Below are 65,136 nucleotides of genomic sequence, written 5' to 3'. Positions count from 1 at the left end.
CACATCTGCCTGGCTAACGGGCGCAGGGGGCACCCCGCTTGCCTAACTTCCTTCTTTCTCTCTGGACACGTGTGCCCAGGACGGGCAGCAGACGCATCCCTGTGCTGTCGGGGCCCAGCGGGCGTATCCCTGAGGGGCCTCGCCCACAGGACTGGCCCGCGGGGAGAAGACAGTGACGTCTTAGCAGCTGAACTCTCCTCAGTGCAAACACCAGAACCGCCGCCAATGCTCCGAGCCCCAAGTTCCGTCCTTTTCTAAAAGCGACACACGGAGTCTCTGGATTTCCCCCGAGAATGACTCCGTGGTCCCATCTGTGTGCCACCTTCCGTCACGTGGCCCTTCTGGTCTCGAACACGGATTGGGGGGCCGGGTGGAGAGAGTGAGGGGCCGGGGCTCATGGAGGGCGGAGGGCGGAGGGCGGAGGGCGGAGGGTGTGCCGTGGGAGCAGCAGGCGCCCGGGCGAGTCGTGCCTGGCGTCTCCGCCTCGTTTCGTCTGGTCCTCGATCCCGGGAAGATGCCAGGGAGGCAGCAGCCCCAGCTCCCGTCGCCGAGGGCTTGCTCTGTGCCCGGACGACACAAGGGCTTGCTGTGCGTGAGCCTCAAGAAGCCGCAAGACAAGCCAGTGTGGCCGGTACAGCATGACCCGCCCCCCCCCCCCCCGCCCCTGCCCCCCGCCAAGGGGCTGGAGGCACAGAGGGTGCCTGTCCTTGACGCCCACAGCTTCTAGCGCAGGCTGAGTCCTGAGCCGCTCCCTCACCGCTGCCCCCTGCTGGCCGCTGGAGGGCTGGGCAGCACTCGGCCCAGGGCCCGCACCGCCTGTACCTGAGGGTGAGCAGCAGCCTCCGTTGGCGATCTCCCGGCAACATGGGCACATTCCGTGCATCACACGTGAACCGGGAAGGAAGTGCTGGTGAAGGGCCTTCCAGGGCCTGTTCTGATTGTTACGCCCTCTATTGCTCTAGCATGGGTGTAATGATTCCCATTTTACAGACGAGGAAACTGAGGCATGAAGAAGCAAAAAGCTTCCCTAAGTCACACAACTGACAGGAGGCAGAGCAGACATTTAAAGTTACATTCTTTCCACAGTGGGGCCTCCCCTGGTGTCCTTATCGAGTCCCCAGTCTCTCAGGACTCAGTGGACTTACCCAGCAGTGGACGGTCAGATAAGACGACTGCTCCCGCCCTCCCAGCCCTGAGGCCGGGGTTGCGGGCGGGAGCTCCGGGCACAGCCCCACTCTCGGCCCCACCTCTGTCTCCTCCAGATCTGGCTGTTTGAGCATTGCGGTCGGATGGGCATCGCCATCGTGCTCCAGAAGGTGTGCCTGGTGAATGCCGAGCTGCACCCACGTTCGTCAGGTGAGCGCACGAGGGGGCAGCGGGGCTGGCTCGGTGGGCGCCAGCCTTCCAGGTCCTTCCTCAGGGAGCCTCCCGTGGCCGATCGGTGTGACATGAGGTGGGGTGGGCGTCGAGGAGAGGTCAGCGTCGCATCACAGGGACCCCGTGGATGGGGAGGCTGTGGCTGAGGGTCACGCTGCTCTGCGCGGAGGGCAGCACAGCGAACAGGGGCCTGTCCCTGAGGAGAGAGCCCTGGGGGGCAGGAGGCTGAGGTTCCCCCCCCCCCGCCCCCCGGTCCTCAGCACAGACAAGGCCTGTCAAGTCCGCAGCTCCACGGACCCCTCTGGACCCCCTTGTACAGCAGTTCATCTCCGATGTGATGCTCAGGGCAGACCGGGCATGTGGGTGGCCGGGGAATGGCTGTCACCCATTCCAGGTCCAGGGAGGGAAAAGCCAGGGCTCAGGGAGGGAGAGAGCTCCCCCCTCCCGCCCCCCCGTCTCCCAGCTGGAAAGTGGGGGCATCTCCCACCGTGGAGCCAGGCCTGTCCCCGACGACACAGTATTTCCCGGGAAACAGAGCAGCAGCCCCGAGGACGTCCCGTGCGACGTCAGGGTAACTGAGGGAGGATCTTCTGAGAGCAAATTCTCTCGGAAATTCGCCCTTGGATGAGCTTGGATTGTTTCTATCCATCACCTCCAACACAGCCCCCGTCCCTGCGAAGTCGGGCTCCACCCTACCCCCCGGCTCCTGTGGTTTCACCCCCCTTCCCCCCCCCCCCCGCAGGGGCCATCGGTCCCTCCCCTTGTGTGGTGGGTGGTGGGCATGGGGAGGGTCGCCCAGGATCTGCGACCCATTTGCCAGCTCACGGACATTCGGGCTGTTTCGAGCTCGGGGCGGCTACAGCTCAGCTGCTAGGAAACAGCTGTGTCTGTGCCTCACGGACACGTGCTCCCACTTCTCTCGGGTAAAGGCTGAGGCGTGTGTTTCCATTTATGAGAAACCGTTACGTCTCTCCAAGGAGCCGCCCCACTGTGCGCCGCACCGGCCGCAGCCACATGCCTGTAGGCCGTCAGCGCTTCCGACATGCAGCGCCGTTCCCGCGGGCGGGGCGTGACTGCGACTTTCATTTACATGTGAGCATTTACATGTGAGCAGCTGCCTGTTCTAATGGCCATGTGCACCTGAGAGGGCGGCTGAGATCAGGGCTGTTCAACCATTTTATTTAAACGTCATCCCGACCTTTGCTGGAATGTGGCCTTCCTCCCGACGCCCCCACCCTCAGGCCCCCGGCACGGGATGAGGCACGGATTCCCTCCCTCCTCTCTCCTGCCCGGCCCTATATTAAGGGGTCCTGTCTCGGACCCTCATCGGTAAGAGGTTGCTGGGGCCGAGGACAGAGAGGAAGACGAATGGAGGAGGGAGGCCAGGCTGAGAGCGCGCAGGAGCCTTCGGAGGCAGCGGGCTGTGAGGCAGGGGAGGGTCCGCACGGCCCACCCCACAGGCGGGAGCGCTCAGGCACAGCCCTGGTCAAGAAGAGAGTTCCCACTAGCCTAGCAATGCTTGGCCCCGACCCACCAATTATCAGGAAAAAAAATACACATACCAGCACGTGGACGAAGAAAAGACTGGAAGCCGTGGAAAGCCTGACATCAACACTGATGACAGAACGGAGACCAACGTTTGTCACATTTAGACAAAGGCAAAGAGGGCAGCTCCGTCACTGAAAAGCAAAAGGGAATTAAAAAGGCCTCTTGACGTGATTACGAAGCCAAACCCAGCCGCTGGCTGCGCAGAAGGCCCGCCTCCCGGAGCGGGCGCCGGGACGGAGCGCACGGGAGCTGCGGTCAGTGCAGGCGGCACGGCAAGCGCTGCTCTCGCCCCGGTGCACTTACGGCAGAAACGTATGTGCCGAGAGCAGGGAGGCCCCGAATTATGCCAAAGGCGGCACCCGCCACGCCCGGGGGGGTGGGGGCCGCTGTCTCCACTCGCCAGTCCTCTGCGTCAGGCCGGGGAGGGCTTGTTGACGTCTGTCTTCTTTATGACCCAGAGCCCAGGCAGCGCACACAGCACAGGGGCCCCTGACTGTATAAGGAAAGGACGGAGTGCACAGAGCGTTTCCTGTTCAGTCCTCACCGGAGGATGTTCTCCCATTGACTTTTAGAGAGAGTGGACGGGGACGGGAGAGAGAGAGAGAGAGAGAGAGAGAGAGAGAAACATCGATGTGAGAGGCACATGGACTGGCTGCCTCCCGCATGGCCCGGGGGTCGAGCCTGCAGCCAGGTACATGCCCTTCACTGGGAACTGAACCTGCAACCTTCGGGTGCCTGGACCGGCGCTCTAACCACCGGTCCACACCGGCCAGGGCAAATGGGCAGTTTTGGTTGCCTGTCACCTGTTCTGACCTGTGGGACAGGCAGCGATCTGTCCGTGATGCCGACTGTGGGACACCAGAACCCGGCTCAGCCACGTTCACAGCTCTCCGCGGAGAACGGCTTTACAGTCCGTCTCTGTCCTCTCACTAATCGTGGGTTCTGGTTCCCTCGTGACTTTCTTCACAGAGAATGACTGAAAGTTTCATTCCCGCGACAGGGACGCGTGCTGTCATGGATCCCAGGTCCTGCTCTGGAAGCAGTAAGAAAGGAAGGAAGGAAGGAATGAAGGAAGGAAGGAGGAAGGAAGGAAGGAGGAAGGAAGGAAGGAGGAAGGAAGGGAGGGAGGAAGGGAGGAAGGGAGGAAGGGAGGAAGGAGGAAGGAAGGAAGGAAGGAAGGAAGGAAGGAAGGAAGGAAGGAAGGAAGGAGGAAGGAAGGAAGGAAGGAGGAAGGAAGAAAGGAGGAAGGAAGGAAGGAAGGAGGAAGGAAGGAAGGAAGGGAGGGAGGAAGGGAGGAAGGGAGGAAGGAGGAAGGAAGGAAGGAAGGAAGGAGGAAGGAAGGAAGGAAGGAGGAAGGAAGGAAGGAGGAAGGAAGGAAGGAAGGGAGGAAGGAGGAAGGAAGGAAGGTAGGTGCTGGCTGAGCTGGTTTCTCAGGCCCCGTCCTGGGCGCAGTCCCGTGGACTCCGCAGTCGGACACACACGTCCTGTGAGGTAGAGAGCGTGGTCTGTGCAGTCAGACAGGCCTGGCTTCAGGTCTGGGCGTGGTCATTGACTCGGCCACCTGACTTTGGGAATGCCACTGCCCCTGCAGGACCTTGCCTGCCGCGCCTAAAAATAAGCCCCGAAGAGTGAATTTAGAAGGTCGCAGTGAAGATTTAATGGGACTGAGTAGGTGATGGTCACTAATCCTTTGCTTGGCACATGGTAGGTGTTCCATAGGTCCTAGATCGTCTCCGTCCTCCCTGCAGAGTGTTAATTTCCTCTGTGCTTCTCAAAACGTGGTGCAGAATCACAGAGGGAGCCCACTAGCTGCCGGGTCCTGGCCGTGGGGTTTTGACTTAGTGAATGGGTGGAACCCAGAACCCAGGTCGTTGGGAAGCTCGCTGATGAGGCCGGTGCAGGCACCATCGCCCCCTGTGTGAGAAGGTCCGCCCTCCCAGTGCTGATCAGGGCCAAACAATTAACCCAACAATTAACCCCTTCTTCTGCGTCGCTCCCCTTGTTCTCTTTTGTTTGGAGGCTTACGCCCGTGTGCAACTTCACAGCTGTTTCTTCGTCAAGACATGGATTGTTTATTTACTTTAATTTTTTTTTTCTGGTTCTGACAGGAAAGCAAAGCCCAAAGAAAACAAGATTTGCCTTCAGACCCAGAATCAGAACCACGGGCACCTGCGCGAGACACTTCGCTGGGGACCGAGGGGCGAGAGGACGATGGCGCGTCTCTTCCTCACACGGGCCGGCCCCGGTCAACAGGAACCCAGGGGACACTCAGGGGCCGTGTTTGACTTCGTTCTCTTTCCTTTCAGTGCCCCAAGCCCGGGCTCTCTTTTACCCACTCATGCTTTCCAGTGGGAGCTGCTGCTGGTGGACAGGCACTGAGTGTTTCAAAGCTCCAACAGGATTTAAATACGGCGATGAAAGGGCCCTGGAGTAGCACTGCCTCAGTCCGTCTCTGAAGGAGTGTCTTGTGTTTGTGGGTATCTGTGTTGGCAACAGTATTTCGACGTGGACTCACTGGAGGGTGCCTGGTTTTAAATATGGCGACTCCTCCAGCAAACTCCGCCCCCGGCACACGTGCACGTGCGGATGGAAAAAGACACGACCGTTGTGTGTAGCCCAGGAGTACCCCGACCTTTTAGGAAAGCAGTTTCTGCCCCACCCCGTGTTCCAGGGGTATTTTATTCCATTTCACTCTTCGTTTTGCTTCTTGTTGAGGGACTCTAGAAGGTGAACTCATATACCAACTATGAAACATCCCAGTGGGGCAAAAGTAGGTTTACAGCTGTTTGTATGGAAAATAACACAATAATCTCTCTATATAAAAGCCTAATATGCTAAGTGTCTGACGGATCAGTCGTTATGATGCACACTGACCACCAGGGGGCAGACGCTCTGACCAGTAGGTTAGCTTGCTGGTGGGGTCTGGCCAATCGGGACTGGGAAAGATGGGCTGGACACACCCTGGAGACAACCTCCTGCGGTCCCTCCCCGGCCTCTAAAAGATTTCTTCTAATAAATTTCAATGTGCATGAATTCATGCACCAGGCCTCTAGTTAACAATAAGAATAAACTGTGTTTCCCTTACTCACAACTGTAGACCTACTTTTGCCTCACCCTGTATATCAGGGTTCAGTTTACCACGAGTTATATAGTAACCGGTTCAAGTTCTGGTTCAATACTTGATTTCCTGCCCTAGCAGGTTTGGCACAGTGAATAGAGCATCATACTGTGTACTGAAAAGTCCTGGGTTTAGTTCCGATCAAGGGCACGATTCAGGTTAAGGTTGCAGGCTCCTCCCCAGCTGGGGCTCTTTCCCTCTCTCTTCCACTCTCTCTAAAAATCGATGGAAAAATATCCTTTGGTCAGGGGGAAAAAAAAAAGAAAGAAAGAAAGAAAGAAAGAAAGAGAATTGATTTCCTTCCTGGAGTACACAAAAATGTTTAGTTAAAGATTTCTTTATCTGTGAGACAAACCACAAAGACCACATGGCAGCCAGCCTTCAGAACACACTGGGGAGGAAGTTTCTAACGCAAATGGGAGGCGCCACGAGGGGCCCGTGGTTGTACCATCAACACGTGGGCCCCATTGGCTCAGCTCAGAGAGGAGCTCAGAACCTGATCTCGCGTCTTCGGCCCCGAGCAGCATCTGGTGTTCCTTCGAGAATGGACACGGGCTACTTGGAAACCTGAAACTCTGACTTTGGCAACAAATAAGTAAATAAATAAAATAATAACTTAAAAAAGCCTTGCCTTCCTAATGCTTTTATTAAAACCCATCTGAATACATGGGGGAGAGGGGGCGGGACCTTGCACGTCATTTCGGCTTCTCCAGGGCAAAGTGCTTCCTCTGTATCTTGTTTTCCCGACCACGTGATTAAAGTCCGCTGGCAGCAAAGCCACGGAGGCCTGTCCGGCTGCGCTTCGCCGATGTTTTCACAGACGGGAGCTTGGAGGCAGCCGAGCAAGCCCACTGGCGCCATTTCCCAACAGGCCAGGGGGATGGTGAGCAGTTTGGGGCAGAGAGCGTTTTGACGATGGAGCTGAGCACATTTCTTTTGGACGCGATGCTATTGCTCACCCAGACTCGCTGGAGATGACACCACTTTCAGGCGCCCTGGGAAACCAGAAAACCGGTGCCTGGGACCGAACCCGCAGCGTCCCCGGGGGAGGCCTGTCTGTGAGTTTCAGGCTTTAAATCATTTTCTTAGACGGGTGTTAGCAACGTCCTCTCTCATCTTCCTTAGCATCCCCTGACAAAGCTTCTGAGGAAGGCTTTAGAGCAGTGGTTCTCCACCTTCTGGCCCTTTAAATACAGTTCCTCATGTTGTGACCCAACCATAAAATTATTTTCGTTGCTGCTTCATAACGGTCATGTTGCCACTGTTATGAATCGTCATGTAAATACCTGATATGCAGGATGGTCTTAGGCGACCCCTGTGAAAGGGTCGTTGGACCGCCAAAGGGGGCGCGACCCACAGGTTGAGAACCGCTGCTCTAGATAATGAGGGTTCATCATTAAAACAACGGAACGGACCAGGTGTCGCTGCTGGGAGGCGGCGCTCAGGTGCGTGTGGGAAGCGCAGCGGGCGGTCTCGGTGCCGTTGTCCGGACGGGACGGCGCAGTGCGTGCCTCCAGAGCAGCAGGGGCTCACGCGGACAGACGTGTCTTCCTCACAGTCACGAAGTTCGAGGATGCCCGCCCGGACCGGGGGGGGGGGGGGGGGGGGGGCCCAGAGCCGGGCCCAGGTGCGCTGTCTCGTTGCCGGGCCAGGCAGGGCGTCCCTCCCCAGGTCCCAGGGGCTGCTGGCGCCTGCCCGTCACGTGACCCACATGCAGGCGGCCGGGCGGGTGGGGACAGGGGCGCCTCCTTTAGGACACGCCCTGGTTGCAGGGTCTGCACCTCGCGGGCCAGCGCACCTGGGGGAAGCAGGACTGGGGCTCCATGACTGAGGAAGCAGGTGCGTGGATGAGGGGCCACCAGTGTCTGTGCTCTGGGCGGTGGGATGCCGGCCCTCCAAAACCAGCGTCTGGGAGCAGAGGGAGCTGTCCTGTGGCCCGGGTGGCCTGAAGCCTGGATGGCCGACGGGCCCCTGAGCAGAGGGACAGAGGCAGCCTCAGGGGTCCTTGTGCCGTGAGTGTGTGGGGCAGTGGGGCTCTCCACCGGGAGGGAGAGGTGTGCTGGGCACAGGGCCGCCACCCCGGGGTGAAGGGCCACCATCGAGCGCTGGTATCTGGGCCCCAACGTGGTGCCCACGGACCACCCTCTGCAGCCCCCTGTCAGCTGGAGGCCCAGCCCTCTGTCCACCTGTGGGAAGAATGTCTTTCTTGCTCCAGGGTCTCGGTCCCCGTCATTAGCATGAGCAATGCCGTCTTTGCTTCGCCACAAAGGGTCTGCCGGCGTTTGCTGGTTGAGCTGTGGGAGGCCAGGCTTCCGTGGCCTGATCTTGGTCCCCGTCCAAGCCTGGCTTTTGGGCCAAGTGTCTTGAAAGCGTTTCTGCTCTCAGTGCCTCGGGTCTCCCTGCCGCCAGAGCCCTGGGACCCTCTCGGGTGCACCCCAGGCGCCCAGGTTTTAGTCTCTCGTGTACAATTGGCTGAAAAAAAAAATTAAGATTCTCAGAGGGTTACTGTGGGTGGGGACCTGGGAACAAGCCACCTTGAAAATGCAAGAAGCACCGCAAATGCTTCCGCCAGAGAACAAGGCCTGTCAGGGACGCCCACGGCGCCGCTCACAGGACAAAGGCGCCTAAATGTGGAGGGTGCTGGTGGCCGGGAATGACCCTGACATTGTAAAACAGTAGTTACAGCCCGTTGGAATCAGGCGAGACTATAAAAGAGTCCGTGATGGGACTCGGAAGGAACAGGCGTCGGGGTTGTGCCAGGGAAAGGCTCACGAGCTTCCAATAAAGTTTACAAGGTGTGCTGTTAAGTGTTCAACACGGCTGACGGGCGTTCTCCAGTCCAGGCTGGCTCAGCACCACGCTAACAGGCTCTGATCAGGAGCAGATGTGCAGCGGAGGAAAGCGGGCCTCCGTGTGATGCTCAGGGCTTGCTCACTTTATTGTATTTATTTTATTTAGTGTGTGTGTGTAGGGGTGTTGATCATTTTAAATGAAAGTATGTTGGCCCTCCAGAATGGGAGTGTCCTAGAAACCGAGGTCAAATCTCTCAGGGGTTCAATCCCAGTTGAAGGCGACAGTTGGGAATAGAAGATACTGATTTGCCTGGTCCCCCTGGGAAAGGATGAGCCGTGGGGGTGGGCGGCCAGGTGGTGGGAGGCCCATGGGTGCCGCCCCAACCATGACTCAGAATGCCAACCCAGAGCTGCTGCCATGGGCCCAACTGCCCAGCAAGTCATGAAGGGGCCTTGGGCAGGAATGGCCACAGAATTGTTTATCCCCTTGAAAGATTAAAAAAATAAAAATGACATTTCAAAATGATGCAACTTCTTAATTCCTGCTGAAAAACGCGAAATTATGAGACAGTTTCTTCCTACTTTACACATTCTTTTTTAAAAAAATGTTTTTATTGATTTCAGAGAGAGGAAGGGAGAGGGAGAGAGACATAGAAACATCAATGATGAGAAGGAATCATTGACCGGCTGCCTCCTGCACACCCCCCACTGGGGATCGAGCCTGCAACCTGGGCGTGTGCCCTGACCTGGAATTGAATCATGACCTCCTGGTTCACGGGTTGACACTCACCCACTGAGCCACGCCAGCTGGGCCTGTTTTATCACATTCTTTTTTTTTTTTTTTTTTTTAAATATATTTTATTGACTTTTTTACAGAGAGGAAGGGAGAGAGACAGAGAGCCAGAAACATCGATGAGAGAGAAACATTGATCAGCAGCCTCCTGCACATCCCCTACTGGGGATGTGCCCGCAACCCAGGTACATGCCCTTGACCGGAACCGAACCAGGGACCCTTCAGTCTGCAGGCCGACGCTCTATCCACTGAGCCAAACCGGTTTCGGCTTTATCACATTCTTAACAAAATTATTGTCAAAATTTCAAATGGCAACTTAAATCCAAATACAGAAGCACGAGAAACCCTGAGATTCTTATAGGCACTGCTTTTCCCACTTCACGCTGCTCTGTGGACGGCTCTGGGCCTGGGGTCCGAGGGGGCAAAATAAGGTGGAGAACTTAGGACCAAAACCAAGGGCATGGAGACATATTGTCTTGGGAGCTGGGAAATTAAACGGAAGACTCCCCGTCGCTTGGAATTGGGAGCTTCTGGGAGGTTTTCCTCTGCCAGTGTGGTTCCCGCAGACCAGCGGCTCCTGACGTGGCTGCTGTTGCTCAAAGTGGAAGACACCGCTCCATGTGTCCGGGCCGGAGCGCTGGAGCTGCTGGGCCCACACCAAGGGCTGCTCTCTGGGGACGGGTGAGGAAGACCGATGTCCAGGATTAATGAGACTGGACTGACCCCCCCCCCCCCCCCCCCCCCGCTTCCCACCCCGCCAATATCCCCAAAGGCTGATGTGAAATCTTGTTCTAGGCTGGCTTTGTTCTAAAGGATAATTGTGCAATAATGGGCCACCCCCGTCCGTGGGTAAAGGCTGGGCACTTCTAACTTTTGGTGCAGAAACCTGGTTACTTGAGTGGATGTAGCCCATGTTCTGCCAGGGCTTCTGGCTGATGGGAGTTAAAGGAAACCGGTGCCCTGGGTGATGACGGGAAGCGGCGCACAGTGAATGAGCCGACGACCCCTCTGCACTGCTGAGCGGGGGTTTCCGGATGGGACAGCGAATCGTTGTTGGATATTGTTGAATCATTTCTAGATTAGTTACCATTGCGAAGCTGCACTCCCAGATCCCTCCCCCCGTTTAATCTTTTCTTGGGTCAATAAATGCCAAAATCAAAGCCCTCAAGAAATCCCTCACTGGCTTCCATCCATCGATGTCAATCCATCAATCCACCCACCCACCCACCCACCGTTCATTCACTTAGCAGTCATTAACCGACCATTTATTATGTGCCAGACAGTTTTGGGCACTAGGAATCCAGTAAGAGAACAAGGTAGGCAAGACATCTTGCTCGTTTAGAACTGAAATTTTAGTTGGAGGAGACAGACTAAAAACCAGTAGACATGATGGAAGTAATTTCAGAAGGAAATAAAGTCACCCAACATGATGGGACAGGGAGAGAGTTGAATGGATTCCCCCACCCCCACCCCCACCCCCACCCCCACCAGGGGCCAATTTAGTTTCAGTAATTGTGAAATAAGTTTGCCTTTTTTCTCACCTAGAGACTATAAATACAATTACACCATGGTTCCTGATGGGTGTATAATCCCTTTTTTTTTCCTACTAAGAAAGGACTAATAATATATGTAAATTCTTTGATCTGATGTTCTTTTCTTAGGAACCTTTCTGGTTCCTGGTTGCAAACACCCCTTCCCAGTGTATGGAGAGATTTGTGTCCTTGTTTAAGGTTCTGTTCTCGTTCAGTGTGAGGTATTGACGTTAGGCCCCAGGGAGACTGTGAGTGAATTTCTTTATCAAGCTTCTACTTCGCCTCCTTCCCTTTCGATTGCTGGAGTGGAATGGCCCCCCAGGCCCTAAGGGTCAGCCCGAGGCCATGGGCTCAGCCTCTCATGGGAACCACAGCTCCGGGACCGTGGTGGCTCAGAGTCTTGTGGCTTTCCAGTCCCCACGCAGAAGGCGAAAGCAATGCCATGGTGTTGAGATGGGGTTTGGGGGTTGGGGGTGGGGAGGTCTCACTGGATCAGGAGAAACGAGTGGGTGGAATCCTTTAACCCACATCAGACTCTGACTGGCAGGGCATTTGCCTCTCATTGTGAGCAAAAGAGCAAAGGCTGGTCAGAGATGGGTGGCCAACCACGAATCTTTGAAGAGTGACCCACGCATTCTCTGCGTGGCTATAGTGGTGCCTTCCGTGTCATAGCAAGAGACACCCTCCAGGAACCAGTCTCATCTACTAATTCCAGGGGGCGGGGGGGGGGGAGTGGGGGGGGGTGTAGATTTCATCTGCAAAAAAAGACATGAGCAGAGACAACAACCAAACATGAAAAAGATCGAGGAGTTCAAGACAAAGCGATAAACTTGAAATAACCCAGCACGGGTTTCCCTTTAAGAGAGTCCCCCGACCCAAAGGGGAAAACTCAGGGGAGCCTCTGCCAAGTGGCCTCTCCGTTTGGGAAGATGAAAGCTCTGGAGGCGGGTGGCGGGGCTGGTTGCACTACGCTGTGAATGGACGTAATGTGGCTGAACTGCCCATGGCTGAGCTGGTCAGCGCCGAGTGTGTTTTATCACAATTAAAGAGGCGCGGGCAGCACCCCCCGCGCTCGGCGTTTCCTCCCCCATGTCAGAGGGGCCGCCCGGGCCCAGGCCCTCACCACACTCTGTGCCCAGGCCACGCATACACGCATACACGCATACCTTTCATTGGCTGATCTCTCCCCACCCTCCGCCTTCCCTCTGAGATTCGGCAGCCTGTGCCTGCTTCTCTGTCTCTGGCTCTGTTTTGTTCTTGAGTTTATTTTGTTCTTTGGGTTCCACGTGGGAGTGAGGCTGAAGCAGGGGCCCGGCTGTGTCTTGCAGGCTTCCCAGGACCGAAGCAAATGGGAAATGACCATCACTGTCCTCCCGGATGTTTTGTTTACAACGTTTCTCCAAGAAGAGCAAAGCCTCAGGCCTTGGACTCCATGATGGCCAAAGGCAGGCTGTATTGACTTTTATCCCCAAAGGGTGCCAGGGAGTTGGGCTTCCCCACAGGCCTGTAGGTCGATCAGAGTTTGTGTCCCCGCACCCTGTGCATTTCTCTTACTTTGCTCTCGTAGCTGCCCGCCCGACCCCGTTCCGACCAGAGCTCACTCTCACAGCCGCAGACCACCCTGCGGTCCATCCCTGTGGCTCTGACCCCGGGGTCAGCCGTCAGCATGCCGACTAGCTTAGTGCATCAAAGCTGGCCCTTGCGCACGGTTGGCCAGGGTCCCTTGTTATCCTTGCTGATGTCAGGGAGGAAGCTTCTTGTCCTGCTTAATCTCCCTGACCTGGTTAGGTTGCAACATACCCGGGCGAGAGTGCCTTCCCCTCCTAAATACTAGACCCTTGGTTTCTTAAAAGTGCCAGAAAAGAAGATATGTTATTCCAAGTCCCATTTTCACGTAATTAGTACCAGATTTTTATTATCATCATCATCTGGTTTGAGTGAATAAAAACAAATAATTCATTTAATCTGATTACTTTCCAGTTTTTAAGGATTAATTGGGAATTAGCGTTGTTTCCTAACATGTCAGGAGAGCCTGATTTTTCCATGACCGAAGGAACCCCAAGTACACCCATGTGTTCGTTTTCGGATAAACACTGACTAAGTTACTATAGTTCACTTGCTTTCATAGAAAAGGAACTTGTAAGGTCTTTCCTTGGCTGCTCACTGCCTTGATGGGCAATGACGCCGTATTTTGTCTTGGTTAGGAAAGTACGTTTAGTCACTTGCTGCAATGACTGGATCAAATATATGGTCAGGAAAGACTCAGAATTATGTGTAAATATAATGACATGTGAGCTACAAAGTGTGTAGCCTGAAAACAGTCTTCAGAGAGTCAAAACCCCAAGTGGTGAGTTACAATGCAAAGATAGATTTTGCAAGTAATAGAAATACTAAATTAAACACCAGATCTGTCCCTGTAAGTGCGATACGTGTTTCTGAGCATAAGTAAATGATACACCCAAAACCTTCCACTTTGGGTACTCGAGACAGAGAACTAGAAAAAGAACCACAGAATAAGCCCCAAGTAAGAAAAAGGGGAATCAAGGTAAGAGCAGAAAATCATGAGATAGACAACAGTGATGAAAAGGTAGAGCTGCATACGTGTGTGTGTGTGCGTGCATGCGTGTGTGTGCGTGTGCGCCCACGTGATAAACATTAAAAGGAAATGAGACAAAACCTGGAATAGTTGTTACGTTTGGTGTGATGGGGATGGACCAGGGGTGGGTTAAGGAGAGAAGCCTTTATTGGTGACCCTCATATCTTATATGTGCTTTTTTGTGTATCAAATATGCATAACAAATATGTATATTTAAATAGATGCATCATAGAAAATGGGGCAAATGCCAAAATTATGGAGAAGAAAATTAGGACTTAACGTCTCAATCTTAACCCTGTCTCTCTTTTAGTCATTTTGGGTGAACTGTTCTACAATGTCTTAGTTCTTTCCTTGCTTCTGAAAGAGTGCTTGTACCTGAACCTGTTTTTGTGATTCCTGGTTATTTGTGCACAGAAATTATTGCGTGTGCTGCAGGGTGCCTCAGAACCGATAGACCCGCCGGGATGTGTGCCTCTGTACGAAGTCTCCGGGCTGCTGAGCGTGTGGGTTAGTTTCAGGTGTGTCTGATTTCTGTTAGATTACTGTGGGGTAATTTGCATGGCTCTACTTCTCACATTCCTTGTGCAACCGCTGGCCCCATGTCTAATTAGCCGCCCCTCCCCCCCCAATCTCTCTCTCATCTCCCCCGCTCAGAGCCTCCAGCCCTTGGCTGCCCGCTGTCCCCCCTCTGCAGCTCCTGCGCCCACACCTCAACCCCAAGGGCCTGGCCTGCACGCAGCACACTCTCCTTTATCCGCCGCAAATCCTGCCGATTCTTGCAATTGTAGCCAAGTGTCAGCTCCCGGACACTGTCCCCGCTCAGTGGCTGGGCCCGGCTCTGGCCTTGGGAGCCTGGGCGCGCTTCCCACTCTGCACCGTCCATACCTGGTACGTCCTCTCCCCCGTGACCACAAAGCCCCGTCCATCCGAGGCCTCGTGTGACACTGGCATTGTCATCCCCGAGCAGGAAGGACCGCGTAGAGAAGGTCGCCCACGGTCGGCACTGCAGGTGGCACTCTGATGTGAGAGGCACTGGGACCCATGGTGCGGTTCCCGGCCCAGCAGCCAGTCTGCTGCTCTCACCCCGAGGCCCCGCTGGGCTTGGCTCCTGCCCCCCTGCCCGACACGAAAATAGGCCCGAACATCTGTGTTGCGGGAAATACCGTGTGACGTGCCACGTTTTCCCGGGAATGAGAGATGATTCTGCAAACGTGCAAGCGAGATACGAACATGGGCTTTTCAGAATTCTTCCCCTGACACCTGCAGAGGATAAGCCTTAGTCCCCGGCAGTGGGAGCCCCCAGATGCCTATGTGGTGGCGTCTGTGCTGGGAAGGTTCTGGAAGAGCCGTGGACCTGAGGCTCAGCCCGGCCTGGTGTTCAGAGGTTTTGCTTTCAGGGGCCTCTGGGCACCCACCCCCTCAGTGATGAGGCCCAGGGCGCCGGGATGGAGACCTGTTCCCATACGCAGCCGGACTGGCTTCCAGGATCACGTCCCCTGCCCATCCCGACGCCCTGGCCGAGTGCTCAGACTCCGGGCCCTAAAGCACTCAGCTTTGGACGAGGGGCCAGAGGGAGCTGGCTGGGCATGAGCGGGCCCTGGGTTCGCCAGGAGGCCTGGGGGTGGGTGGGGGAGGAGAGCGGCCCCAGGACAGACCCGAAGGCACAGCCTCACTATGTCAGGATGAGCCCTGCTGAGGCGGTGTCCTGGTGCCCTCCGTGCCTGAGGGGAGGCATTGATAGTTAGAGATTTGTTATGTTCTACACCTGCCAGGGGAGACGTAGAGTCAGGTATTAAAAAATAAAATTCATGCCCGGCCGGCGGGGCTCAGTGATTGAGCATCGACCCATGAACCAGGAGGTCACGGTTCGATTCCCGGTCAGGGCACTGGCCCAGGTTACAGGCTCGATCCCCAGTGTGGGGCGTGTAGGAGGCAGCAGATCAATGATTCTCTCTCATCACTGATGTTTCTCCCTCTCACGTCCATTCCCTTCCTCTTTGAAATCAATAAAAACATTAAAAAAAATTCAACAAAGTAATTTGGAGATCTCAGTGGCATCGATGTGTTGACCCCAATCGTGCTGTTTATAGACCCGAGATCAGTGATGGCGAACCTATGACATGCGTTTTAGAGGTGACACGCGAACTCATTTTTTTGGTTGATTTTTCTTTGTTAAATGGCATTTAAATATATAAAATAAATATCAAAAATATAAATCTTTGTTTTACTATGGTTGCAAATATAAAAAAATTTCTATATGTGACACGGCACCAGAGTTAAGTTAGGGTTTTTCAAAATGTGGACACGCCGAGCTCGAAAGGTTCACCATCACTGCCCTAGATTCCTAAGTTTGGGCATTGATTTCCTGGGTGTGGTCTACTCATGGTTTCAAGTAGAATATAAATGTGTGTTTACTCAGCAAAATAGAGACCACCGCAGGTGTTCAAACAGAAGCAATTTCATCCAGACGCTGGGACAAACGCGCTGTGCCGCGAGGAGAGGATGCTGACAGGCCGGAGGCCAGGGGCTGCCGGGCGCCTCTGCCGTCCCCGCCGCGGTTAGAACTGAGCGGGGACGGAGCCCATCCCGCCGGTCGGTCGGCCACGGGACCTCTTCCGGACAGAGGGGACACGGGCTTCCTGCTCCCCCTTCCTACCCCCGGGGGAGGCTCAGCATCCTCTCCTCGCGGCACAGCGCGTTTGTCCCAGCGTCTGGATGAAATTGCAGGGCCAGGGACGGGAGTTGCAGGTTTGACCCCCGATGTCGGGGGAGGCCCACAGGGACGGGGTGTGCTCTTCCTCAGGAGGACATGGAAGAGGCGCTGCTTCCAAATGGGGGGTAACCCAAGGACGAGGATGGCGTGGGACCTAGGAAACGGGATTCGCCCCAAGAAAGAGGCTAGAGGTGGTCAGTGAGGGGAAAGGAGAGCACGGGCAGCAGGTGGGCAGCAGCCTGGAGACCGCTGGCTGCGGAGCAGGAGGCCGCAGGCTCCGGGGCAGGTTTCTGGGTGGAGGGTCTGGGGAGGAGGGTCTGGGGAGGAGGGTCTCCGGGGTAGGTCTCTGGTAGGAGGGTCTCTGGGAGGAGGGTCTCCGGGAGGAGGGTCTGGGGAGGAGGGTCTCTGGGAGGAGGGTCTCTGGGAGGAGGGTCTCCGGGAGGAGGGTCTCCGGGAGGAGGGTCTGGGGAGGAGGGTCTCCGGGAGGAGGGTCTTCTGGGAGGAGGGTCTCTGGGAGGAGGGTCTGGGGGGAGGAGGGTCTCTGGGAGGAGGGTCTCTGGGAGGAGGGCCTCCGGGAGGAGGGTCCTCCGGGAGGAGGGTCTCCGGGAGGAGGGTCCTTGGGAGAGGAGGGTCTGGGGAGGAGGGTCTCCGGGAGGAGGGTCTCCGGGAGGATGGTCGCCGGGAGGAGGGTCTCCGGGAGAAGGGTCTCCGGGAGGAGGGTCTGGGGAGGAGGGGTCTCCGGGAGGAGGGTCTGGGGAGGAGGTCTGGGGAGGAGGTTCTGGGAGGAGGGTCTCCGGGAGGAGGGTCTCTGGGAGGAGGGTCTGGGGAGGAGGGTCTCTTGGAGGAGGGTCTGGGGAGGAGGGTCTCTGGGAGGAGGGTCTCTGGAGGAGGGCCTCTGGGAGGAGGGCCTCCGGGAGGAGGGTTCTGGGGAGGAGGGTCTCCGGGAGGAGGGTCTCTGGGAGGAAGGTCTCCGGGAGGAAGGTCTCCGGGAGGATGGTCACCGGGAGGAAGGTCTCCGGGAGGAGGGCCTCCGGGAGGAGGGTCTGGGGAGGAAGGTCTCCGGGAGGAGGGTCTGGGGAGGAGGGTCTCGGGAGGAGGGTCTGGGGAGGAGGGTCTCCGGGAGGAGGGTCTGGGGAGGAGGGTCTCCGGGAGGCGGTCTGGGGAGGAGTGTCTCCGGGAGGAGGGTCTCCGGGAGGAGGGTCTCCGGGAGGAGGGCACAGGAACCCACCGGGGATATGACGTGTTCGGGTGCATCGGGGGAGGGGAGGTGTATGTCTGCCAGAGGTGGGGGGTGGACGATGAGCACTTTGAGAGCCAGCAGGGGTAACGGAGGCCCCGGGAGGGCAGAAGGAGGAAGGAAGGAGCGTAGCCACAGTTTACCAGGTGACCCAGCTTTTAATAGTCATTCCATGGCATGAGGCTGTGAATGAAGGTCGACTGGGGAGGAGTGAGCTGGGGGGTTGCAGGATCTGGTCCCACAGGCGGACTGTGATACCATAGTGCAACAGCTCCCCTGGGCCGTAGGTCTGGGTTAATGGGGTTCAAAGAGAAGGAAGGCTGAGGTGTCTGGGCTTTGGGATGAGAGCAGGACTCTCTGATTCCAGCCTGGTGTTGTCAAAGCAAGTCCATCGCGGGTCTCTCTCAGTTTAGTGGGATGTCTTGTTTCTTGACTGGGAGGTAAATCTTCTTTTCTTTGTTTCTTCTTGGTCTGAAAAACAGAGTTGGAGAGGGGAGAGGAAAATCATGAGGAGACTGGGTACCAAAGGGAAGGGGATGCTAAGTAAACACAACAGGAACCGGGCAGGCTCGCCCAGCATGAGTCCCGCAGTGAGTTCCAGGTGGCGGTCCTCACTAAGGAAACGTGAGGAGCTCGGTGAACAGCTGGTGTGGCTGGAGGGCTTCCTGAACTCCGTGTAAGCCTGAGACGGGCCTGACCCATTATTGAAGGTGCTCTACCCTCCTCCGTAACCAGGAACGTGGGAAATGTCTAAATCGAATCCTTTTTAGTTAAAAATGAAGATTGCAAAAGCTAGACACTGTTGTCATCAGTTCTCCAAATAGGATGTGAGAATTATTTTTTACCGAAGTTCATTTACTTTTCAACAGTTGGATAAGTGAAAAATCTGTTAAAAAATTTGTTCGAATTGCACGTGTCTGAACAAATAGGATGTGAGAATTATTTTTTACCGAAGTTCATTTACTTTTCAACAGTTGGATAAGTGAAAAATACCAGGGTGTTGCTGATTCTCGTGCGAAAGCTGTTTTCTTCATTTTGCTGTTCTCAGACATGGTCTCTCGACATGTTCCTGTTGGTAGCAGCCTTGATTTGGTGTGGGTATATGTGTACATCCTGAGCTGCACTTTCCTGTCTCACACTATGCAGAACATACTTTAAAAGTCGGTTTCCCATAAAACACCTCGGCCCCCGTTTTCTGTTCTATGGGACAGCAGTGAGGACGTTTGTGAATACTAACAGCGGTTACTGGACACGTACGAAGTGCCAGGCACGTTGCATGGCTTTCTCGTCTGGTCATTACAGAAACCCAGGACAGGAACTGATGTCCCCACTTCCAGATGGGGAACCCGAGGCTTGGCGTCAAGGCCACGTGGAAGGAAGCGCGAGGGCCTGTCCTGACGGGCGGCTGGGGCAGGCCTGGGACCTGAGGGAGGAGCACCGTGGAAGGCGCTCAGCATGCACTGCAGGCGGCCTGGTGCGCACCTGCTCGGTGCTGGCTTTTGGATAGGACATTGCGCGGGATACAGTCTGTCCTCAGGGTGGGGGGCGGGTGCTCGTGTGCAGGGGACACTGCACTGAGATTGGGGGACGGAGGACGGACATCTGGATCCAGGACCTCAAGCTGCAATGTCTCCATGCACCAGGCAGAAAGCACAAATGCACCAGGCACTAGAGAACAGGGCATGCGGGAGTATGGGGTACGGGGGGAGGGGGGCGGGAGTGGGGGGGAGGACATGTCCTCCAAAAAGCGGAGCCGTCACTCAGCTCCTGCAAGTTGTCAACGAGAGGAAATGCCTTCTCAGCGTTACCCAATCCTCTGCTTGCTTATTTATGTTACCAGATGCTGGAAATTCAGTGGATGTACAATTTCCCCCTTAAAAGCTAGCGCGCGGGCCAAGCTAAGCGCCGAGACGCTGGCGTCCTGCGGCTGCCAGTGCGACCTCTGGCTGAATTCAAAGGCCTTGTCCAACTCTGAGCTCCAAGCTCCAGGAGCCCAGGCGCTGCGAGGCCTCAGGGTGGCTCCGTCCTGAAGGTGCTCAAGCGCACGCTTCGTAGGATGGGCAGACTGGGCCCCAGGGGGCCCCACATGGAGTCTGGATAAGATAATAAAACTGGCGAAGCACACGGCACAAAGCAAACTTGTGGAGCGTATGCCATCTACATTTCTCTTAAATTTTTTAAAAAGTTTACTTTTTAAATAGGTTTGTGTGGTTCAACATCCAGAAAGTACCAAAAAGTATGCATTGAGCCCAGCCGGCGGGGCTCAAAGCGTGAGCGTCGATCTATGAACCTGGAGGTCACAGCTCGATTCCTGGTCAGGGCACATGCCCAGATTGGGGGCTCGATCCCCAGGGTGGGGCGTGCAGGAGGCAGCCGATCCATGATTCTCTCTCATGGTTGATGTTTCTCTCTCTCTCCCTTCCTCTCTGAAAAAAAGAAAAAAAAGCATGCATCGAAAGTCTCCTCTGACCTGGGACCCACAGCCCCCAGTCCACGGCAGCCCGTGTCACGGTGCTCGCAAAGCCTTCCAGAGACACAAGCAAATGTGCATATATACCTCATGCATATGCATGTTCTCACTCTCCCCCACCAACGTTAGACTTACACTGTTTTGTGCTTTTTTCATTAATAATGTGTCTTAGAGAACTTTCCTTAGCAGTGCATATAAAGCGGGTTCATTCTTTTTTGTTTTTGTTGTTAATCCTCACCTGAGGATATTTTTCCCGTTGATTTTTTAAGAGAGAGAATGGAAGGCAGGGGGAGAGACAGAGAGTAGCATCTATGGGAGAGAGACACATCAACCAGTTGCCTCCCGCCTTTGACTGGAATTGAACCCGCGGCCCTTCAGTCTGTAGGCCGGTGCTCTAACTACTGAGCACCTGGCTAGGGCTGCTGCTTTCTTTTTAACGGCCATATGATATTCTATTGAATCACGTACCATACTTTATATAACTGGTCTCCCACTCAACAGGCATTTGGGTTGTTTCCAGTCTTTTGTTATATTAAGAAAAATTACCTTAAAGAATCGTCTTGCACATATGTTTTGCATATGTAAATTCTGGAAGTGTGGAGTTGCCAGGTACAAGGATATGCCCCTTTGCAATCTTTATCCTATTGTCATATCGCCCATCAGAGAGGTTTCCAATCTGGAATGTAGGCCCCTGTCTCCCCATTCTCTCCTGACACCGATGTCCCCCAGCGGTGCGATCACCAACCATCCCAGCGGCTGTCCGAGCAGTGAGTGTCTGCCCTTCTCTTATTCGGAAGGAGGTCGAGCTTATCGCCGTGTATTTCAGACCCGTTTTTGTGTTCGCAGAATTATCTGTTCAAATCCTTTGCTCATGTTTTCCTGTTGGGTGGTGCTTTTATGAATGGTTAGAGCTCTTTCCACGTTGGGGACGTTAACCCTTCGTGGAGGAGTGCATGTTTTCTCGAAGGCTGTGATATTATTTAAGCTTAGAGTCATTTTTCCAAGCAGAATTTTAATTCTCATGAGGGCAAGCTCATGGATCTTTTTTAAGTGGGTCCCGATGTTCGGGCCATAGTTACAAGGCCCCCCCGCACTGGGAAAGCAGAAGGTGTTCTCCCGCAATATCTTTCTTACTTTCTGGTTCCTTTTCCGTACTCTCAGGTCTGACTCTGTGCGAATGGCTCTCTCTGTGCGGTGTAAGGTCTACATCCTCCCTCATCTTCCCTTCCTCTTGCCCCAGAGCTGGCCGAGAGCCCGTAGGCAGCAGTACGTGTGGGAATGTCAGCTCGTACCTCCGCAGGTTCTCAACCTCCTCAATCGTCTCCGGCAGAGTCTGCCCTCTGGTCTCTGGCAGCAGCAGCACCAGCCCTCCGGCGACCAAGCCAACCGCCGCTGAAAGGCAGGCACATGGGAACCAGCGTGAGAGGGGACACTCAGCTCGGCCGGCGTGGCTCCGTGGCTGAGCGTTGACCTCTGAACCAGGCGGTCACAGTTCGATTCCCGGTCAGGGCACAGGCCCGGGTTGCGGGCTCCATCCCCAGTGGGGGGTGTGCAGGAGGCAATTCTCTCGCATCATTGATGTTTCTATCTCTCCCTCCCCCTTCCTCTCTGAAACCAATAAAAACATATTAAAAAAAGAAGGGGACATTCTGGCGCTATAATTAGAGCTCCCTTATCCCTTAAGACTTGTCTGTGTCGTTTCCTCTCCTTATGCATTTCTCTGCCCTCTGACAGCCCTACTCTCCACCATAAATATTGTGCGGATCCCAAACTCCGCTGGAGTACAATTCCTTGTAGGGAAGTGAAACACTGCAACTCACATTTGAGTCGAGTTTATTCTAGGCGAGAACCTTGCCATAATATTAAGATACTTTGGAGTTAGAAAATAGCTGTAAAAGAAAAAAAAACAACTCTAAGAAAAGCAAGAACAGAACCCTGCCAACACAAAGCACTTAGCGAGGAAAACTGAGTCAGAAACCTGGCAAATAAAGTGATGGTTTGCTTTTAAAAGGGTTACGGTGTATGTAACAGCTTTCAAAAGCATAGCTGGGACTTGGATTTCGACGAATTCAGGTGTTTCATACATTTTTCTTTTTGCTTTGTCTCCAGCCCTAATTTTTTGTATATGTTGGGAGTGGTGGTGGGGGTGGGTAGCAAACTTGTAGTGTTTTTGTGTCTTTAAAATTCCCATTAAAGTTTTGGGATCTAAGGTTATATTTGTACTAGTGGCCCGGTGCATGAAATTCATGCACATTAAAAGGGAATTAATTAGAGGAAATATTTTAATATTGCTATTGGCCCTTTCTCTCTAATAGAGGTATCTGGCTGGCCCACCCCCATTGGGTGACACCAAGACCTGGCTGGCCCCACCCCCGTCGAGCTCCGCCAGGGTGGGGGGGTGCAGCCTCGGGGGGTGGGGCCTCAGGTCCCCGCCCGGGCCCGGTGCCACGCAGCTTCAGGTCCCTGCCCATCGGTCATTATGGCGTCACGGTGTGACGACCATTTGCATATTAACCTTTTATTATTAAGATGCTTTAGGCTGGTAACATTGTAACAGCCTTTCCTCAAAGTGGTGCCGTGGAGGGTTTGTGTTTTCCACATCCGCCTGCAGCGAAGGCAGAAAGAGGGAGCCCTGTGCCGGGAAGATCGCGGAGGGCGGAGCAGGAGGAGAGAGCGGGGCTCCTGCGGGGAGCGTCCTCCCGTTTCGAGGTCTGACACTGACTTTGTGCCTCTGCGGGCAGGAGGCCTGATGGCTCCCACACTGGAGCCATGGCAGCTGTGACAGGAGCACTCATCCTGGTTTTACTAAGACGAGTTTAACTAATGCAAATAGTGCCACTCATTACTAGTCGTGCTAGTTGTTACTCACAGGCACCTGTTTTGAGGTCGAAGAACGGAGGCCCCTAGATAAATAGGTTTTCATTCAAAGACACCTCAGAGGGTTTCTCACCGAAAATCACCAGGGGGAGCTCCTGCCAGATGCCGGTGAGCCGGTACACCAGGAAGGGCGTGAGGATGCCGCCAATGTCGCACATGGAGGAGCAGACGAGGACCCCGAGGTTCCTGCAGCAGAGAGTGGGGTTGACCTTTCACCTTCTCCCAGAGCAGCCGTGTCCCCAGCCCACCCGCACGGACACAGTCCCCCAAACCACGGAGGTGCCTGTGACCTGGGAACAGCCTTCACGGTATCCTCAGCTCACACACGTGACACACGGCACACATTTCCTTTGTATTCTGTTATACTTGTTGTCTATTAATGTTCTTGAAAGCTTTAAATTGGGGGTGATTTTCATTTTCTGCTTTCACCCTGGTGTCCCTGTTTCTCCGGCCTGTTGCCGTGGCTTCAGTCCCAGTCCCAGGGCCCTTAGGTAACCCTCTCTCGATGCAGTGCCTCTCGTCTCAGCGCAGGCTCTGTTCCGCGCCCCCCCTCCCCCCCGCCCGCAGCTGCTGGCATGGGCTGTGACCTGGCTCCTGCCCGGGAAGGCGCCCGCCCTCTCTGACCTGTGTTTCCGTCAGTGAGGCGTCTGCTGCTGGCACCCGCGCTTCTAGCCAAGAAGCACCCAGCATGCAGGGGCGCCGGGGCTCACCTGATGAACGTGGGGTACAGCTCCGCGTTGACCAGACAAACCATTTCGTAGGCCATTGTGATCCCCATGCGGCCCAAGCAGGCGACTGTGACTCTCAGCCACTGCAGGTCTGAGGGGAAACACACATGTGCACACCCCTGGCTTAGACGTGTGGGGTGTGGAGGGAGGGTGGCGGGGGACAGCCCACATGCCCGTGAGGGACAAGAGAGCAAACTCGGTTCTTCTCCAGAGTCAAGGCAATGTCGGCAGGCGCTCATGTCTGTTTAACTTCAGACACAGCTCAAACACGCTTTTCACCCGAGAGCTCCGTCTCCAGTGACAACAGAATGCTACCCGTGGCCAAGGCGGCCAACTTTCGTCTATAGAGTCACACGAGAGAAACAGCTGCGTGTGGGCATATTCGGAACAGTTGCTAATGACCAAAGGGTTCAGGCAAAGCTCCGTGTGCGAGAGGACTCTGTTGGACAGGTTTTGCTCCCCCTCATTGAGAAGGTGTTTTGAGAGGAAAGGAAGGAGCTGGAGGCCTGGTCACTGGCAGCAGTCACTCAGGGTTGCTCATTAGTTTTGCAGGATGATGTGGGGAAGTCACGGGAGTTGCCTGAACAGTGTCTGGGACGTGCTGGGTAAGACAGAACCCTGGGCCTCCTCACCCAAAGCCCATCCCTGTGCTCCAGGCGGCCAGATGGCTTGTAGCATGGCCCTCCTGTTTTATTAGAGGACAACTGGGTGTCATTATACCATGGCAGGCAACCTTTGGGTGCGAGTGTCCTTTTTTTTTTTTTTTTAAATATTTTTATTGATTTCAGAGAGGAAGGGAGAGGGAGATAATTAGAAACACCAATGATGAGAGTGAATCATTGGTCAGCTGCCTCCTGCACACCCCACACTGGGGATCGAGCCTGCAACCCGGGCATGTGCCCTGACTGGGAATTGAACCCTGACCTCCTGGTTCATAGGTCGAGGCTCAGCCACTGAGCCACTCCAGCTGGGCGTTGTGAGTGTACTTAAAGGCATATGTGTTTGTCATGAAGTTCCTGGATATTGGGTTCATTCCACCTCGATCTGGGTGATAGATTACGTGGTCTCCCTCTCAGAGGGCTGTGATACCCCTCTTGCTAGGACCTTGGCAAGCGAGATCCTCGCTTGGCCTGGCACTTACCTTCAGGGATAAAAACCGAGGCCAGACAGGCCGCCCCCGCCACCATGTTGGATCCAGCCCAGGGGTAGCGGCGGCCAATGCGGTCAATGGTGATGACGATGAGGAGGGCGGCTGGGAACTCCACCAGGGCGGAGTAGAAGAAGTCCAGGTAGACGTTGCTCCCCGCGAGGCCCATGTGCATGATGAGGCCCTGATAGAGGACAGAGCCGGTGAACCTGGGCCAAGAGGAGAGCTCAGGTCAAGGCTGGAGGAGCAGTCATGGGAGGGGGCTTCTGGGAAAATCAGGGTTGGCCCTAAGTCACCCTTTTGTCATCTTATTAATACTACTAGAGGCCCGGTGCACGAAATTCGTGCACAGTAGGGTCCCTATGCCTGGCCGACAATTAGGGCTGATCTCTGGGGTGATTGGCAGGGTGATCGGGGCCCTACTTGCACCCACCTTGGCTTGACTGGTGCTGCCAGCTCACTGGCCCTGTCCCCTGCCGCTGCCAGTAACCTCCCTCTGTGGGGCGACCAGCAGGGCAATTGGGGTGGTCCCTGCTCATACCTGCCTTGGCTGGCCTGGTGCCGCCTGCTTGCCGGCCCCACTCCCCACCACCTCTGGTCAGAGCCTGCAGCCTGGGGGCAGCTCCTGCATTGAGCGTCTGCCCCCTGGTGGTCAGTGCACATCATTGCACCGGTTGGTCAATTTGCATATTAGGGTTTTCTATAGATAGGTTCCCTCCATCCATTGCTTTTTTTTTAAAAAATATATTTTATTGATTTTTTTACAGAGAAGAAGGGAGAGAGATAGAGAGTTAGAAACATCGATGAGAGAAAAACATTGATCAGCTGCCTCCTGCACATCTCCTACTGGGGATATGCCTGCAACTCAGGTACATGCCCTTGACCGGAATCGAACCTGGGACCTTTCAGTCCGTAGGCTGACGCTCTATCCACTGAGCCAAACCGGTTTCGGCAATCCATTGCTTTTTCACTATCTGACCAGGTGGCAGCCCGCTGTGGCCTCAGCACCAGGACAGGGGAGAACCTAGGAGCGCAATCCCTGGCCACGTTGGAAAGGCAAGAAGACATGGGAGCGGGATTGGTTTAGTAAAACTCTGCAGGTCCTTAGTGGTGCTGCTTCTCGGTGGCCTCCTAATGCAACTGAGATAAAGGACTGACAGCTTCATTCACAGTTTAGGAAGCCGGAGGGGCCCATGGACACAGCTCTCTTCTTAATGACTTCTCCTGCTGTGATGCAAGGAATATTTTGACACTGTTTCTAGGTGTGTTGACGGAAAGTGTCCACTGTCTTAATGGGGAATATGAGGAAAGTTTGCAAGAGCTGCAATTACTCAATTAAAGAAAGAAGAAGAATGAGGCCAGATTTCACGGCTGCATTTTTTCCATGCAATATGGTGAAGGTGCCTAACTAATTCTCCACGGGCTTTGCCGTGCCAGTGACTGTGGCTCTTCAGGTGCTGGTGTGAGTCAGCCTGTGGGCACTGGGAGGAGGGCCTGGTGCAGAGCCGTGGCTCAGCCCTCAGGGCAACCTGCAGGCCGCGGGCGCCGTCGGGCCCAAGTCACTGGCTTATTCTTGTGGCTCATTCTTGTTCAAAAGTGACTTCTCCAGGAAGAAGAGACAGGGCAAAGGCCCTTTCCCGGCCAGCCCTGTGCCGTCAGGAGAGAGCGACAGCGTCACCGGCTGAGCTGTACCAGGAGCTCTCAGCTTGGGCTGCATGGTTATAAAACGGTGGTTCCCAAGCCCTTCTCCCGATGAATTCAACGGTATCCTTGGCGGGGAGGGGTCTGGCCTTGAGATCTAAAAGCCTCCCAGGTGATTCCAAGGTGAAGCCCAGGTTGGGACCGTCCTGCGCGGCTTTGGAACTGGAAGCTGACGCCAAATCTGCCTGAGGAGGATGACGCCAGGGAAACGGCTGTCAGTGGGCCCACCTCGCTGTGCACCGTCCACACAACACCGGCACTAGGCTGTGTTGGAAGGTATCTCGTTCCCTTCCACAAAGTGAATGATTGGATTGAAAGAATTTAGAAGGATTTTATTTTACTTATGTTTTATTTTAAAAAATATATTTTTATTGATTTCAGAAGGGAAGGGAGAGGGAGAGAAATAGAAACATCAATGATGTGAGAGAGAGAGAGAGAGAGAGTCATTGATCGGCCACCTCCTGCAGGCCCCACACTGGGGATCGAGCCCGCCACCCGGGCATGTGCCCTGACCGGGAATCGAACCGTAACCTGGTTCATAGGTTGACACTCAGCCACTGACCACGCCAGCCGGGCTGCAGGGATCTTAAAGGGAAGAGCATTCCTTACCAGTTGTACATCAGGATCAAGGTGTGCTTCCTTATCTGCGGGGTTCGGACCAGGTCCAGGAACGAAGGGTTCAGCTTCTCGCCGACTTCCTCATCGGGTCTGAGGCACTAGATACACGAGAACCATTTGTATGTGGAGCGGCCGTGTCCCTGTGCCTCACCGGGCGCGAGGGAGCAGCAGTCGTCCTGCCGCCTGCTGAGGGCTGTCCCGCCAGGACTGGCTCAGCCCGTCACACCCCCTCGCTCCTCCCATCTTACAGCTGTCCCGGGAGTGGGGTTCTGGGGTTCCACCCACTTCCCAGGAGAGGAAGCTGGAGTCCCGGGATGACCCAGGCACAGATGCGATCTAGGCAGAGCCCGGTGCGGGAAATCGGGGCCACACGATGGCATGAGTGACCGAGGAGCGAGGGGAAGAAACCTCCCGCGAGACCAGCACTGACCAGACCTCATCGCGGGGGTGTGAGCTGTGACCTCTGGCGGGCAGGGGCCCACACGTGTTTCGGTCCTGACCAATCTCCGCAGGGACCCAAAACCTAAGACCGGGACTGTCCAGGCATTGCTGGGAGGGATGTTTTCCCAGCCCCCCGAAGCCAGAGGGGAAGCGGGGGAAGGCCTGCACCCCAAGTCCCCATGGGAAACGTCCTGTAAAATCTCAGATGCTGCCGGGTTACCTGTCTCAGCTCCTCAGTCAGAAATGATTGACTCTGATTTCGACACAATTGCCTAAGAAGCTCGCTTTCCCTTTCCCAGCCGCTGTGGGATGGAGGTGCGAGTAAAGGGGCGAGTCCGCTGGAGGCAGAGTGCAAGGCGGAGGAAGCGGCCCCAGCCCCGCTCCTCGAGAAGACAGGCTGCTCAGAACGGCTCGACACTTCCTACCCAACGTCTTGAATTCTAAGAAATGATTGATCGTGTTGGAAAATCCTCTTTCCTGATCTGGGAATCTTCCCTCTGGGGGAGCCTCCCTCCGTGGGGATGCAGGCGGACGCACAGGTAAAGCAGACATGGGCGTGAAGGCGGGGTGCGGGGAGGGCGGTCGGGGTGGGGGGTTGGGTGCAGGGGTGGGGGAGGGGGGCAGCACAGGCCCAAGGTGCCTCAGCAGAAGCTCCTCATGTGACTTGCAAATGGCTGTTTGGTTTCCTAAAATTAAAGGGTTTATGCTTCCCACCTGTCTATGGCCATGGCACCTCCCCTGCAGGTGAGCGTGTTCCCACCCGTTTGAAATGTCTGACAGGGAACCATGATTCCTGGTCCCATGGAAGCCTCTGTTGCCTGCGGCGGGCCCTCTGATGGCGCGGTTTTCCGTGTCCTCCATCGCCCCCCCCGCAGCACTGGCTCACCTGGAGCGCCGCGGGCGTGGCCTTGCCGTTCTTCCTGGAGATGTGCCTCATCACCTGCATGGCCTCGGCGTGTCTGTTCTGGGAGAGCAGCCACCTCGGCGACTCGGGCACGCACCTGGGTTCCGTGTCAGTGCCAACAGTGCGTGAGCGGAGGGGAACCCCCGGGCCCTGCCCCCCGCGGCCACACCAGGCTTCCGGGAGGGACCTCGCTCAGCGAGGCACCTCCAGAGGAAATGGAGTCAGGCAGGGGCTGCACAGCCCAGGGAACACCCCGCAAGCGCCCGGGAAGCTACGCGGCGGGCCGGGCCTGCGGTGGGACAGGAGTGAAGGACCCTGGGGGGCAGAGGGATGGTGCGTGTCAGGGGAGGGAGAGAAAACATATGGCAACCGGTTTCCTTTTTGCTCCAAACGGACGTACCAGTAATAGAGCAGGAAGCAGAAGTTGGGCAGGGTCACCGCGAACTGCAGCCACCGCCAGTGGGGCAGCACGTAGGCCGCCCCCGCGAGCACCAGGAGCCCCACGGTGAAGGCGACTTGGTAAGCAATCCCCACGGTCCTGCGGTAGCTCAGCCCCACGAACTCCGTCACTGCAGAGAGAGCCACGTGGTCAGCGAGCCGGACAGCAGGCAGCTGGCTGGCCAACCACGGCCAAGCCAGAATGCCAACCTCACTGTGTCGTCCAAATTCTAGACCTTCCTATACAGCTCCCTGAAACTTTAAATTGTTCCTTGAGGCCTGTTTTAGAATGATTGCTATGGTGTTAATTCACATAAAGATCCTATAATCCCATATTAGATGGGGTGGTGAGCAACATGTTTGATTCCCAGAATAATTTCAAGGATAGAGGCAGCTGTATTTCCGATCCATGCGGAGTTTTGATGGAGAGGAACGAAGGCAGTGATAACTGAACACCGGAATACGTGAGTCTAGCGCTGAATCTAGGTGGCAGGTGGCTTTTATGTAAATGAATGCCTCCATGTAACGCGCTCTCTACGCGAGTTAAACATTCTCCTGGCCGTCCTGTTAATGTGTGTCCATGGCTCGAAAAGCTTGCGGTGGGTTCTCCTGCCTGGAGTTGGCAGGTACCGGCTCCCACACACTGGTATTTAAATTCCCTGGAACTTTGCAAGCTGGTTGCTAAACCCACTGGCTGGCACCTTAAAATCTGTCTCTGTGGGAGTATTTATAACTCAGAGGTTGGAAAACACTATAAATCATGGTTTTCGTTTTCCACGGGCCGGTTCACCAGCATACCCCGAGCGCTAAAACAGTCACCTTCCCTCCCCCCCCCCGCCCCCCCCCCCCCCCCCCCCCGTGACTACATCACGGCAGACGAACGGAATCTGCGCTACAAGAATTTAGGGAGTAGTCATTCCCATATCGCAAACGCACTAGAATTGAAATTCAGATACTCCACAAGTCACAGAGTTTCCGTTTAAAACGTTTGGGGATTGTGTCGAAGACTTCAACCCGTTATAAACCAAACAGAAATGCACCCTAAAAATACTGTCAATGACTGTGAATGACCCCAAAGCACCTTACAGCAGAGTTCAACCAGAGGAGGCGAGTGCCCCCTAAGGAGAAACGCCCGTCCGCCACAGAAGCCTCCTCCACAGGCAGGCCTCCCGCAGGCCGTGCCGAGGGACGGGCAAGAGCGGAGCGGAGGCTGAACCGGCTTCAGTTCCCACCGCTGATTTCCACACAGTTCTACACACTGCGTGTCCTGCAACCGAATTACCGCTGGAATAACTGGGCGCGTGGATTCCTTTGTGGCCCAAACATCGTTAGGTGTCTGCCGCGACAGGCAGCCACCAGCACCCGCGCCACCCTTCCTCCTCTCCCAGAACCGCCAAGTTCGTGTGAGCAGGCAGAGGTTCAGGCACGGAGTCTAGGTCTCTCGTGCGTCGTGAGAGCTTTGCTATTGTTATTTCGGTCTCACGTGTCCCCCTCCCTGTACCTGGACGCTGTTCAAAGGCCGCTGAAGGGAAAGCAATGGGGCCTGTTGATGGGGGGCACTTGTTCTGGTGCCACCTTGAAGGTGCTGTGCTTCTAGAAGCCGAGCCTTCTCCTGCGCCCCATGGAGCGGAAGCCCAAGCTGGCTGCTGTGAGTGGATGTAAGTGACACTCCCGGGCCTGCCGCGGGCTGGGGAGCCTCGACCAGTGGTCGGCAACCTCATTAGTCAGCAGCCAAATATCAACAGCACAACGATTGAAATTTCTTTTGAGAGCCAACTTTTTTAAACTTAAACTATATAGGTAGGTACATTGTTATTAACTTCATTAGGGTCCTCCTATGCTGGCCTTTGCTAAAAACGTCCTCAATCTGATGGAGGTACGTTCACTGAGGTCGACCCCTTCCAACTCTCCCATCCTCAACTGGTGCATGAATCAATCGCGTGCGCCTCCCCCGCGCTGCATATTACGTGGCCCGCCTGCCCGTCGTCCGACCGACACCCCCACTTCTTCTAATGCCACTTCTTCAAAATAGACTCGCCCAGGCCAAAAACCGACTTCTGCGCATGGGCCATGAAGTTTCCATCGCACTGTACGTGCGCGCCCGCACGTGGTATTTTGTGGAAGAGCCACACTCAAGGGGCCAAAGAGCCGCATGTGGCTCGCGAGCCGCGGTTTGCCGACCACTGGCCTAGACCAACCAAGCCCTCGCGCTCTCAGCCTCCTCGCATGTACATCGAGGCTAACAGTGCTTTGCTGGAATGGCTTTCGGCAAAGTATCAAAGTCCCTCATAAACCTAATGCATCTCTCGGCCCTGCCTTTTCTTCATGGATTGGCCTGGCAGGCTAGTTTTCTCTCCATGTCCTACCCCCGGGCACAGAAAACACAGATTCCTAAGGAATTACGTAAGGAGCCGCTGCCGACTCCATTGTGTTCTTTACGGGAGGGACGCGCGCTGAGCGGACCGACAGGATTTTAGGAATTCCTGACGCAGAAAAGACACCCGTCTGGACGCTGTCTGGAAGGCGGGTCCCTGTGCCTGCCCCCCACCACCTGCCTGCATTCTGGCAGCACCGACCCTCGCTCTCCCCGCTGCAGTCACAGCCTCTTACTCAGGATGTAGCCGATCACCCAGCCGGCCTTGCTGACCAGCCCTTGGACCAGGCGGAACAGTAGCACCCAGGGGTAGGTCGGGGCAACGGCCATGAGAACTCCCGACGTAGCGTTGATGAGGATGGTGAGCAAGAGGCAGAGCTTGCGGCCGAACCTGCGAGGAGCAAACAAGGAGAGGGGAGAGGGTGAGATTTGACGGGCGAAGGCTGTGGAAAGTCATGGAAGTTACGGAGCTCCAACATCTGAATTATGGGCGAGAGCCCGGCTCAGGTCCGTCCTGGTCAAGACTTTCCACCTGTGACTCTGCGTGCGTTTTAGGCCCAGAAGCCCATTCACCCGGGACCAGGGCACCACTCAGTCCCTCGCTGGGAGGGTGTGAGGGCCAGGGTCATTCTTCCAGAGTCTAAATTCTCACAGGGTCCCCAGGGGGGTCATCTGTACGTTAATACTGGGGAAGCACGGCTTTCATTTCACTGGGCCTCAGTGTGCTCCTTTGAAAAACTGGGAATGATCAAATCCGACACAAAGAGAGGGAGAAACAGCGATTTGTTGTTCCACTTATGCATGCATTGGATGGTTATTTATGCAGGCATTGGATGATGATTTATGCATGCATTGGATGATTTTTGCATGTGCCCTGACCAGGGATCGAACCTGCAACCTTGGTGTATCGGGATGACGTTCTAACCAACTGAGCTCCCTGGCCGGGGCCTCAACTCTCCTTTTGAAGGCTGTCCTGACCCTAACTGAAATACAAGGCGTGGGGGTGCCCATCACAGCGACTGGCACATAGGAGACCTCGACTTGGAAGCGTCCACGTGGTTGGGTAAGTTGGCTGGGGCCCACGGGGACCTAGATTCTGCTTTGAGCCAGTTCCATCCATTCTGGGAGGCCCTGGCTCCTGAGAGCTCATTGTTATATTTTCAGACACGCTGTGAGCTCATTGTTAAACAGCCATCAAAGTTAAATTATATGCTTATAATTAGGTAAATTACACTTAAAAACACGTGTAAGTAATAAATATGTAAAACGCATCAATTCCCAGTATGTCGCGGTGTTTGACCGTTATGGATGCTCATGAGGTTATTTGTGACTTTCTGTGGTGTGTGCGGTGGGAGCACACAGGACGGCACCTGTCTCCAGCCAACCCTGCGCTCAGTGGCCTCAGCTTGGTAGCTTGCAGTGGGCCATGTGGGAGTGAGTGTTCACACCAGGGGCATCAGCAAGTGCTGCAGATCGGGGCCTTCTCCTCAGAGCCAGTGTCCAACACGGATCGAACACGGATGCAGCACTTGGAATGACTAATGGTTAGAACAAAGAACCTGGACTTGGTGAGAGATTCCTTTTTGGGGTCAGGTGATCCTCAAAATCACCCTTCAGGAGGTCGTGGGTGATGAAATAAATTAGATATCTAGCAAAGTTTATTTTCAAATTCCCTAGCATCGGTCCTTCCTTCCTTCCTTCCTTCCGCCCTCCCTCCCCCCACTCCTTTTCCTTCCTTCCCACTTTCCATTTGCAAAGCTGACCTCCAGCGAGGTGACTTGGTGTCAGACTCAGTATTCCTACTTACAACTTTTTCATAGTCTCCCCCTCCCCCATCCCTGCTTTTCTTTGAAAAGATGCTGTAATTGTCTGTCAGGTCATATTTTTAAAAAATCTCACAGAAAACAATCTATTTAATGTTGGTTTATTCTGTAGCATAAAAGAGATTTCGATGAGATCCTTGTATAAATCGGAAAATTGTTCAGAAATAGGCATTAAGTATGCAAAATATAAATTGCCTTTTTTGAGCCCGGGGGTGGCTATCTTATCACACACTCTTACCTGCACACACAAATAGAACAGAAAAAGAGGCAAAGCCAACAGAACTTCAGACAATTTAAGAAAAAAGAAAAGAAGATCCAGTGCAAAGGAAGGACCAGCATCCTGAGGGAGAGCCATGAGTAAGCAGCTCTACCCGGGATTGAAAGTACGAACAGTAATGAGGCCACGCAGAAGGTGGATGACTGGGGATGATCAGCCAGGAGTGCAGTGTCAGGAGAGTTAGAACCGGTCTCCTGCCTTGAGTGGGATGAGAATCATTAACTCGCTCGCTTAACCAGCCGCGAGGCGCAGCCACCTAGCTGCTCCCTTCTGTCCGGGAGAGTGTCAGTGTCTGCACCACCCAGTGAGGGAGGGGGAGAGGGGGCCAGGGGCCAGCAGGAGGGCCACGCGCTGGAAGGAGCCCAGGGGACTCTGGACCAGCCCCTCCCCTCAGTGCGGCGCTCCTGACTTAAGGGGTCACCTCCAAACAGCCATCCTCAGCTCTGAGGCCATGAAATAAAAGCAGATGACCTTCCTCTTTGCCTCACGGGCTCCCACAGCGTCCCAGGAGCAGCCTCTGAGAGGAGCTGAGCACAGAGTCCCAGAAGGGGTGTGGTGGATGGAGCTGCTGGTGCACTAGCCTCTTAACACCTTTCCTCCCTCTCTTCCCCTCCCCTCGCCCGGGTGGATGGTGAGGAAGAAGGACTTGGGCCAAACCATCCATTACCCTCCCTCTCACCCTAGGCTTCTGCATAGCCCCTGGGCAGAACCACTGCCAACTACAGAGCCCTCTCTCCAGGGCCCAGAGGACGGGAGTAACCCAGGGGCCAGGCTTGTCTCTCGCAGAGGAAACCTGAGATGGCCCAGGCAGCGCTTCGAGGCAGGCATTTGTAGTCTGTGGACTGTGAGACGCCTGGTTTCCAGCAGGGACAGCTGAACCCAAGTGCTTCCGGAGCCCGTGGCACCCACCTGTCTGCTATGTAGCCGATCCCCATGGAACCGACGAAGAATCCCACGTTCACGGCTGCCTGAACGAGGTCCAGCATCCAGGAGTTGGCACACACCAGGTTAAACTGCCGAGGGCCAGAGGGGTCCCGCGTCCAGAGAGAAAGGAAACAAACGGTCAGGCCCGCCTTGGCCTGGGGAGCTCCCCTCGTGTCCCCGGCATGGGGCGGACCCCCTCGTGTCCCCGGCATGGGGCGGACGGGCCGGGAGGCAGGAACCCACTGTTTTCTTGCCATTTGTTAAGTTTCCCCACACGACCACAAGATTTGTCCCGCAGTCTGTTTAGCGTCCCGCCTGGCAGTAGGTCGTTAGGCTAAACTCCGTTGCTGGCTACATCAGCTGAAGCCGGGTAGTCACTTCATTTCTGCACAGAACAATTTCCCTTTCTAATTTTAGTGCACAAATAGGTGTGTGAACAGGACACAAAAGCTGCCTGGAGTAGGTTGGGTTGTTCCTCATCTTGTTGTTGTCTCTTTAAGGCCGGGGCCGGGGTCGGGGCGGGAGAAGGGGGGTGGGGTGGAGGTGCGGGGGCTTTCCATTTGGATATTTATTTACTTATAAAGACCACAACCCGGGCATGTGCCCTTGACTGGAATCGAACCTGGAGCCCTTCAGTCCACGGCCGACGCTCTATCCACTGAGCCAAACCAGCCAGGGCCCATTTAGATATTTAGAACATCATTCGCAGGCCATACAAAGTTAAAATCAACTTTAAAACTAGCCTGCTCTATTTGGTCAAACATTTAATTAGAACTCACCCCTAATGCCTTGGCAGGGCCTTGTACGGCCCTCGGGCCGGACACTCCCCACCCCTGCTAATGTCTGGGGGACTGACTGGGGGCGTCTTGCTGAGCTGTGACACTTGCTCTCTCTGGAACAGGAGGGAGTGTGGGAGGAGGGCCGGGTGCTGGCCTGGAAGGCAGGCGATGCCGCTTAGGGCTGACTGCTAATCCTCTCACGCCGCGGCTGTGGGCGAAACTTTCCCCTGCTCCCTGGGCCTGTTTCCTCATCTCTGCGGGAAGGAGGAGTGTGCCCCTCTATAAAGCCTCATCGCTGTGGGGGGCTAAATCTGTGACCTTCAGCGTTTCATGCAACTGCGAGACCATCTGAGGTCCTTAAACAAGGCCCCTCGCGCTGAAGGTCTGTCCACAGGAGCCACCCAGTCTTCCCATGGCGCCAGGCAGCGGCATGCTCTGTGCTCTGTGTTCTCGGGATAATTGCCTCCCCCCCTCCTCCATTTTGCTTTGCCTCTAGGAAGAGCACATCTCTATTTTTTTGTTTCTCTATATTTATTGAAATGAGATTAGATTGCCATTAGATGCTAATGTTGCCTCTGGTGTTTAGTAACGTAAGGGCACCATCGCATCAGCTCCCACCCCAGCTGGCCAGCAGGAGCAGCGCAGCGAGTCCGACGGGCACCGCTCAGGTGGGCCCGCAGGGACCCTCCGCGCTGCGATGGGGGAGTGGAGGGGAGGCAGGGCGGCCAGAGGGAGAGGAGGCTTGAATCTTTCCCTTCCCTGGCATTATTTCCGGGAACTGTCATTGGCGTTTGCTTGTTTCTTACAGCTGGGAGTTGCATAAGTGAGAATCATGATCGAATCTGACCGGGTTTTAGCTAATCCATTCACACTCCAGACAGATAAGAGGCTGCATGTTTTTCTCAGAAACCGGGATTTTCTAAGATACCCTGAGTCCAAAGAGCATGCCTTACTGGCTTCTTCCATAAAAAAAGCTACACTATTTTTTAAAATTCTTAACCTTTATTGTTGAAAGTATTACATAGGTCCTCCTTTCCCCCCATTAACCTCTTCCAGCCCGCTCTCGTCACCCCCCACCCCCGCCCTCACCTCCCCATTGTCTGTGCCCACGGGTGATGCATAGATGCACCCTCTCCTGCCTTCCCTCTGAGGTTCAACAGTCTGTTCCTGCTTCTGTGGCTCTGGGTCTATTTTCAATCAGTTTATTGCACCATTTGCTGTCGGTTTAAGTCCTGCCTCACTCACCTCGGTCACGATGGAGGAGCCGGGCGTGTCGTACACCCAGCCGTGCCCGCAGGGGCCCAGCGGCAGGAGGCTCCTGTTGGCGGCCAGGCCGGCCAGCGGGTCCACGCAGTCCAGGCCGCTCCGGTTCCAGTCCACCTCGTAGCTGAGGCACTGGCGGGGGAAGGCCTCGCCCGCGGGCCCCGGGCCGGGCACCGTGAGGTTCAGCTCCTCGGCCGGGCTCCAGCCGCAGCGCCGGCTCAGCTGAGCCACACCCGGGCTCCGGCAGCGGTGCTCAGGGGTGAGGCCCAGGAAGACGATGCCCACGTAGATGGGGGGGAACGAGGCCGAGAGCAGAGCGAGGAGGAGGAACGTTTGCTTCTGGAAGAAGTTGAATTCCCCGACGTGCGCGAGCACCTCGTCCACCGTGGGCATGGTGGCTGCGGGCAGGAGGGCTCCGATGTGCTTCCCTGGCGGCCGCGAATGTCCCCGCCAGGCTGCGGCCGGCTCAGCACAGCTCGGACCAAAAGTCCAAGTGTGAGCGTGAGCTCACTTCAGAGAGAGCCGCTCTGGAGCAGCCCTGCCCGCGGCCCGGCCTCCAGCCGTGCCTCCTCCGCCGGTGCTGGGCCCGCTGCTCCCCTGACCGCTGCCCCGCCGTGCCCTCAGCCAGATGTGTCGATTGCAACACCGCTTTGCCACTGCCTCCTACCAGCACCACAAACAATCCTCGCTCTGTGTCCCCGGGCGAGAAATCTGAGCGCTCACACACCGCTGGCCTGTTAATCTTTCCCCAGTAACCTAAGTGTCCGGGGAAGGAACACTTTCCTATCGCGCCCGCTCGGCCCCCTTCCTCCCGGGGCTGGGGGATGCACAGGCTGGCTCGCCTGGTGCCATGTGCGCCCTGGACTGGGGGCAGAGCCTGGTCTGCATGAAGGAGGTTTGCAGACCCTACCCCGGGCTCGTGCTACAAACAGCACATGCTCCCTGGTTCCGCACTGTGGCTGCTCGTTTGGGTTTTCGTCTGGGTTTTCCAGTTCTACTTTTTTTAAAGAAAATATGTTTTTATTGATTTCAGAGGGGAAGGAAGAGGGAGACAGAGACAGAAACATCAATGATGAGAGAGAATCATGGATTGGCTGCCTCCTGCACGCCCCCCCACTGGGGATCCAGCCTGGCACCAGGGCATTGAACTGTGACCTCCTGGTTCATAGTTCCATGCTCAACCACGGAGCCGCGCCAGCTTATAAGACCAAGAAGCAGCCCTGACCGGTTTGGCTCAGTGGATAGAATCTTGGCCTGCGGACTGAAGGGCCCAGGTTTGATTCCTGTCAAGGGCATGTACCTTGGTTGTAGATTCCCGGATCCCTGGTCGGGGTGCATGCAGGAGGCAACCAATTGGAGTGTCTCTCTCACACCGATGTTTCTCTGTGTGTCTCTCCTGCCCCTCCACTCTTTCTAAAAATCAATGGAAAAATATCCTTGGGTGAGGATTAACCAAAAATAAAGAAATAATAATAAAAGCAAGAAACAGGGTGCCCGTGAGGACCCGTCAGGCCCCGTGTGGCCTTTGCCACGGCCGAGGGCAGCCAGGCAGGTGTCTCTGCTTCCGAGGTGACGCAGCATCACAGACTGAAAGTGCTGGTTTCGGGGAGCGGTGGCTCATTTCTGTAGCCATTGGAAGGTTGTGCGGGGAGAGAGGCCCGGATGGTGGCCCGATGGGTGCGGCACAGATGGGTGTGGCCTTGAATTTGGAGACGCTTTCCAGTTCTTTGCTCAGTAGCTCTCTAGATGCAGAAAAATTTTCCAATGAAAATGAAAATTTTTTTTAATAAAATAAAGGCAGATAAGTAATCCCAACCAGTGAAAGGATGAGGCAATGTCAAGCAAGAAACGCATACCTTAACCTCCACTTCCTGCTTGGAATAGATGTACTTTTCCTTATTCTTCCCACTGGGTCCGACTCAGCACCCTGGAAGCCGTATATGAAGTAACCATAGGATGACTGGACAGGGAAGTGTGTGGGGGGAGGCACACTGGCTGGGAACCCCGGGGTGTGACGTGGGCAGGGGTTTCTTCCTGCCAACAGACACAGGCTGGGTGCTGGGGAAGTGACCGGCCAGAGGCACCGGGAATGCAGCCCCCGAAAGCCCCCCAGAAGCCTGTTCTGTCAAGAGTCCCGGGAATAAGAGAGTTTTCCAATAACCCCTGTGGGCATCTCATTTCTCTTTTCTTTTAAATGTTCTGGTCAGTCTCTGGTTAGCCGCAAATTATCCTTGTCTCACACTATCTCCAAGGATGCCGGCGCTCCGTGAGACCTGACACTGCGATGAAAGCCGCTGTCGGCACTCTGCGGCGAGGCCCAGCCCTCGGGGCAGCAGGGACGCTGTCCCCAGCTGGGGACCATCAGCAGGACCAGATGTCACCCAGCCCAACCTCTGAGAATGTGTGATCCCTCAACCAGATCCTCAACTCACAGCCGCCCCACCCGGCATCCTCCAGCTCTGCAGCCGACACGTCTAATGAACGGAAACCCAGTCTCCTCGACCCAGGGCCTTCTCCCTGAGGGGACACCTGTCACACGGCGGAGACTTAGTCGCGTGGCCGTGCTGACGTGGCGAGACTGAGGTGGCCTGTGGTTTCTCCTGAGAGTCAACACGGCCGTCTATGGCTTTGGTCTTAGCACCGTGGCCTCCACCGGCAGCCTCTTCTCCGACCCTAAGCGCCACCGGACAAACCCAGAGGAGGAGAGCAGTGTCCCAGCCCATGGCAGACAGCGCGCTGGGAGGAGAGGGAGCAGGACGCTCACACCTGCTGAGCAGCGGTGCTGGCCTCAGGCAGCCTTGGCGGAGCTGCGTCCCCCTGACCCGCAGAGCATCCCACGGGGTGGGTGTGAGTGGTCCTGACCCGCAGAGCATCCCACGGGGTGGGTGTGAGTGGTCCTGACCCGCAGAGCATCCCACGGGGTGGGTGTGAGTGGTCCTGACCCGCAGAGCATCCCGCGGGGTGGGTGCGAGTCCCCTTGACCCACAGAGCATCCCGCGGGGTGGGTGCGAGTCCCCTTGACCCACAGAGCATCCCGCGGGGTGGGTGCGAGTCCCCTTGACCCACAGAGCATCCCGCGGGGTGGGTGCGAGTCCCCTTGACCCACAGAGCATCCCGCGGGGTGGGTGCGAGTCCCCTTGACCCACAGAGCATCCCGCGGGGTGGGTGCGAGTCCCCTTGACCCACAGAGCATCCCGCGGGGTGGGTGCGAGTCCCCTTGACCCACAGAGCGTTCCGCGGGTTGGGTGTGAGTGGTCCTGACCCACAGAGCATCCCCCGGGGTGGGTGTGAGTCTCCCTGACCCTTAAAGCATCCCGCGGGGTGGGTGCGAGTCCCCCTCCCCTGACCCGTAGAGCATCCCACGGGGTGGGTGTGAGTGGTCCTGACCCACAGAGCATATTGCAGGGTGGGTGTGAGTGCCCCTGACCCGTAGAGCATCCTGCGGGGTGGGTGTGAGTCCCCCTCCCCTGACCCACAGAGCATCCTGCGGGGTGGGTGCGAGTGCTCCCATTTCACAGACGAGGACACTGAGGGTCAGAGCCATCGGGGCTTCCTCAGTGTCAGCAGCCGGTGGAGGATGAGTCGGAACTTGAGGGGTGGGCGAGTTAAACAGTGACCAAGGCCCTAAACCTGCCTGTGCTCCCCGGGACCCAGGGTGGTCCTGGCGGCCGCTCACCAGGAGCCCTTATGCACCTGCGCCCTGATGTGACTCCATTTCAAGACCAGGTCTCCGTGCCCCGAGCAAGAGGGTGCAGGTGAGAGGCAGGAAGAGTAAGGAGACTCGGGCCAAGCAGAAAGGATGTTGAAATCCCTGTGAGTTACCTACGAAAACGATCAGGTAAGACGAAGGCGAGCCCACAGATCCTGTACAGGCCGGGTTTGCTGTCATTCTACACCATTTCCACCCACAGACGCACACAGGAGCAAAGGCCACAGGGGCTGCGTGAACCCTCCCCCTCCCCGGACAGGCTGGGCCTGCAGCGAAGCCACGCAGGAGTGAGCACAGAGGGGAGTGAGTGGGGTGCGAGGGGAGGGGGGGCCCGGGGGGTTGGATGGAGCTGACTTACCATTGAATCCGGTCTCTCTCTGTTTTAAAATATATTTTTATTGGTTTCAGAGAGGGAGGGAGAGGGAAAGAGAGAGAGAGAGACATTGGTGATGGGAGAGAATCATGGATCGGGTGCCTCCTGCACGCCCCCTACTGGGGATGGAGCCTGCAACCCGGGCATGTGCCCTGACCCCTGACTGGGAATTGAACCCTGACCTCCTGGTTCATGGGTCGATGCTCAGCCACGGAGCGGCACCGGCCGGGCTTGAATCGGCCTCTTGTGCGTTGCTCACGCTGCGGTGTGGGGCGCGCTCGCTCAGGGTGTGAGCACGGGCTGCTCCCGCCCAGGCTGCGCCATCCTCCGACCCACGTGACCGGATGAGCTCACAGTAATGAATGGCGGCGGTATTCTCAGCCTTTTACCAAGTTTCCTTGTAACGTAAGGAAATCCTGTCCCCGACGCTGTCTCCTGGCTGCGCCCAGCAAGGCCACCTGTGCCCGCACTGCCTTCCTCAGCCCCGCCCGGAGGACAGGGGGCAGTGCGGGCGGTGACTGTGCCGCCTGCCCAGGGACGAGCGGGCGCCAGAGCGCAGGGCAGAGCAGGGAGCCGTCGGCAGGACGATGCTGGCAGCGGGTCCCTGACCGCAAGAAGGCGCCGAGAGCCTCGGGCTGCGCTCAGGTGAGTCTGCCCGGGACAGGGATCGCTGAATGCGCTGCCTCACGGGATGCAGGTCCTGGGTTCTCCGGGCGGCTCGCGGGGGTGATGGCAGCAGGCCAGGCCGGCTGGGGGAGGGCATGGCCAGACTGTGGTCCAGCCTTGCCCTGGCGCATCCGTGTCACCTGGGCGTGTGCCCACCGTCTTTTGTAAATTGGCGACAGCACTCAGATTGGAGAGTGGGGAATGGACACCCTGCGAGGCTGCTGTGGTCACTCACAGACGGCCTTCACCCCGCTTTCTGCCTCTTGTCCCCCCTCCCCCCACTCGCCCTTGCCTTGCAGTCTGCCTGGATGCTCTGCTGAGGGACCTGGCTGTGGCCCTCCGTTTTGTCAGCCCTAGGAAACTGGTGCCGCTGCCCGATGGGGTGGCGTGTGTCCCGCCTCCCTCCGGTGCAGGAAGGCGCACCCCATCTGACTGGCTGCCCAGAGTCTCTGGCCCCTCGGCCTCACAGTCCGTTTCTGGTGACGGAGCCCAGAAAAGGGGTGCCAACCCCTCCTTCCTGGCTGGCTCCAGGCCTGCCTCCTGCCATTTCTTTCTGGATGAAAGAGGCAGAGAGAGAGCCTGGGGCTGGCCAAGTGGCCCTAGACGGACAGGGGATGTATAGGTCAGGGGACTCCCAGCCACCTCTACTGCGCTCTTCGCACTGTCCGGCCTGCGCGGCCCTGCTGTCTGCCCTCCGTCTTTCTCCTTCACTGTCCACATCAGTGGGTGCAGCCCAGCTGGTATGTGTGGTGGGGATGTGGTTTCTGGGTCAGCAGTGGCCCACCTCCTCCTCCTTTTTGTGGATCACCACCCTCACTCACTGAAAAAACCACCAAGTGCATCACCGACACGAATTCCTCCAGAACCCCTTAGCTTTCCTGCGGGAGACAGTCTCAGGGAGAAAGAAGCCTAGGACAGGCGTGTGACTTCTGGTGGAAATCAGAGTGTCCCCGGGTCCCAGAGAAGCACCAGGGAGAGGCTCCCAACCCAGCTCAGGGAGGGTGGGCTCCTCGAGGAGAAGGCGGGTTTCCTAAACAAAGCCTCTACTGGAAACGCTGAAGGGGGAAGGTCATTTTGTGGGGAGAACAGTTGTTGCTTCATCTGTAAAATCTGTGTGTAGGCCCCTCCACCTCAGCCATCCACGGCAGCCTGGCCCACCCGGTTCCCGCCGTCTAGGACTCTCACACGCTCCGTGTTCCATCAGCACCAAAGAGATTATTGGATGAGGCACTTATTCAGCGAACATCCCCCCACGCTGTGAAGGAGGCCTCCTGCCGGGCACGTGTTCCCCTCGGGGAGACTTCGAGGCAACGCCAGTCGCACAGTAAACAGTCACGAAGACACTGTCGCCAAAGACCTGGGAAGCTTCATTCTGTTGTGGTTGCTCTAAACATTAAAAAGTGCTTACTGCCCACATATTTTGGGTAATATGTAAGAATTATATTCATACGGAAGATAAATAATTTGGAACCGTTTGCAAATAAGGGATCTGGAATGGAAGAGAGATGCTGGAATGGTACCTGCAGACCTGGAGGGTCCCTGGGCTGGATGCCACCTTGTGGGAAACGGAGCCCAATCGAGTAGAAACCAGGTTTCTCAACTCAGCAGCATCCTGGTCTGGACCCGCTCGATGCCAGACACGCCCTGCCCCCCGGGCCATGACACGTGTGGCAGACGTGGCTGCCTGTACCCGGATGAGAGGTGCCTGTGTAAGAGCTCTATCTCAGAGACGAGGACCTCAGGCCCAGAGCGGGAGCGATGGCTCGGAAGCCGCAGTGGTTGGAGCAGAGCCTGGTCAGCACTTCCGTCGGCTGCTGCCTCTTCCCGGCTCTTCGCACGGAAACTCTACCAGGACCTCCTGGAGATGCCACGCAGCTCTGTCTGCACCAGGGCCTCGGAGCAGACTCTCAGATCATGTGGCTTCTGTAGAGAGCCCAGACTTGGCAGCGTGTACTGAGCCGTCTCCAATGAACTTAGGAACAAGATTTTTATGAAATTCCAGCAACACTCGCTGAGCCAATTCCGAGTCGCCATGTGGTTCCTCCCCAGCTCACACTTTCCTCTGAGAAAGTCTGTTCTCCCTGTACTAGTGACGGTGCCTGAGCCAGTCCCCGAGGACTTCTGCACAACTGATCGCTTTCCATGGCGCTGGCGACGGAGTGACCCTGTGCTTGCCAAGCAGCGAGCAAATCCACACACAGCTTCTGTCCGTGTGATAACCGGGTGTCACGTATGCAAAGCTGAAGTTCACTTCACGAGAACCTCCGGTTTCCTGGGTCCTTCCTCCTGCTCAGCCGTGCAGCCACCTAGAGAACCCCAGATGGTTCCCGTGCTGACACCTGCGCTCCCGTCCCTCGCCTCTCGCTCGCCATGTTGACGGAGAAGTGACGGAGACAGCAAAGGGGAGAGAAACCCGACTCCAGAACGTCTCTCCCCGGGGACTGAGCAGGCCGGCTCCCTTCCGGGCTGCGCAGGGTCGCTGGGCGCCCGGCGTGGATTCTGTCACGGCCGCGCTGCTGCCATTGGTCCCGCGGCCGGTGTTTGGAACAGACCCCCGGAGCCAGCGGACGCCGGCGACATTCAATCTCCGCCCCAATCCGTGTCAGTGTGCCGGTGACGAAGGTCCGACGGGCCCCGCCCGCAGCGTCTGTCCCAGCCGGTCCTCCTGGCAGGCGGCCCGCGGCCACAGCAGGTGCATCCCCTGCCCTTTGTCCCAGTGACCCGGAGCCGGGAGATGGCCGGGAATGCTGCTGACGCCACTGGGCTCAGCCCCGCCTGCTGCCCTCCCACCCTGCCCGCGGGCGAGGAGCCGTGTCCACGCTGCCGATGTTATCAGCGCCGGATGATGAATTTGGGGCTGGCTTTGTGCAGGGCCCAGGAATGTCCCCTGTCAGTGGAAGGATCAGGGGGTGCTGCCCGGTCCCAGCACCATCTCCTTCCCCCCAATCCCGACCCTGCCCTGAGGATGCTCAATGCTCGATGCTCCTGGAGCAAGGCCCACCGCCTGGTCCCCTGCCGTGTGCAGAGCGGCGTCTGCGGTGGCCACGGCAGCATCGCAGGGAGGCCGCAGAAGTGGCCTACCGGTCCCGTCCCATCCCCCCGGCCGTGGTTAAGAGTCGGTGACAGCGCAGCCTGGGGCCTCGTTTGCTCTCACTTCTCAACTGTGGTTTCCGTGCAGCTGGGAGGTGAGTGGGAGCTCACTCGTTTCCTCCCGAGGGTCAGCCCGCCGTCCGCCCAGGCGTGGCTTCCAGACCCCTGGTAGCTCAGACCGTCCCGGGCGCCCGACGGTGGTCCGGCTGCTCTAGTTTTCAGTTGAAGGAACCGAATCCCAGGCGGCCCGGTGACCCATTCAGGGCCACGTCCCAGACGCCCCGCGGAGCCCCCCTGCCGCTCGCTGCCCCACACCACGCAGCGTGTCCATTCCACATACAACTCCCGGGCAAGGCGCAGTGCGGAAACCAAACAGTGGGTAGAAAAGCTTCATGGTGGACTGAGATTCAGGATGGAAACACGTGCGCAAATGGCGTGTTTCCTGGGGCGTCACCAGCAGGACCGAGAGTGGGATTCCGTGGATGTAGAGTGAGGACACGGCCCCGACCGCTCGTCTCTGGTCCTCTGGACCTCTCCCTGCATGGCCATCGTGACGATGTGTCTCGGCTTGGGGACCAGCTGGTCAGATGTCGCCGAGGGCACCCGCATGCAGTGGAACGGAGCGGCCGGTCTCCTCTGCCCCTCCCTCCTCCTGAGCTGGCAGCTACGGGCCCAGGGCCGGACCCATGGAACTTTCTCAGGGATCAGCAGGTCTGCGTGAGCACTGCCCACGACATGGCAGCGGACATGGCGATGGGCTCTGAAAGTGGTGAGTGCATTTTCAATTCAGTTTATTTTTCACTAATTTAAATGTAAAGGTACGCGGCCGTGAGTTTGCACAGTGCTTAGAAAGTCCGCTCTCCTGGGCTCCCCGCTTCTCTGGTGGTTGGCTGGGTGGCGCAGGCCTGGGGCTGCTCCCCGAGAACCCAGGTCCGTTCCCCAGGCCCTGCAGACCTCAGTGTGAGTGTAGCTCCCCCTTGGGCTCCGGCTCGCCACTGGCTCGCCTCCCTGTGTGCGTGCAGGACCATCCCTAAGGGTGAGTTCCATGCGTGTTGAGGGAGGGGCAGGTGGCGCCCCCTTTCCCCGGGCCTTACGGACAGCCCCTCCAGCCACGGGAGGGTCAGCAGCTCCTGCCTTTCAGGGGTCAGTCCTTGTTCCTCTCCCGGCCAAAGGCCTCCACTTCCCCCTCCAGCTCCCTGTCCCAGCGGCTGGGGTCAGGCCCGGATGGGCTAGCGCCTTGGCTCCTCAGCTCTGCTCCACCGCCGTCTGACATGGTGACGGAGGCGCGAGGGAGGGGTGTTCAGGGATGTCGTGCGGGGTGAGGGAGGGGTTTGCAGGGATGTCATCAGAGCGAGGGAGGGGCGTGCAGGGATGTCATCAGAACGAGGGAGGGGTGTTCAAGGATGTCATCAGAGCGAGGGAGGGGCATGCAGGGATGTCATCAGAACGAGGGAGGGGTGTGCAGGGATGTCGTGCGGAGCGAGGGAGGGGTGTGCAGGGATGTCGTGCGGAGCGAGGGAGGGGTGTGCAGGGATGTCATGTGGAGCGAGGGAGGGGTGTGCAGGGATGTCGTGCGGAGCGAGGGAGGGGTGTGCAGGGATGTCATGTGGAGCGAGGGAGGGGTGTGCAGGGGTGTCGTGCGGAGCGAGGGAGGGGTGTGCAGGGATGTCATGTGGAGCGAGGGAGGGGTGTGCAGGGGTGTCGTGCGGAGCGAGGGAGGGGTGTGCAGGGATGTCATGTGGAGCGAGGGAGGGGTGTGCAGGGATGTCATGTGGAGCGAGGGAGGGGTGTGCAGGGATGTCGTGCGGAGCGAGGGAGGGGCAGGGATGTCGTGCGGAGCGAGGGAGGGGTGTGCAGGGGTGTCATGCAGGGCTCCGCCAGGCATCCTCACAAGCGCTGTCCCTGCCCTGCCTGGACCCATCTCCGCGGCGGCCGGCCCAGCTCGGTGTTGGGCTAGACCAGTGGTCGGCGAACTCATTAGTCCACAGAGCCAAACATCAACAGTACAACGATTGAAATTTTTTTGAGAGCCAACTTTTTAAACTATATAAGGAGGTACATTGTTATTAACTAGGGTCCTCCTAAGGCTTAGGAAGAGCCACACTCAAGGGGCCAAAGAGCCGCATGTGGCCCGCGAGCCGCAGTGTGCCGCCCGCTGGGCTAGAAAGAGCGGCTGGGTTTCGGGTGTTTTTCTGGCAGCTCCTCAGGTGTCTCCTTCGCGTTCACGGCGACCGGTGTTCAGGCGGAGAGCGAAACGCAGCAGATGAGCGGGGTTGGCTTTGTTTCGCGTATCTCTGTTAATAGCGCTTAAACACTAGCTCAGCTTTCCCACGTTTTTAAAGGAATTTTGCCGCGCGCGTGCGGCCGACACCTGAGCTCCGTTCGTGCCCGCTCTCAAGTGCGTTCTTTCTCCGCGTCGGGGGCCGATTCTAGGCCCTCTGGCCTCCACGGGAATTTTAGGATTTGCGTGCGGGATTCTACAGAAAAGCCGCCTGGGATTTTGATAGAGAGTATGCCGCATCTGAAGATTCATTTAGCAAGAGTTAACATTTTAACAATATTGGGTCTTTTTGATGGGTGAAAATTTAAGTTTTCTTTAATGTCTCTCATCGATATTTTATAGGTTTGCAATATAGAAGCCTTTCATGTCTTTTGTCGACTTTTTTTCTAAGTATTTCTTATTTTTGACACTATTTAAATTATTTTTAATTGTTGATTGTTGCTGGTACATAAACATTTTTCACACATGTATCCTGTATCTTGCAACATTGATAAACTCACTTATTAGTTTGTGAAATTTTACTATGAAGTAACTTGGTGTAATTTTTTTATTTTTATGTTTCTTGTGCTCTGGGTTTGATAAGTATCGTGGGTCTGTGGGTTTATACGTTTTGCCAAATTGAGAAAATTTTTATCCATTATTTCTCTAAAATAGTTTTTCTGTTGTCCTCCTCTCTACTCATCTTTAAGTCCTCAAATATACACATACTAGAGGCCTGATGCACAAAATTCGTGCAAGAGTAGGCCTTCCTTCCCCCGGCTGCCGGCACCCGGGACCCGGGCTTCCCTCGCAGCCCGGGCTTTCGGGTCTAATTAGCCTATTACGCTTTTATTATTATAGATTAGGTTGTTCAAAGTTGTCCCACAGTTTGCTGCTAAGTTTGTCATTTTTTTTTAAATTAAATCTTCATTATTCAGATTATTACATTTGTTCCTCTTTTTTTCCCCCATAACTCCCCTCCACCCAGCTCCCACCCCACCCTCCTCCCTCACTCCCCACCCACTGTCCTCATCCATAGGTGCACGATTTTTGTCCAGTCTCTTCCCGAATCTCCCACACCCCTTTCCCCCCCAAGAATAGTCAGTCCATTCCTTTTCTATGTCCCTGATTCTATTATAATCACCAGTTCATTCTGTTTATCAGGTTATTTATTACTTGATTCTTAGATTCACTTGTTGATAGATGCGTATTTGAAGTTTGTCATTTTTAAGAAAGTTTTTTGGAATTTTGTGTAGTTTTTATTGCTGTTTTCAAAGTCGCTGTCTTTTGTTCTGCAAAGCCCAGTCTGCTGTTGTCACACCCGGTGTGTGTTTTGTCTAGTAGTGGCACCTTGTAGTTTTCAGCTCTCTATGCTTGAGTGGGGTCCCCTTCACTTAAACATCTGGAACACAGCTGTACGGTTAGAACTGCTTTTGTGTCCTGTTTGCTGATTTTAACATTCGATTAGTTCTGGGTTGGTTAGGATTGGCTGGGTTTTCTCCATGGCAGATTTTTCGCTGTTTCTTTGCATGCTTCGTGCATTGACTTTGTTTGGTGCTGAGTATTTTTGTGTGTCTATAAATACTCTCGAGCTTTGTTCTGGGATGCAGTGAACTCACTTGGGAGAAGTTTGACCTTGGGGGTTCTGCTTATAGACATGTAGACATGGAGAAGACATAAACTTTTGATATTTATTATTAATTTTATGGAGTTATTTTCTAGATATTAGTATTATTATTAAATTCATAGGAAATTTATTAGTGGTATGAGATAAGAAACCAATATTATTTTTTCCAAAATGTTAAGAAATTTCCCCAGTACTATTACTTAAAAAATATCCATCATGCCTGGCCAGTGTGGTTCAGTAGTTGAGCATCGTCCTATGAACTAGGAGGTCAAGGTTTGAGTCCCAGTCGGGGCACATGCCCATGTTGCAGGCTCGATTCCTGGTGGGGGCCAAGCAGGAGGCAGCCGATCGATGATTCTCTCTCATCATTGATGTTTCTATCTCTCTATCCCTCTCTCTTCCTCTCTGAAATCAATTAAAAATATCCATCCATTGATTTGTGATGCCATCTCTATAAAATGAATACTTCTTGTGTACACTAGATTTGTTCATGGGTTCTCAGTGCTTCCGTTTTCCCGGCTTGTGCCTCCTATGATGCTGCTGTAAACTCTAGACAAACACCTACACGATTCCCAGTCACGGGCGATTCTTATTCCTTCAGTCTGTCGTCCAGGTAGACTTTGTGTTAGCGTGTTGAAGTTAGAGGAGTAAAAAAACATTAACATTCTCTCTGGGATCAAATAGAACACCTGCATTCCTTTTGGGGTGGGGAGGACTGCCATTTTACACCACTTCACTCTTCGCCATCTTCCTGTCCAGACACACTTTCTCTCTCAATGTGTGCAACTCTGTTCTCTCACCGAGACATACGTATGTTTCTTGGGCATTTTAAATAAGATTCCCCCCACGCTGTTGCTTTTGTTGTTGATATTGTGGCTGGGAGCTCTGGGCGTTAGAACTGACTTCCGTTGGTTAACGGGAAAGATAGTGGCATCTGCAGTTTTCTGTTGGTTTCGTATGTGTGTGATTTTTAAATCAATGGGCCACTTAAAACTCGTAATAGTCCCTTGATTATGATTCTGTTTAATGAATACCAGGAAACTCTGCAAGATGTTGAGTGGGAGAGCGGAGATCATTAACTGAGAACTTGTAAACTACCCTCACCTGGGGATGTATTTTGCTACAAAATCCTCAAGTTCCTTAGAGATGAGCACAACTTAAAAAAACACGCAAATGTACCTCATTCCCAGCGACTGCCACAGTCCTGGCAAGCAGCTGTGGTCCTGTTAGATGTTGGGGGAGAAGCACTGGCGACCACCTTCTGATGAGTGCGCAGCCATCAGATGCCATGAATCCCAGTAATGCGGCACCTACGTTACCTGCCGTTTCCCCGCCCCTGATCTCAGTGTGGCCCCCTTTTCTTTCAAAAAGACCCACTAGCCCAGCTGGCGTAGCTCAGTGGTTGAGCATCGACCTATGAACCAGAAGGTCAGGGTTTGATTTCCGGTCAGATCACACGCCCGGGTTGCAGGCTCCGCTCGGTCCCCAGTGTGGGGTGAGGCAGCCAGTCAATGATTCTCTCTCATCATTGATGTCTCTATCTCTCTTGCTCCCTCTCCCTTCATCTCTGAAATCAATAAAAATATATTTAAAACAACAACAAACAAAACAAAACAAAACGACCCACTTTGTTCATCAGGGAGGTGGAGAGGGGGTTCCAGCCGCTCCCCGAGCCGTGGTTCTCAGCTGTTCCCTAAGCGCGCAGCACGGGGGGACAGGCCGTTGCTCCCCGGGCTCGGAGGGCCTGCCGCGGCCAAGACAAACACCCAGCGAACCTCCCCTGGAAACTCATGCCCGGAGTCATGTTTGTCTGGGGGAGGAGGTGCCTGGGCCTCAGAGCGGCCCCCCAGGAACTGACCCCGGTGGGAACTTGTAAAACCATCAAAAACCGCATTAGGGAGCTCTGCAAACACTTCCCGTTGATTTGCCCTGAAACCCAGGGCACGTATCCAACTGCCCCGGAGGGAGTCCGCTTTGCCAGGTGGCCTTTGGGGCCCAGAGATCAGGGAGAACACGGACCTTTGTCATCATTTGCCCCCCATTATTGGCCTGGAATAGTCTTGCCCCTCCTCACCCGGTTTTGCTCCCGTTGTGGCTTCAAATACCCCTGAGAGCAACTCCCTGGGGGAGTAATGAGCTTGCTGCCCAGGGTCAAGTGCAGCCCAGTTCCCCAGATGGCGGAGGTTAACTAATGCATTATTTCAGCGTCAGAGGGGACCGGGACAGAATCTTCCGCGGCACTGAGAACATGCGGTAGTTTATTTACTAACAAGCACAGAGTGAGCTCGTGGGCTGGAGATTTCGAGTTACAAGGGACTAATAAGACCCAGTTGAAGGCGTCGGAGACGATGACCTAGGCTGGGCAGGAGGTAGGGGAGACGTCACGCTCAAGGACAGAGCCTCTGTTCCTTTCACCGTGTCAGCCCGTGAGCCGGAGAGGAAGCAGGTAGAGCAGCAAACATGTCGAACCGTCTAAGGGATTTGTTGTAACGAGTGCAGCGGCCCTTGTGTGTACCACGCACGGAGGTTAACGAGGGGTGAACAGTGGGACATGTCAGAACCCCAGGGCTGAGTCTGTGTTCTTACCGCCCGCGTGACCTCGAACACAGCGGTTTACTCTCATCTGTGAGATGGAAAGAGCCCTGCCTATAGCCCCAGGCTATTGAGGCATTTACTGAGAAAACATGTGTGCAAGATTTTCGAAAACAGATGATCTACAAACAAAGGTCTGAGTGGTAGATTCTGGGAGAAATAGTTTAGTTCGAATTCCCCAGCGTTTGCTATCACAGTGCTGACATCCGGGTGAAACGAATGGACGTCGATAATGAGCAATTGGGGTAAGTACCTGTGATCATTTATTTTTCTAAGCAACTGCGCCACCCCTGGCTTCAGTGACTGAGCAGGGAACAACATTTCCCAGTGAAACTGAGAACCCCAAGTGTGACTTGTAGTCACAGCCAGTGTTCAGCGCCTTTTACTTACAATTTTAAAGCTTTAGTGACTTGTGTCATGGGTTCTCAGAGACCTGGCTCAAGGGGTCGAGGCTGAGGACTGGCTCCTCATGTGGGGCCATAGACGATCATCCCACAGGCACAGTCCACACCTCACAGACTGTGCTGATGACGAGGTCAAGGTTCTCCATTAACAGGAAGGGGCAAGCAAACCGTGGGCGCTGATCTTGTCTTTTCAAGCCCAAAAGGATTGTATTGGTCGCCCATGCCTCTTACGGGCTCAGCTTTCACTAGGCCAGAAATCTACGATCAAGGACGATGTCTTATCCATCTGCCTGTGCTCAGCCTCTGGCCCTGAACTTGGAAAAGGGTAGGTTTCAATAAAGGTAGGAACAAGTACGTGAGTGCATGAGCCCCAAGCATGAGAAGAACACTGAAGAAATGCACAGCATGTTTCCTGTCCGTTGTGAGCGGGAGGAAGGCAGTGCTTCACTTCTTTTTAAAAAAATCTATTTTTATTGATTTCAGAGAGGAAGGGAGAGGGAGCGAGAGATAGAAACATCGATGATGAGAGAGAATCATGGATCGGCGGCCTCCTGCACACCCCCCGCTGGGGATCAATTCTGCAACCTGGGCCTGTGCCCTGACTGGGACTCGAACCGTGATCTCCTGGTTCGTAGGTTGTCGCTCAGCCATGACAGCCGGGCCGTGCTTTGCTTCTGAAGGTAGCTTCACACACACAGGGCCCCGGCCACTCCCCTTTCTGGACGGTGCTTGGTGAGATGGTCGCACTTGGCAGGGAGATGGCGCCCTGATGGGCCAGAGCTCTGAACTGTCCTCTCCCCTGTCCTCTCCCCAGGGAGCCTGAGGCCGGACTCTGCCTTGTGGTGGGGAGGGTCCTCCTGGACCGAGGGAGGCAGGAAGAGGACAGGTGCTGAGCCAGCAGCCAGCCCGGGTCACCCAGGGGGCCCTTCCCAGGAGGAAGACCCCGAGGAGGGTCTGGGGCCGAGCCAGACTCAAGGGAAATCTCTGGTCTCAAAAGGCTGGGATCCCAAGCTCCCGGGTGCCGTGAGCGCTGCTCCCTGATCCCCCTCCCCCTGCCCCCCTGCCAGAGCAGCATCCCTGGGGCCCGGCGTCTTCCTCTTTGAAAGGAGACAGGCTCGCAGAGCATCCTGCAAAGTGCTGTCTGAATGTCCCCTGGGCAGTTCAGCTCTGCGGTGGACAGCTGTGAGGCTGGCTCACGTGTCTCCATGTTCCCAGGGTGCACCCTGAGGTTCAGAGGGAAGGACGGAGGGGCAAGCCCAACTTCCGGGCTCCCTGCCTCCCTCTCATCTCCATGGCACTCGCCCCCTCTGTCCTCCCGTTGACTAGAACCTAGCTGGCCGCCCAGTGAGGGCGTAGAAGCATGCCTTTGGCCAGAGCACAGGGGGAGATGGGCGGCGAGCCCCCGAGGGACACAGCGCAGCGGCCCCAGGCCGAGGCCAGCGCTCTGGTGCCTCTCCGCGGGGCCTGCATTTGCAGACTCCATCAGCCCCTGCGCGTCTAGGTCTTTGCCAAATGTCTGCGCTCACGATTCGGTGTTTGGCTTGAGGAGCGATACACACTTGACTAGGACGGCTGTTCTGTTTACGAGGCCACACAGGGCAGCTCATTTCCATCTCCTTCGCGGCCCGTGCACCCCATCTAGACTGGGGAGAAAGAAGGGTCTGGAGGGCTTTCGAGGCCTTTCTAGAACAAACAAACACACAAAAACACTTCCCACCTCCCTGTGAGCGCAAGACAGGGAACTGAGACAGCGCAACATCAACTCTGCAATGGACGTTCCGAAGAAAACGCAGACTGTTGTTTCAATAAGCGGGGGTTTGAGGATGGTGCGCGTCTCCCTTCTCTAGCTCGGTGGGGTGTCCACCCAGCAGGGGTATTGGGACTCTGGTGTGAGACAGGAAGTGAGCCCCGGGGGTGTGGGCTGGGGGGTGGGCCTGGAATGCATTGCGTGGCCGGAGCTTGACCTCTGACCATTCAACCCCCAAAGGGGAGAGGCCTCCATGTGCCATTTCATAAACATCCTGTGCAGATGTCACCCACGTCATCTCCAAGACGGAACCTAAAATGAGGCAATGGGGTCACTGTTGTTTTCTTTCTTTTTTAAAAAAATGTATTTTTATTGATTTCAGAGAAGGAAGAGGGAGAGATAGAAACATCAATGATGAGAGAGACTCATTGACCGGCTGCCTCCTTCACGCCCCGCATTGGGGATGGAGCCTGCAACCCGGGCCTGTGCCCTGACCGGGAATCGAGCCGTGACTTCCTGGCTCATGGGTCGATGCTCAACCGCTGAGCCCCGCCAGTCGGGCTGTTGTTTTCAAATGGAATTAAGAAAACTCAGAAAATGAACAATTCTATAAACATTATTTTATTTACTTATTTTTAATCTTTACTGTTAAATGTATTACCTAGGCCATCCTTTTTCCCCATCAAACTCTTCCAGCCGCTCCCATCACCCTCCCCCCTGAAAATGATTTTTTTAAAGAACAAAAATGATCCAGTCATCTTCAACAAAAGTCCGGAAGACTTAATGGATGTTTGCATGGACTGGGAACACACAGGATGATCCATCACTTTTATATATACCTGTATTCACATATGTACACATTACATCCATGTACATGTGAACACATACATGCATATTCACACTGATATGGACTGGATCATGTGCTTTCCAAATTCATGTTTAAGCCTTAACCCTTAGTACAGTGATGGTGAACCTCTGACACGCGTGTCAGAGGTGACAGGCGAACTCATTTTTTTGGCTGATTTTTCTTTCTTAAATGGCATTTAAATATATAAAATAAATATCAAAAATATAAGTCTTTGTTTTACTATGGTTGCAAATATCAAAAAATTTCTATATGTGACACGGCACCAGAGTTAAGTTAGGGTTTCTCAAAATGCTGACACGCCGAGCTCAAAAGGTTCGCCATCACTGCCTTAGTACCTAGAACGTGACTGCACTTGCAGGTGGCGCCTTTAGAGAGGTGACTTAAGCACGGCCATGTGGTGGCTCTCACCCAGTGTGACCGGCCACTCCATCGAGGGGCACCTCTTCCAGCAACATGGGCCTGCCGTGGGGGGAGACGTGTGACGGGCCTGCCGTGGGGGAAGGCGTGTGACGGAGCTGCCGTGGGGGAAGGCGTGTGACGGACCTGCCGTGGGGGGAGGCGTGTGACGGACCTGCCGTGGGGGGAGGCGTGTGACGGACCTGCCGTGGGGGGAGGCGTGTGACGGACCTGCCGTGGGGGGAGGCGTGTGACGGATCTGCCGTGGGGGGAGGCGTGTGACGGACCTGCCGTGGGGGAAGGCGTGTGACGGGCCTGCCGTGGGGGAAGGCGTGTGACGGGCCTGCCGTGGGGGAAGGCGTGTGACGGGCCTGCCGTGGGGGAAGGCGTGTGACGCCGTCCGTGTGCCCTTGATGACACGCCCTGGCTCCGGGGGTTTGGCCCTCACTACTGATGCCGCACGCACGTCCCGTGTTCTCCGGGTGGGAATGTACGTGGACTCCATGGGACGGACCCCAGCTGGGGTTCTGGTCGGAGGGGAACATGTCAGTCTGCCGGCAGTTCTGGGACAACCTCTGAGAAACCAAGTGTTAGTTCCTCATGTGGGAAACTGAGGCTGGAGGTGTCTGGCTCCCGGGGTAGCCACTGAGCCCTGGTGGTGCGGGGGGCTGGGGTGAGCCCAGAGATGATCCATCTCCCCCTGCAGCCGCCCGGGCAGGCGGGCCCCCCTCGCCCTGTAGGTCCCCCTCAGCGTCCCCCCGCGCCCCCCTCCTCCTGGGCCTGGGCCTGAATGTGGCTGTGTGCTGGGCGCAGGGCCAGGCTCTGGGGTGCAGCCGACTGCTCCCCGCCTCGTGGGTAGGGCAACCGGCAAGCCAATCCTTGTCACCGCCTGTGCCCAGAGCCGCGGGGACACGGGGCGGGCGGCTCAGACCCGGAGGGGGCGGGGAGGCAGCGAGGCTTCCCAGAAGTGACACCTGCCCCGGGGCTGGAAGGACAGGGCGTGCCAGCCGGGCCAGGAGAGCCGGGCGCACCGGCCGCAGAGGGACCGGGGAGGGCACGCCGCCGGGTGGGGCACTCGGGGCACCCCCGCTGCTTTCCGGGGCCCCGGCTCCTTCCCGACTCCCTGTGCCCAGCGGAGGCCCCGTCCGTCCTCACACTCCCTCGCCCGGTCTCTCTCCCTCGGAAAAGTCCCTTCTCCGGCCCGGCCCCGCCTCCGCTGCGCAGCCACCTTATCTCCTGCCCGACGCCAGCGGGCCTGGCACTGTGTGCGACCTCCCCGCCCGCGGCCTTATCGCCAGCCGCTCCCTGGGCGTCCGACCTGGGTGAGGCTTTAGGTGTGCGTCCCCATGGCCTGCGGGGGCGGCGCTGAGAGCTGGGGCGGCAGGGGCCTCATCCCGAAAACCCTCACACCCTCACACCCTCACACCCTCACACCCTCACACCCTCACACCCTCACACCCTCACACCCTCACACCCTCACACCCTTCGAAGGCTTTGCTGGGAGTCGGAGGCTCAAGCAAACTCCTCCTCCCGGTTTTGCTATTTGCAAAGCAATCCTACAATCACAGCGGCACCTCACACCGGGAGAGGAGAGGCTTTCTCGTGTTTTCTCTCCGCACCGAGGCTCACGGTGACTGAAGCCGGCCGCCGAGTGGCCCTGGTCCCTGTGAGCTCGTGAGGAATTCCGGGTCGGCTCGGGGAGCTGCCACGTGGGTCTGGAGCGTAATAAACCCACAGCTCTGAGCTGGAGGGAGGAGTCCTGAGCAACCTCGGGGCGGGGGGGGGGGGGGAGCTGCTCCGGGTTCCAGAACCTTCCTTCCCTGTGCTGCCGGGCCGTAGCCGAGCCTCTGGCATCTCACCGTCGGCCGACCAGGCACGGACCACACCTGCGGGTGGGGTCGGGGCATCCGGACCCGCTCCTGCTGCTCAGGCAGCATCACTCGGCACTGAGGTCCCTCCCAGAAACTGGAACTTGTCACTGAGCGAATCTCTAGGGGCCGTGTTCTTGGGTCGGCATCTCACAGCCTAAACAAAGCCGCCTTTACCTCCAGGGGAATCACGGAAACGAAATCCGTGTTTGGTGGTGGACGTCACGGCCCCTTAGAGAGGAGGCCTTCAGGCTGAGCCGCGTGCACGCCCAGGCGTGGGGTTTGAAGCCGGGAGCCGCCTGCTGCATGGGGTAGGGAGCCTTCCGGAATGACTGCACATCAGAGTCCTAGTCCGTCCCAGGGCTGCAGGGTGGGGGCGGGGCGGGCGGCGAGGCCCAGCCCAGGCCCTGCCTTCCCCTGGCTGGCGTGGAGGGCTTTGACCAATTCCGGGCAGAGGTGATGTCTCGGGAGCTGCTATCCCTGGTGGCCAGTCTCCGAGAGGACCTTTACTGAGAGGTGTCGCCTGTGACGTCACCCCGCAGCGGTGTCGCCGGTGCGTTAAACCAGTCGTTCTCCCAGGAATTGTGACCGGGAGGTGCTGTGGCCAGTGTGACCCTCCCGGCGGGAGGGACTGTGGCTGGGTCCCTGCTCTCCCCTCGGCCGCCTGGTGACCTTGGGCAAGCCACTCAGCCTCCAGACGCCTTCTAGTCCTGAGAGCCCTTCTTACCCACCCTTTGGAGGCAGTTGGGGAGCGCGAGGTGGAGAGAGGCGCTGCTGATGGAGGAACAGCCTATTCCACAGCCTCGCCATTTAGCAGGAGTCGGTCTCGCATCTGCTCGTTGTCAGGCCAGAGCCGCTGAGCCCTCGGGAGGCCTGTGTGGCAGCCCCACCCCCTCTGCCCAGAGGAAGGGGGCCGGTCTGGGTGCAGGATGCCGCGGGCGGGAGTGGCTTACCTGGTGCCTCGGGGGAGCGGGGGCTGGATGCAGTGGGTGCTGCTGCTTGGGGGACAAGAAGGATGAGAGTCGGAGGTCCTGGTACGAATGCGGTGTTTAATTTGCTGAAAGAGCGAACACACAGACACGTGGGGAACAAGAGCAGTGGTCTCGAGGGAGGAATCCGCGGGCCTAGTGGTTCCACTTGGTTGTACCTCACGGACCAGGGAACGAAGCTGGGAGCCACCGTGACTGACGGGGGGTGGGGTCGCCAGCAAGATACTCGGGAGCAAACACCAAACCGAAGCGCCAGCAGCAGAGCATGTGCTTCTCTTGCTCTGACTTTAGAAAGGACGCAGGGATGCTGGAGACTCTAGAAATGTCCTCCGGGCTTGGAAACAGAAGACAAGGAACTAACAACGCATTGCAAAACATCGAATGACACTGTCTCACGTCCCTTCCCCCTTTTGACACAACTCGGTCAAAGCTGTCACAGGCCGGCACCGTGATCTAACATACCCATTTTACAGACAGAGAAACTGAGCCCTGGGCGACAGAACCACCGGTGCCTTCACCTTCATGGGCGCCTCAGTTAACAGAGCGTGAGCACGATCTCTGGAAAGAACAGGGTGTGTCTTGCTTATACCGCAGGAATCAGAGGGAGTGAGTGACCTCCACACTTTCTTCGCTTTCGATCCTGAAGTTTACCGTCAGCTCTGGAACCTCAGAATTATAGCACTGTGGGAATATGAGGGCGCCGGTCAGGTGTCTGTAAGCCTGGAGGTGACGCAGTGGTGCTGCCCCCGGGCTGGAGGGAGGCGTTAGTGGGGAGATGAGGGCCTGGGAGGGAGGCGCACCCCTTTGGAGCTCTTCTCTCTGGATATTTGCTGCTGGGCCACAGTAAAGGGGGTCATTGACGTGTTTACCCAGCACACTGATGTCGGTGGAAGAGCCAGCTCTCAAGTACACTTCCCCAGCGTCAGTGTGCTGAGGCTGCGGGTGGGGGCGCAGCCGGAGGGACGGGACCCTCTTGGCCTCCTCTGCTCGGGGCGGCCAGAGGGCGCCATGGGTCCTTCAGCTTCCCTAGAACAGATGGCGGGGGTGGGGGCTGGGGATGGGGGAGTGGTCAGGCCAGGCCAGCAGACAGGCACCTACTCACCCATGTCCTGCTAAAGAGGCTCGCCATGACTGTGAGGCATCTGGGGAGCTAGCCTCCTGCTTGCGGAGTCCTCGGCTACCCCGTTTGACCCCACAGAGCTCTGAGACGGTGGGTGGGGTGTCAAAGCCGCCCGGAGGGAGACTAATCAGGCCTGGGCCTCCGTGCTGGTGCCTGGCTCTGCTTCAACTGCTGCTGAAAGGAGGGAAGGATGGAAGGAAGGAAGGAAGGAAGGAAGGAAGGAAGGAAGGAAGGAAAGTGGGTCCAGGCAGAAAGCGAGGGTTGGGTGGCGTCTGGACTTTACAGGGGAGGAAACAACCTCGGGGAGAAATTGACTGACTCAAAGTGTCGCCACTGCTTGGCGGGCTGTGGGGTGCGGGGGCGGGGGGGGGGGGGGGCGCTGTGGATGTGGACTCCCGGAGGAAACAACCTCGGGGAGAAATTGACTGACTCAAAGTGTCGCCACTGCTTGGCGGGCTGTGGGGTGCGGGGGCGGGGGGGGGGGGGGCGCTGTGGATGTGGACTCCCGGCCGGTGCTCCTCCTCCCCAGGACCCGCCAGAGACTCTCGGCTGTTTGCTGGCAGGTGTCTTTCTGTTGACTCTATAAAGTGACTTGGCCCCTGGGCACCGGTTCATGCTCAGGGACCAGAGACCCGTGGAGGTGTCTGTGAGTGGGTGCGGCGGCCGTGGGTGCGATCAGAGGGTTTCTGGGTGGGCTCGATCCTTTCTGGCGAGGATCGCCCATCATGGGATCGGAGGAGGCCTCCTGCGAGGCAGGTTGGCAATCCCACAAGAACAACCTTCCCGGTTATTTTGGGAGTTCTGCTCCCCGGGGAAATGAGGAACACAGACCTCCATGGGAATGGAAGGCGAGCGAAGAAATCATCTGTTGCTCTTTGCGGGCCTGAAGGGGAGAGCGGGATCAAGTTCCTGCTCTGCTTTGGGCAAGCGGCTCCACATGTTTGCTTTCTTCCCGCTCCTATTTTTAGAGGACGACGAGGGAGAGCACCCTGCCTTCGTTTTTATATCGAGACGTCTTTTTCCAGGAGCAGAGCAGTGAGCTGGATGGTGCCCCCCCACAAGATACATCCCTATCCCAGCCCTTCAAGGGACTGTGACCTTATTTGGGAAAAGCATCTTTGCAGGAGCCACGAAGGTAAGGACCTCAAGAGGAGATCCTCCTGGGTTACCCAGGTGGCCCTACCTCCAGCGACAGGTGTCCTTATGGAGACACAGAGGAGAGACAGAGGAGAGGAGAGGCCACGTAAAGACAGAGGCAGGAATGGAGGGATGCGGCCACAGCTAAAGGATGCTGCGGCCCTCAGAATACAGAAGGGGTGAGGGACGGCATCTCCCCCAGCGCCGCAGGGAGGAGCATGGCCCTGCCGGCATCTCGACTGTGGACTTCTGGTCTCCCCAGCCACGAAAATAGGTTCCTGTTGGTGTGAGCCACGCGTCTCGTGGCCATTGGTTACAGCAGCCATGGGAGACGGATACACACTGTTACAGGGGCTGGGCCTCCGGTACCGTTCCTTCCACTGCTCGCCGTCCTCTGACAGTCAGTCCTGGCCGGGAGGCGGCTGAGAGCTCTCTGATGTTTTATTTGGGACGTTATCTCAGAGCAGACGGCGGCAAACGTGGACAGCAAAGAGCAATGACTGCAGGTCGGATGGGAGAGCAGCCCGTTGACAGGCTCGGCTGGCGATGGACGCGTGAGGGGGACGCCTGAGAGTCAGCGAGGTTTATTCCGCCACCTGGGAGTCGTCCGCTCCGGCGCCCACAGTGGAGGCCTTCGCACTTGTGACTGAGGGAAGTGAAAAGGAGGGGTGATCAGGGATGGGGGGTGCCGATATTCCTCCGCGGGTGAGTCAGGAGACACTCCCCGAGGTTTCTCCAGCAAGAAGTAGAGATGAATAACTTTATTTAAATAGGGAAGAGCTAAAAATTATTCTGTAGTCATGAAATACGTAGAGGGCTATGGGGGAAATGTGTATCTTTTGCAGAAGAGAGTCAATGAGTTGCTAAACAAGCCCTGGCTGGAGTGCTCAGTGGTTAGAGCACCAGCTCATGCACCAAAGGGCCGAGGGTGCCATTCCTGGTCAAGGGCACGTACCTGGGTTGCAGGTTCAATCCCCAGCCCCGGTCAGGGTGTGTGCGGGAGGCGACCAATTGATGTGTCTGGCTCACATCAATGTTTCTCTCTCTCTCCCTCTCCTTCTCCCTCCACCCCTCTCTCTCTTACCCCCTTCCTCTCTCTCTAAAAGTCCATAAACATATCCTCAGGAGAGGATTGAAGGAAAAAAGCGTTGCGAACAGGAAATAGAAGCCCAGGCTTCACGTGTCGCAGGTCCCGGGTAGCTTTCCGTGGGACCGACGATGGAAATCATGAAGGGGGCAGCCCTGGAGGGGCCCAGGGAAGGGAAAGGTTAGACGGAGGACTGCTGTTTCCCATATTTCCTTCCACATCGTTTAATTTTTTCACGTGCACATGTTATTTTAATTAATTGTTTGGAAACAGAACAGCCTAACTACAGCACACGTTCGAGGTCGACGCTGGGGAGAGTGAAGAGGAGGACGAGGAGGACATGGCAGGAGCGGGCCCTCGGCCTCTCTCCCTGTCCTGTGTGGGGCGCCAGCCCCCCGAGAGGATACCCGCAGGGGCGCAGAGTTCTCGAAGGCCCCGGTGTCCCAGGGCCCTGGTTGCGCTCAGCCCGAGGGCCCGCCTCTGGCAGCGCTACGGGCATCTGTGCCAGGTCTGGCTCGGATGGCCCGTCGCTGAGGACAGGGCATGGGGGGGGATTTAGAGATTGAGGAAAGCAGCATGAGTCCCCGGGGCGCTTCCTACAGGAGTGGCTGTGTGGCTGCTGGAGCGGGGTCCTGGCCCCAGGTTTCCTTAGAGAAGGTCCCACCAGCATTAATGTCTGCAGCCAGCGGAGCCCGTGGCCAGCACTCACGGCCTTGCAGCCCGCCCCCCCCCCCCAGCAGATCCGGGGGGCTTGGGGGCCGGAAAGGCTCTTGCCGTTGCTTAGAAAAGAGGAGGGGACAGGGGTGTCCTTACCACACGGCGTCACCCAGTGTGCTATTCGCCTCTGTCCACTCTGTTCAGAGTCCTTTTCGAAGCCGACGCGGGGAGGTGCCTGTGATCGCTGGGGGCTGAGGCTGCGCCTGCGCCTGTCGAAGACAAGATGAACGAGCCTTTCCCGGGCCTGAGGAGCTCTGCCCAGAAATGCCCGGGGCCAGCTGCGAGGCCTCCGTCTGGGGGTGGAAATCCTATTTTATATATTTTCGACGCCGTGGACTCAAGAATGCAGGCGGTGGCCATTAGAGCGATAAGGAGCACCCTCCCTAAGATGTGGGAGCCCGGGGCAGGTGACAGCCGTGATCCATGGCGTTCCTGGGGCCCTGCCCGGCCCCTCTTGGGCAAACGGAGAGCCAAGAACTCGGGAAATTCATCACGAAGGCTGATAAAGATTTGGAGGAGAAATAGACAAATATGGAAGAGACTCAGCACCCTGGTGCAGGCCCACAGGCCCAGGTCTGCATCCCAGCCCTGCCTCTCACGGTGGTATCTTTCTTCTCATCTAAACTCCAGTCTCTGAGCGAGAAAAAAGCAGCGCGGCCAGATGGGAACACAGTCAGCGTTAGACTCTGACAGACGTGGACTTGAATTCTGCCTTTTTTTAAAAAAAATCTCTACCTTTGAAAGTATTGCATAGGTCCTCCTTTCCCCCCATCAACCTCTCCCAGCCCACCCCTCCCCTCCCCTCCCCTCCCCCTCCCCCCAGACCCTGCCCCCTCACTGAATTCTGCCTTTGCTCTATTTAAAGGAGTCTATAGGGCGTGGCTACAGTGTTTTGGCCAGGTTCAAGCCTCGGACTAATGAAAGGACAGGGTCCTTTCATTGCCACGTGCAAGTCCCAGCTGGAGGGCAGGGCCCTCCCAGCACAATCATAGCCAACGGCTGCTGTTGTGAGCTTGAACCTATGGTCCGAACACGTAGCCCCACGTGCCTTGTGCTAGAGTTCGGGTACATGTCGTTGAGTGGGGTTGGAACTCACGAGAATGCTGTAAACAACGTGATCACGCCCCTGCTTTGCCCCGTGGCATCTGCTATCAAATAAAGACACGGCTTGTGGGCGCCGGCGCTGGCTCCTCATCGGGGAGCAGCGTCCCACCGAGACCCGGCTTTCATTCTCTTGTCTGTCTTTTCTCAATCCTGTCACCCCCACTCGGGGCCACTGAACCAGGCTGGGCTGGCGCGGCACATAAGGCGCCCTGGGGCTGAGTGTGCCACGGCTGGGCCGGCTCCCCACAGGAGTTCACTCTGCAACCCTTGGTTTTCTCTGTTAAAAGTAGGCACAGCAGTGCAAACACGATGGTGGGTGTGAAAATGGCCGGGACGTTCTAGTTTCTGTTCCAGCAACAGAGGGATGAGCTGAGGAGGGGAAAACAAACACACACTATTCCGCCGGCCACGCTGAAGTGGGAGAAAGGGGGGAGAAGGCAGGGAGGCCTCAGGGTGAGCGAGGATGACAGGCGAGGGGACATGAGACGAGAAGGCTCAGAGCTGCTCTGTGATGACCAGAGACGAGCATTCGTGAGCCCGGAGGCCGTGGGGGTCGGGACCTTTGCTGCGCAGCCACGGCTCCTGGTATTGAAGCTGGAGCTGCGGCGGGGCCCAGCTCGCCCGGGAGAGTCTGCAGAGGAGGACGCGGGTCTGGGGAGCCCTGTGAATGCCCACACGGAAGGAGTGCACACAGGACGAGGGCCCACCACGAGGCCGGAGCAGTGGGCTTGGTTGGGGCCGATGTGCTGCAAGGGGGAGGGAGTGTTTTTTATTTTATTTATTTATTTTTATTGATTTCAGAGAGTAAGGGAGAGGGAGAGAGAGAGAAACATCAATGATGAGAATCATTGATCGGCTGCCTCCTGCACGCCCCCTACTGGAGATGGAGACCACAACTCCGGCATGTGCCCTTGACTGGAACCGAACCCGGGACCCTTCAGTCTGCAGGATGGCGCTCTATCCACTGAGATACACCAGCTAGGGCAGGAGGGAGAGTTTAATAACATCCAAGGCTGCTAGGAAGTCAGAGGAGAACCAAGTCTTATGGCTGGATTAGCTAGATGGAGTGGTCTCTACTGACCTGTCAAGTCTTGCAGAGTGGCAAGTGCTGCTGAATTATACTGGCTGAGGAGGGGGCGGTGCCCAGGAGGGTGTGGTTGTAGGAACATGAACCTTCTTCCTGCTCCCTTCCCTTCTCTTCCCTTCCCTTCCCTTCCCTTCCCTTCCCTTCCCTTCCCTTCCCTTCCCTTCCCTTCCCTTCCTTTTCCTTCCCTTCCTTTCCTTCTTCCCCATCTCCCTCCCCTTTTCTCCTCTTTGAGTACAGAGACCTAAGCATGTTTAACTTCTCGTGAAAAAGGAAAGAAATGAAAGACACCGGTAAAACTCTGATCCGCTGCCAGACTGCTTTCTCCTGGAGCAGGAAGCTGCCAATCAAGGGGCTCAGCCGGGTGCCCTTGGGGCTCGAAGTTCAGCCCCAGACTGGTTCTCCACGCTCTTCCCCGTCTCCTGCTGCTGCCCCCCCCCCCCCACAGCCACCCAGTCAGGGACCGTGAGTCACCCTGAGTCTACTACCTTCTCCCCGTCCCCACCCCAAATGCTATTTCCACTCTGTCAGTCCCAGCCTCCCAGGGCCCTGCCAGCTGGGCTGCCCGCCTGCTCTCCCAGGACCACAGACAGAGTCTCCTCAGCGGCCACTTGCCTCCAGTCTCCCACCCTTAAAGGGTCTTCTCTCAACGAAGCTGCCTCCTCTCTCCTGGGAAGGCTTTTCCCTCTGAACCCGGCTGTCGGAGAGGAGACGCATGACTTCCCTGCATTTGCCTCTGCACCCTCCTCCTGCCTCCATCTCAGAACCCTCGCAAGGCAGAACTGGCCACCCCCCTTTGAAAAAGATTTTCTTTTTGGTTAATCCTCACCAGAGAATATTTTTTCCATTGCTTTTTAGAGAGAGTAGAAGAGAGAGAAAAGGGTGGGGGAGAGAGAGAGAAACATCAATGTGAGAGAGACACATCCATTGGTTGCCTCCTGCACTGGGGCTGGGGATCGAACCTGCAACCCTTTGCCATGCAGGCTGGCACTCTAACCACTGAGCAACACTGGCCAGGGCAGGCCATCCCCTCCTCTATGTCGCTAGTGCTCCAGCCTGGCACCTCTGACCTGATCTCCTGAGCCCCTCCTCCCCTCCTGCCCTAGAGAGCAAGCTCCTTTAAAGCAGGGGTGATATTCTATTAGTCTCTGTATGGCCAGCACGATACAGGACTCAGTGAATGAACACACGAATGCATGACAATGAAGGAGACAGGGCCTCATCACACTTTTGGGGCTCAGTACCATAAGTCACCACAAAGCCACCAAATCACAGCCACTGTCCAGGCCACACCTCACTCATGTACCCACCAGATACTGCCACAGACCCAAGCACACCGCCAGGAAATCGCGGTCCTTCAGATGTCTGTGGGAGAGGAGGCCGAGGTCAAGGTAACAGCCTTCCACACGCCCCTCTTGGAGACAAGACATGCATCTTCAGGCTCTGAGAAGTTTCACAGTAAAAGCGTTTAGTCTGGTTGCCACGGCTTTCCAAACTAATTCGAACCCTTTTGTTCTCAAGTCACACCTTGACATTCTTACTCTCTCTCTGATGTCTCCGTGGTCGTCTTTTGATTTACCAGCGCAGTGGGGTGATCCTGCTGACACACCGCACGTGGTTCCTACCTAATTCCTCCGGCGTGGCTTCTGGTGCGTCTCCTGACAACAGCCCGGCCCACGGCAGCATTCACCGTAACCCCTTCCCCCACGAGTGATGGATTGTGAGTGTATGACATGCTTTAGAGATGAATGGGCTTTCTTCAACTACGGAAATCTATGCCTATCTGGAAGGTTCCACTTGTCTTTATGAGGTTTGCATGCTTTTGGTA

The 65,136-nt window shown here is 56.2% G+C and overlaps 2 protein-coding genes and 1 long non-coding RNA gene across 5 annotated transcripts in view; 2 read left to right on the top strand and 1 right to left on the bottom strand.

Moving 5' to 3' along the window:
- The first annotated feature begins 6,825 nt into the window (after positions 1-6,825).
- On the top strand, positions 6,826-28,677 carry LOC118660588. 2 transcript variants are annotated; one of them, XR_004968982.1, is made up of 3 exons: positions 6,826-7,101; positions 27,988-28,227; positions 28,564-28,677. It is a non-coding gene; the product is annotated as an uncharacterized LOC118660588 (long non-coding RNA). The 2 variants fall into 2 exon arrangements; XR_004968981.1 differs by having other exon boundaries at positions 28,469-28,582.
- On the bottom strand, positions 17,853-37,451 carry SLC22A2 (solute carrier family 22 member 2). Its single transcript, XM_036318180.1, has 11 exons — positions 36,453-37,451; positions 34,414-34,517; positions 31,641-31,795; positions 28,993-29,161; positions 28,575-28,689; positions 27,239-27,345; positions 24,923-25,137; positions 23,764-23,872; positions 23,127-23,239; positions 21,469-21,568; positions 17,853-18,177 (listed from the first exon to the last, which is right to left on the bottom strand). Exons 1-11 carry the CDS (start codon positions 36,861-36,863, stop codon positions 18,111-18,113), a joined length of 1,665 nt encoding a protein of 554 aa, XP_036174073.1. The 5' UTR covers positions 36,864-37,451; the 3' UTR covers positions 17,853-18,110.
- Positions 37,452-43,658: 6,207 nt separating this feature from the next.
- The window catches only part of SLC22A3 (solute carrier family 22 member 3), a 91,920-nt gene continuing 70,442 nt past the window's right edge, over positions 43,659-65,136 (top strand). For both annotated transcript variants that reach the window (XM_036317485.1, XM_036317482.1), the window contains exon 1: positions 43,659-45,077. The gene's annotated coding sequence lies outside the window, so the exon portion shown is untranslated. The remainder of the gene's footprint in view (positions 45,078-65,136) is intronic.

The sequence above is a fragment of the Myotis myotis genome, unplaced genomic scaffold (genome assembly GCF_014108235.1).
Source record: "Myotis myotis isolate mMyoMyo1 unplaced genomic scaffold, mMyoMyo1.p scaffold_m19_p_7, whole genome shotgun sequence".
NCBI classification, from domain to species: domain Eukaryota; kingdom Metazoa; phylum Chordata; class Mammalia; order Chiroptera; family Vespertilionidae; genus Myotis; species Myotis myotis.
The sequence above is the reverse complement of the archived record's forward strand: the minus strand, read 5'-3'. Positions and strand labels throughout refer to the sequence as shown.

Excerpts from the sequence above, each read along its gene's own strand:
- SLC22A2 (XM_036318180.1), bottom strand. The coding sequence starts at position 36,863 with ATGCCCACGGTGGACGAGGTGCTCGCGCACGTCGGGGAATTCAACTTC. Across the intron at positions 27,346-28,574 it reads CCACGCCCGCGGCGCTCCAG|TGCCTCAGACCCGATGAGGA; the intron begins GTGAGCCAGTGC and ends TCGTGTATCTAG. Across the intron at positions 21,569-23,126 it reads GCTCCCCCTGGTGATTTTCG|CGGCGGTTGGCTTGGTCGCC; the intron begins GTGAGAAACCCT and ends CCTGCCTTTCAG.